Source organism: Diadema antillarum, unplaced genomic scaffold, assembly GCF_040938485.1.
Source record: "Diadema antillarum isolate AM-2024a unplaced genomic scaffold, OU_Dant_1.0 seq00000180_RagTag, whole genome shotgun sequence".
Lineage (NCBI taxonomy): Eukaryota > Metazoa > Echinodermata > Echinoidea > Diadematoida > Diadematidae > Diadema > Diadema antillarum.
In genome coordinates this window covers 21,911-93,999 of record NW_027271247.1, presented here as the reverse complement: position 1 = coordinate 93,999, position 72,089 = coordinate 21,911, and the positions used below count along the sequence as shown (strand labels likewise).

The 72,089-nt window shown below is 37.9% G+C and overlaps 3 protein-coding genes, 1 long non-coding RNA gene and 1 pseudogene across 4 annotated transcripts in view; all 5 read left to right on the top strand.

The window, feature by feature from the left end:
- The window catches only part of LOC139728456 (uncharacterized), a 32,370-nt pseudogene extending 32,320 nt beyond the window's left edge, over window positions 1-50 (top strand).
- A 15,575-nt stretch (window positions 51-15,625) lies between these two features.
- On the top strand, window positions 15,626-30,794 carry LOC139728450 (uncharacterized). Its single transcript, XM_071639391.1, has 4 exons — window positions 15,626-16,069; window positions 22,981-23,177; window positions 24,361-24,463; window positions 30,696-30,794. Exons 1-4 carry the CDS (start codon window positions 15,626-15,628, stop codon window positions 30,792-30,794), a joined length of 843 nt encoding a protein of 280 aa, XP_071495492.1.
- A 461-nt stretch (window positions 30,795-31,255) lies between these two features.
- Window positions 31,256-40,088, top strand: LOC139728445 (uncharacterized). The gene is made up of 4 exons (XM_071639385.1): window positions 31,256-31,366; window positions 36,223-36,332; window positions 37,464-37,560; window positions 39,962-40,088. Exons 1-4 carry the CDS (start codon window positions 31,297-31,299, stop codon window positions 40,045-40,047), a joined length of 363 nt encoding a protein of 120 aa, XP_071495486.1. The 5' UTR covers window positions 31,256-31,296; the 3' UTR covers window positions 40,048-40,088.
- A 23,787-nt stretch (window positions 40,089-63,875) lies between these two features.
- On the top strand, window positions 63,876-67,093 carry LOC139728461 (uncharacterized). The gene is made up of 2 exons (XM_071639400.1): window positions 63,876-64,480; window positions 66,893-67,093. Exons 1-2 carry the CDS (start codon window positions 64,031-64,033, stop codon window positions 67,091-67,093), a joined length of 651 nt encoding a protein of 216 aa, XP_071495501.1. The 5' UTR covers window positions 63,876-64,030.
- A 2,830-nt stretch (window positions 67,094-69,923) lies between these two features.
- Window positions 69,924-72,089, top strand: part of LOC139728444 (uncharacterized) — a 3,384-nt gene continuing 1,218 nt past the window's right edge. Inside the window, exon 1 of the long non-coding RNA XR_011710808.1 lies at window positions 69,924-70,118. This is a non-coding gene — a long non-coding RNA (uncharacterized lncRNA). The remainder of the gene's footprint in view (window positions 70,119-72,089) is intronic.

The window sequence follows — 72,089 nt, the reverse complement described above, 5'->3', positions numbered from 1 at the left end:
ATACAGTTTTCTCATCCCGCTATAATGGCAGCACCATAAAACTATGAAAATTCATAACTTCACGGGAGGGGGGGGATCCAGGAGATCCGTGAAGGGGGGGGGGCAAAAGAGTTTATAATATTTCCACTTCCGGGTTTCATTCGGCTGACAAGCAAAAGACACCTAAAAAAAAACTCAAATGCATTAACAGGAATTTTCACTTCCGGGTAAATCGGCTGAAAAGCAACAACAACAACAAAAAAAGGCCAGTACAGACGCTTCCAAGGTAGGACTTTTTTTTTTGTAATTAAGAAAATAAAAGAAGAAAAATAAAGTGGGGCGCGCACCGTCCCCTTCCTTTTTATTTATTTCATTAAAAAGGTGCGCGACCGGTGTGTCCCCCCCCCCCCCATCCGCCACTGCTTCATAACTTTCACAATTTGAACGGATTGTCCGATTTTCTCAAAATTCGTTGATGTGTTCTTTCAATATTGCCCCATTCATTCAATCCGTATGTTTTATATAATGGGTTTCATCCCCTTTAATAGTCTTATACTCGACAATGGCAATTGTCATGCGCATATGCATCTCACTGATGCAAAATTCTTTATAAGGGCGATCGAGTATTGTTACGTTCATAACACATTGTACACATGAGCCATGACGGGCTATGATAGATTCAATTGTCATGGTCTCACAATTCCGTGATAACGAATACTCAAAATCGCATGTGTGCAGTAAACTTGATATGACTTCGTATCATTTCGGGGGCATCCATGTATTCTGTTCTATTGTGAGCCATTGTCGCCGCTGCAATTGATGTTTGATTCTTACATGAGAATGCTATCTACGTTGACATCCTTTCATTTTATTCTTCATGAAATTTGAGCCTATAGAGCTATTTAAATATCAAATGTTTTAACCATGTCACACAGTGGAATGTGAAGAAAAATGTCAAATAAACTTGGCTTTATATTCCAATCCAGCATTTGTGTCTACTCTTTGTTTGTGTTTATTTGTGTTTGCACATTTGTGCAATGTTTCTGAACGTTAAGATGCAGTAGCTTGAGCTACATGATTGCTTGTGTACGTTAATGTTTGGTTTATGGGTTGGGTAATGGGTACGTTCCGGCAGAACCGTGTCCATAAAACTTCAGGTACAGAAAAATAAGACTTTTCGATTTCTTTTGCCTTTAGAGAACTGGAAAGAATTGTTAACAAGACGATGATGTCATCTCTGGCGTTTTTAACAGAACCGATGGGTAGGGGGAGGACGCGACTATACTGTTCCTTTCCAAAGTGGTATTGGTGCCTACATGGGATTCAACCCCCTTCCCCAATATCCGGGTTTAGTCTGTAATTCTAATTTCCTTTGCGATAGAAACTGTTCGTTTTAATCGCTTTCCTATATAGTAAGTTATCATCTCATTATTTTCAGATTAACCGCATCCCCCATGCTTTATAAGTAGATTAATTGCAAATATCTGTAAATAAACGCGGAAATGAAAAAAAAAAAATGTTAAACAGACAGATTGTACCACTTCGCGATTTCCAGATTTTTATTTAAAGCCTAATGTTACTTCTCACGCCTCGAGTGCAACACTTTGAACACGTTACAATCTGCTGAAGGTGAGCAACAGACTCTTCTGTTTACCGTGTTCAAAACCAAAATTCATTGTCGTGTTCACTTTTTGACAGAAAACAAAACAAGCAAGCAGAATAGTGAATACAAATTCAAAAGAGGTGTATGGAGTTCTTAAGTGTCTAATCATTTTACGAAGCAGTAATCAAATGCGAAAATTGAATGAAGCGAGGATGTCATCGCACGAACTCTAGCAAAAACTTGTGTATAAAATGTTATCAAGAAGGTTAACACAGTTTGCAAATGGTGTAGGTGATTAAGGGACGATATGTCCCCGCCTCACCCATCCCCCCCAAAAAAAATCATCTTTTATCACTTCCTCTCGACAATATTTTGATGCATTTTATTTCAATGTGTTCTTCATAAATGCTTATATGATAAGATATAGCGAGGGTAGTGTCACCACATCCTTACATGTATCTAAATATCAGCTGAAGAGCGATGTCATTGTTTCGTTATTGCATGTCAGTCTAGAATTACATATTTTTTCCTTTTTATGTGTCTAGATATTTCCTATCTTTGAGTTGGAGACCCTTTCAGTTTTCCAAATTTTCAAAGGGGTCTTATAAACAATTGGAGGAAAAAAACGTAGGCCTGCATTAACGTCAAAAAGACACTTATAGAGGAATTTCACAATGAAGTCCAAAATGGCATAAGATATTTCATCAAAGATGCATAAGAAAATAGAACAGCAGAAAGGACAAACGTGTATTAACAATGGTAATGAGATGCAAATTTAAAACTGACAAAATTGCCAAATGACGGGTGCCCTTGTAATAATCCCTTAAAAGCCACCTTCACTATAGGTTATCACAGCCCTATACAGCGATTGCATGACAGGAATGCTTAATAAATATTCTTCAGAGGCTATTCTTATAGTTTGTGTGTGTGTGTTTGCGTGCACATACTCTCGAGTAGGCCTATACTTTGCTTGAATTTCACCCCTGCCAAACAAAATCAAGACAGTTTCTGTCGATAATATAAAAGTCTACGTAATTAATTTGTGAGTGGCGCGTGCAAGACCCCTGAAACTTTATATTGTAGATACACATCTGCACATTAATGTAGGATACATCTATTAGACACAATACACAGGATGATACGATGTGTTGTGTAGTGTTAATGCAAAGTGCTGTTGTTTGCAAATACTTTAAGTATCTACAGACTGCATTGTCATCTCAAAAGAAAATTAAATGGACGGGGGTTTGATGCAAGCACATTATTAATTTGCCCCAATAAAGAATAATAGCATGATAACAACTACTATTTATATATTCTCTACAGTTTCTTTCATCAAATCTAATGCTACTTAAATGGATATCAGTGGTTTCAGCAGCTACGTTTAGTAAACCAAGGTTTCCACTTGCGCTAGCTGCATGACAACCATTAGCTGCTGCAGCTCAGAGTTTAGAAATGTGCTATTATACAAATGATGCACAGGATAGAGTGCGTTAGTGGAGATGACTCGAGGGTATTTACAATTGTGAAACATGCACGAGGCGAAGCCGAGTGCATGTTGCACTACATTGTAAATACCCGAGAGTGAGCTGCATCTCCACTAACGCCACGAAATAATCCTGTGCATCATTTGTTTTATAAAATGGGTCGAAAATTAACAGCATTTTTCACGTACCTTTGTGGGTCAATACCAGTCAGCTACATGTAGCATTCGCTCAAGAATGAAGATGTCCGAAGATGTTCGTCCCAAACATTTACGCACGTCGCACTCGGAAATCCCGCACATATAAGTACTGTACGTATAAGAGTATACGAACGCCACACATATGTTATGCACAAGAAAGGCCGGCCGGCAGCCCGATCGAACTAGAAGTTGTTTACAGGATTGACAGCGCGTATAGTAGCGCGCGACGCACTTGTAACAACTGATTGAGTGCGCACTGCTAGTGTAAACATTGTGACGTCAGGCCGTGCATGTTAGTGAGAAATTAATGCAGGCACTCGTGACTCATTTCAGCGCTTCCAATTGGCTACATTCTTGAACCCATTTTATAATTTCGTATATAGAACGTGAGTGCTGTAGTATGCGATACCGAGAGTCATTTTTTTTTTTTTGGGGGGGGGGGAGGGAGTTAAATTTTTTAATATATTAAGCCCTCGAAAGCGCGGCCATAAATTTGTCCGTAGATGGCGTGTGCTGGCACTGTAGTGTCAAGTGCATCAAAACTGAAGTTCCAGCTCTCTAACGACATGTCACACACGGAAATATGCAGGTCTATTTCCAATTGTAGGCCTACTGAGTCTTTAAATTTATTACTTGTTAATCACAAAAATTCAGTACAATTTGAATATCTGATGTAACTATTCAATGGCATTGTATAATTTTTGTTTACGGTAGACATCTTGCCTGTAATGTAGACCAATTCATATCGGTTTTAATGTTGATTCAAACTAATTCGATAAGTCGATAGAAGTGGTAGTGAAAGCGTCAAGTCAACTTTATTCCAATTTCAACAAAACGCTGCCTGGAACTACACTTACAGGGTTCATGCAAAATATTGCTAACACGTAGGACCCTACAACTTATAGAAATTGTCAGTTCAGTTTTACAGCATTGTCAAATGAGCATGTACAGTATACAGACAAAATTAGAATCACGGACAAGCAGTGCTTGTAAGCTATAAATCCTTGATGAAAATCTGTAATGGTGAAAATGTTTCACGAAATCTATATAATAACAGATTAATGGAGACAACATTATCATTTTGTCATTATTTTTGTCTTTGAGAATATTACTATTAAAAATCTAAGTTCATAGCCACTTAATCTTATTCCCTTTAGGTAATAAGAGCTTGAAGTCGACAGAAAATACTGTCACAGTCTAACAGTGGCTTGCTGTCTGTTAACATACTGTAAAACGGAAAATGTTCGCTTGCATTTTGATTTCGCGAATTTCGCGAGAGCCAAGATTAAAATGCACGTAAAAATTCTTGTCTACACTATAATGTATTGCCATATGTAATTCGTGAAAATCCCATGCCATGAAAAAAAAAAAGCTGTCAGATACGATTCGCGAAATTACATGCCACAAAAATTTCTTTCTTTACAGTAGGCCTAACACATGACACGTATTCAACACCCCCCCCCCCCCAAGAAAACGAACAAACAAACAGAAAAACGCGAAGCACAAACCACTATGCCCATCTGTAGTGATCAATGCCGTCATGCAGGGACCTCGAGTGGACAGGAGCTTGGTTTCATCGCCCATATTATCGGGGAGGTTTCGGTAACACCAAGCAGGTGCATCTCTGGCCCCATTCTGAGCAAACAGTTTCAAAACAGTTTGAGTCCTCACTATAGTTTAATGCTTCCGGAATCGCGCAAGTAAACACGCGCACACACACACACACACACACACACACACACACACACTTTTTTTCCATGATATTTTATTGATTTCATTCAAATCATTCATAAATCAACCCAATCTGGGTGTAACATGAACATAAACGGTACAAATGCCATTCAAAACAAAAACAAATCCATTTATCAATTCTTTTTTATAAATTATACTGCCAATCTTCTCTCTTCAACATAACAACTCGATTATAAATCAATCCTACTGACAATTTCTTCACGAGAAACTATTGACACGTACAAAAACATATATTCTTTGACTATACTGACTCATGTTACTCACACTCACAAGGGTATATACATAAAAAAGCAACAAACATACGTTATACAAAACTAGAATGAAATCATTTCATTGAAAAACAAAACAAAACCAACCAACCCTTCCCCTATCCACCAAAACAAATCTACATCTATCCTAAATGATAAATTCTACCAATACCTTTCATATAATTTACAACTATCCTTCTTCAAATCAAATCCCCATCCCCACCAACCCAAATTCACTAAGACCTACCCCACACCCACACCCACAACCACCAACCCACATACACCCACACACACACACACCAAATACCAACACAAATACACACATACACCCCCCACACAAACACACCCGAAGCGATACCACCTTCCTTCCTAGTGAAAACGACTTCCAAATGTTGATTGATACGTAGAACATACAAACGTGTAATAGACCGTACGCAGAAAAGCATCATCCGCCCGCACCCAAACACCGCTCCAATTTCACATTCAAATCCATCAAACAAAACTCATCAAAATCCTAACTGCTGATAAAATCCTATAGCCTTTATACCAACAAAAACTTACCCCTCCCCGCGCGCGGCCAATAACTCATTATAATAAATTGCCTTCACCACTGATAACTACACTTCAAAATAAAAATTATCGTATTACAGAATTTCATTTTTGGATCCCTTCCTATAACACCAAAATGAACATCTCTCCACTCTATATTTAGAAGATCTGCCATCTCAAACCTATCTATCACTTTCTGTCACAAATTCTTAACATACACACAATCCAAAAATAGATGTTTATATGTTTCTACCGATTGCTCACAAAAAGAACACCGGTTATTTGCAACGAAACCAAACTCAAAAAGATTTTCCTTTGTATAAACAACTCCATGTAATAATTTATATTGAAATTCCCGGAGTTTTGTTAGAAGTGTTGTCATTCCTGGTCTTAAAAATATATGTATATTTTCCTTTTTCGAAAATGAATAATCATTGTGGCCATCTTTCATTCGTAAAATATACGATTGCTGTAAATTTGTAACTAAGAGTTCATACACCTTTCTAAATGAAACATCTTTCAATGAAATTACATTTTCAAAAATTTTCAAAGAAATGTTATATTCCTCTTTATCAACAGAATAAAAATCATATATATTACCCTCAAATTTCTGGCTTCTTACAACAACCTCCCCTATTTTCCAAATTTTAACTATATTTTCACTATCTAATCGTAACCTGTGAAAATGTACTGCTGATCTTATGCAATCTTTTTCCAAAATTTGCTTTACTGAATAAATATTTTTCCTGTACAAATTTTCACAAAAAAAAGAATCATTTTCCCTTTCACAAATAATCCTTGTTATTTAAAAAAAAAATTGGATTAATCTTGCCTTCTTGATAATTCCGGTTATTCTCCATTTCTTGCCATGCCCTCAAAATTTCTAAATAAAACCATGGTACCTTAAGCTTTAATAATCGTATATCATAATTACACAAAAATATGAATCTTCCTCCCACAGTCCTAGAAATATAATCAAAAAGAAGTTTCCATCCCATAAGCTTCTCGCCGTATAACAATCGCTTCAACCACATAATTCTTTGACTCTTAACAAATAATTCAAAATTTGTCACACACACATCAAACACATCACATAACCGCACACACAGACAAACACATACACACGCACACGCGCGCGCGCACGCGCGTACACACACACACACACACACACACAAACATACATACTTACACGCACACAGGTAGACACTCAAATGAATCATGTTTTGGTTGAATATTCCTGTAAGGTTCTTATAAACTCTGTTTCACATTTCATGTTGGTATGTATAGCACGTAATTAGAAGATAATCGTACTTTCTTGTCTTACGTGACTATTACCAAATCGATGACAAAAAAGAGACGGCAAAAAAAAAAAAAATCTGAATCTCTGCCTGAGCATCAGTCTTCTGTATAGCATCAATAGGAAAGTTCCGCCATGTAAGAATACAGAGAAAAGTTAAAGTATAGAAAGGTATTCGAAGGCCAGAAAACCTGTATTTTGACTAGATTTATGTTATTTATGATGCAATTTCAATATTGTATTAAAATGGAGTGAACTCTATAAGATGGAACCATAACTGTAACATTTGTGGTGAAAATTTCCATTTGTTAAAAATAATCATAATTCAGCTCTCACCTTTCATGATCTCAAATTTCCTAAATGGTCGATGAGATATTTTAGAATAAAATTTAGCATATGAAACTGATAACTGAAACTATGAACTGGATTATATTTTGAAAATGCGTCCTCAAAAGAGGTCAATGTAAAATGTTAATCTTAAGATGTCAACTTATATGACGGCAGAACTTGTAATTGCAGTCTTTATTAGGGCAGAAAATTTGATAACAACGTACATATGTCTTGCAATGAAGATTGGACACAAAAAGCTGACAGATTAGATATCATTCTCAACTCTCTCCAGTTGTGTGACACGACCGAAATATAGAATAAACATGTGCTAATGTGTATGACCTAACATTTTTAGGAAGGCGAACTCTGACCTTTTGGATCAAAATTTTTTCCTCTTGTGATTGGTTTAAAGAGCTGATTATAGCAGGTATGTGGGCTCTTCCCACCTCCCTGATTGTAGGTATTTTCAGCAACTGTATTTCAGAATGTTGGCATCTTTGACACTCCATGAAGTACTATTTGCAAAGTTATGTGACAAAGCACATTTGCACCATCACTCTGTAAAATGTAACAATTATTATTTTTAACAAAATTGTTGTGACATCACAATAAATTCTGACATCGCGCACTGCGTCGTACCATCATCACTTGATGAAATGTTAATTTTTTAAACAAATCCCTTATGACATCACAAAGCAATTCTGACATGTACCATCACTATGTGAAAATCTAACAATTTGTGACATTTTGATATTGCGCGCTGCCTCGTATCAGTAGAATGTAACAATTTCTGTCAACACAATTGTGACGTCACAGTGCGATTCTGACATTGCGCACTTCTTCGTGCCGTCATTCTACGAAACGTAACATTTTCGGACAAAACAATGTCATCACAAAGTAGTTCTGACATTGTGCGTTTCTTCTTCAGGGTCAGTGTATGGTCTCTTCACAACACGTAGCCTTTTGCCAAGGCATCTCGCAATGGACTCGCACACAGCGAGCCACAAAATAATTATCATAATAATTTTATGCTGCCTTTGCAAAAGGCTACACAATGGGCGACTTCTCACTTCGCATTTTTCACCCCATTCTTTTGTTTAAAATTTTCGGTGGAAAATATAAATCAAATATACTTTATCTTATTTCGAGATTCTGGTTAAAACTATAGGCCTCGGTGATTCCAAAAGAACTATTCACTTCAGGGCTGCACCCCTCAGTGAATAGTTCTCTTGGAGTACCTCTGCCCACAGTAAGCCAGAAATTCTCAAGGCAAAGTATGTTTGTAAACTATATTCATCTGCTCCTTTAACCCACCGTACCAACACGTCCCATCTTTCTCTTCGCTTGTCTATATCCTGCTGTCAACTTCCTGATCTCGCTTCATATTTACATTTCAGGCAATCAAAAGTACTTCATGTTTGCCGTGGATCAAGCAGCGACGAACTGCCATTAACAGATACTTTTAACAGACTCGACGAAAGAATAAAAAGCAACAACGAACAATCATTAATTCGAGAGCAAAACTTTGCAACGTAATTTTGCGTTCTTATCACTGCTCGCACCCCGAAACTGAAATTATGGTAAAAATATGAAGAGTTTGTTTGCAAAAACCGACAAGTCCATTTTTGAAGATTTTGAAGTACGGTCTCGGTTATAAAGTACAAAATAATACCGTTTAAATGACATATTGGTCCCTACATAAAGGTACATTTTTGAAGTTATGGTCAAAGGAAGCAAATATTTTCTTATTTTTCTCTTTATTTTTCCTGACCTTTAATCGTAAATATCTCCATTTGGCAAATATGGACTTATCGGTTTTTGCGAACAAACTCTTCATATAGTTCTGATTGCAAAACAACAACAACAACAACAATCGGAAGATAAGGATTCTTAGATGGCATCATTTACACTATAGTGCAACAGTCCAGCATACATTGACTATACTCCCGTGGTTTGAGGGATTATATTTCCATATTATAGCACATGGTCAGAAAGTTCCAGTTGTTAAGGCAGTACGTCGCACAAAAGCGGCTTAAAGTGATCAAAGAGTCAAATGAGCTCTCTTTTGTGTAAATACGAGTATACTATAATATTGTACTGGAATAGGTAGAGCTAGCCTTTTGTCAAGGCCCTTGACTATGGTGAAGAGAGCCCAGCTGAGTGCGGTAGTCGCGCTCGGCTGGGCTCGCTTCGCTCGCCCATGACAGCGAGAGGGCCTTGACAAGAGGCTAAGGTAGAGCTGATGATTTCTAATGTACCTGTAAGCAGAACGAATAATGTTCAGAATGATTGCGTTATATCTGGACATCAGGAAATGATATTAGAGAAATGACTGTCCAAATTCAAATATACTTAGACGTTTTGAATGAATGGTTCACTTCACGGGGACTAAAAATATCACCGTTGAAGATCACTTCTGTTCTTTTCTCTCGTGAAAACAAAGATGAGCGCGTTCGTCTATTGTTGGAGAAAAAATGAGCTGAAATTTGCTCCTCAGTATAAATATTTCGGAGTGATATTTGATAGGAGGATAACTTGAAGACCACACTTGCAAGACGTAGTTCAGCGATGTAAGAAATGGTTGAACATACTGAAAGTTATAGCTCATACAATTTTTTGTCAAAGCATACAAGAATTGTTAGGCGTATTATACAGATCTTTAATACGCTCCATGATAGATTATGCTTGTGAGGCTTATGATTCTGCTACTATGAGTGTCAAGAATGTTTTAAACTCCACACAATATCAGGCTTTAATTATTTGGGCAAACGCAAAAAAAAAAAGAAAAAAAGGACAGCCCTAAGGATCCTCTAAGTGGAATTCGGAGAAATGCCCCTAGAGTTACGTCGAGAGATGCTCTCGGCTAGACTGAAAGCACGTATTGACAATACTCCCAATCATCCTATGAAAGAAGGACTTAAAAATTGTTGGCAATTTGAATTTTGTAAAAAACACTGCTTCAAAAGAACCTTTCGGACAAACGACTTAAAACTCATTTGAATTTTTAGATCCACATGTTGAATTGTGTATAATACCTCCTAACATGCCTTTCTGGACGTGGAAGCCTCCGTGTGTGTCGACACAATTAAAAGAGTGTGTGTCAAAGACCGACAACTAGTCTTGGTGCCAAATACACTTTTTGGGCCTAACATTGCTTTACCGTCCACCCAATGTTTTTTGATGGACTTACCCTAATTCGGGGGTGCTGAATCCGAATCTGGATGATGCAACTCTTGCACCCTTGAGGGTTTTGAGATATTTAAGATGGCCGCCAAAATGGCCGCCCAAACCGGAAAATACCATGTATTTCCTTCTAAATGGTGAGGAATTGAAAACAATTGATGGTTTTACCCTACTTCGAGGGTGCTGAATCCGAATCTGGATGATGCAACTCTTGCATCCTTGAGGGTTTTGAGATATTCAAGATGGCCGCCAAAATGGCCGCCCAAACCGGAAATTCCCATGTACTTCCTTCTAAATGATGAGTAATTGAAAGCAGTTGATACTTCTACCCTATTTCAAGGGTGCTGAATCCGAATATGGATGATGCAACTCTTGCATCCTTGAGGGTTTTGATATATTTAAGATGGCCGCCAAAATGGCCTCCCAAACCGGAAACTACCATGTATTTCCTTCTAAATGGTGAGAAATTGCAAACAATTGATGGTTTTACCCTATTTCGAGGGTGCTGAATCCAAATCTGGATGATGCAATTCTTGAATCCTTGAGGATTTTGAGATATTCAAGATGGCCGCCAAAATTGCCGCCAAAATCGGAAATTCCCACGTACTACTATTTTATTCTCAATGGTTCAAAATTGAGAACAGTTGATGGTTCTATTCTATTCCGATTTCAAAACCGGAAATTTCCACGTATTTCAATATTAATGGTTCGAAATTGAGAAAAGTTTTATTGATGATTCTACCCTATTTCGATCACTGTGCTGAATGCGAATCTGAACGATGTAACCCTTGCATCATTGAGAGTTTGGAGATATTCAAGATAGCCGCCAAAATGCTCGCCAGAATGGTGAGAAATTAATAATAATTGATGGTTTTACCCTATTTCAGGTTTTCGTCAATGGCAAAATCTAAACCCAACTATACTCTGCTGATAAACAACGCATATTGCAGTTCTGTTATACCAGTTTGAACTTGCTGTACGGTGAAACCAGCTCTACCGGATATCTTGGAGTTGGTACGATATCAGCTTTGCCAGCAATGAATCCTGCAAGAATTTGAATAACAGAAGAGCTGAGACAATTGTACATCGCCTCAGGATGGGGAACTTAGGTTTAAATGACGATTTGTTTCAAATAAACCAACATGTGTCGGGTTGCACAAAATTTGCTTTCAGCCAATCAGAAGCAAGGATTTCAGTAGCTTTTAACAGTTTGTCAGACGAAATATCTGACAAATTGCTTCATGAAATGCCCCCCCCCCCCCCCATGTACGCGCGAGTGAGCTGAAATTTGTATATTTCCGCGTCATCATGACGTTTTGTTCTTATCTCCTTTTTAATTTTGATAAATTTTGGCGAGCGAGAGCAGCGAGCGAGCCGAAAATTTTTGTATTTCAGCTTACAAAACACGGAACTCTTGTCATTTTTTGCTTATCAAATCTTACAATTCTAATCAAGACACAATGTATAGTGACGGCCTTATAGATAACGAGTTTTACCAACAAACTAAGGAATTGAAGAAATACTCTAAATTAGTACGAGCGAGTGACGCGAAATTTGTATATTTCCGCGTCATCATCATCACGTTTTGTTCTTATCTCCTTTTTGTTTTGATAAATTTTGGCGAGCGAGCGCAGCGAGCGAGCCGAAATTTTTTGTATTTCAGCTTACAAAACATGGCACTCTTGTCATTTTTTGCTTATCAAATCTTACAATTCTAATCAAGATATAGTGACGGCCTTATAGATAACGATTTTTACCAACAAACTGAATGCTTGAAGAAATACTCTAAATTAGTACGAGCGAGTGAGCCGAAATTTGTATATTTCCACGTCATCATTACGTTTTGTTCTTCTTGATTTTTTTCGGCGCCCCCCCCCCCCCTTATGTTCGGAACCGTTGGCGCCTTCTTTTGATCCAATTGGCGATCGCTTCAGAACGAAAGAAATTGCAGCCGCTGCTCAGTGAAACATTTTGTCTGCTAAATATAAAATGACATGTGCGAACACAATAGACATTGTCATTTTGTCGGCTTCATCATCAAATTTTGTTCTTACCTTCTTCTTCTATATAAAATTTCAGCTTACATAGAATTCTTGTGTGAACACAATAAACATTGTCATTTTGTCCGAGTCATCGTTATGTTTTGTTTTTAGTATGTGTGAATATTGTAACGTCCCAGAAACAGTTGATCATTTTCTCATGTTCTGCCCCAGATATATCATACCCAGAGCTATGAAGTTAGCTGAAACAAAAATTCATGAGAACAGCATTCAAGGCTTACTAATTTCAACTAACCCAGTATACCAAAGAGCTCTTGTGTTATATGTGTAAAGATCACAACGATTTTAGATAAACTTTCATGCATGTTATGAGTGTACATAGTTTGCACTAACTCTGCCTCGAGGTATTCTGAAGAGGCAATTCATGCGCACCACAGCCCAGAGATTGCTTACTTTACTCAAAAATGTATATGTGATCACATATTGCATCTTATCAATATTGCCTGTCTGTTTTGTTTGGCTTTGAATCGGACCAATTGAGGTTCCTGTGCTGGTAAGCATCGGACTCTACTGCCTGCATATCGGAGGGGCCTAGGCCGTTAATAACGGCTGAGAAGTCTGATCCAGACAATGAGCCGGATTAGCAAGCAGATATGATACTTTAAGCAGGCAAATAGACGTACCGACAGCTGACTAAGGACACTCATTACAATATTTTTTTTTTTTTAAATGATAAAAGGAAATGAAATTTATAGAATAGTGTTTGGCGTAAATATTCTAAAGAGAATGAAAAACGCCACTAAACACAAAACAACAACAACAACAACACATCTTTTCATGTGTGACTGCATGGCAGTGAAACAGGTTCATCGATGGATCCCTCTGCAGTACTCGGATTATCAAGGATACAAGGGATACAAATTACAAGGATACAGTAATGTAGTTTTGTATGGGGCGCCAAGTGTCGCATGGCCTATTTCGTAACGAAATCAGTCATTTCGTCGACAAAATTGCGTCTACAGTACAATTTCCTCTCTTTAGATTTAATAAAGGTTTTGACACACACCACCTTGTCTATGAAGAGTTCCTTTCCAAAACATGCTTCAATAAAGGAATTTTCAAGCAATGTCTTCATATCCTGTAATGATACCCCATGATGGGATTTAAAAATGTGCCTCGGAAAAAAAAAATCTACCTGTCTTCGCTGATTTTTTAAAAATTCCTCTTTTTTTGGGGGGTGGGGTGAGGTGCGCCAACTTACCACCTTTTGGAATAAAAATCTTAGTACGGTGATGTACAACACAGAAATGTTGGTTTCGTTACTATTTCTGTGACTTCGGCTGTCTATCTAGGATGATTTGTCATCTCTACACATTTCCTTTTATTTCTCCAAACAAATTCACAGCCAATAATCATGTGATATGCAGGTTATCTGGAAAGCCACACAGGAATGTAAGCTGGTCGACCTGGCGTCAAAGTGCGGTCAAGCACTCACACGGGCTTCTGATTGGATCCTGCTGGATCTAGCACCTCTTGGAACATTATTCAATTTTCAGTGCTTGATTTCTCCATTTTCTCACAAGAATTTCACTAAACTAAGCTTAGCATAACTATAGTTTCCCACAAGATGATGGTAAAATTCACTTTCTGCGCCTGCGATATGTTTTTAATTTTTGTTTGTTTGGGGTTTTTTTTTTGCACTTTGTGGTCAGGTGGTATAACATCAGTTTCTCTCTCTCTCTCTCTCTCTCTCTCTCTCAAAAGATGTCACTTTCGATGACTTTGCTCAAGACTATAGGGATGTAAATACCTAATTCATAAGACAAGAAGAATGTACAAAAATTAGAGAAACATTTTTTGTGTCCAAGTTTATGTTTCCAAAATGGTATGCTTCTGAGAATTTCTACGCGTGGCCCATTTATTTTGTAGGACTTCAAAGGTTGTTTCCGAAGCTACCATGGATTGCAATGTTATGCAGTACATGACTTTCAATGACCACCGGTACTGACATTGTCATCAACTTATGTTGAAAGAATTCAAAGAACGCAAAAGGAAAATTTTGTATGGTTATGAATAGAAGAAGCTGCAAGCGGAAGTGTCGCAAAATAATAGATAGATATAACTCGAGTGTCATAATCAAACTGGTGTGATAGGTTCCCTGTCCCCTTTGATAGTACATGTATTTGTATGTAGAGAACATGATGCAAATTATGCTTCTCATTCAGTGTCGTTTCGTTGCACTCCGGATACGAAGATAAGTAGCTAAAGTTTGATGAACTGCCCTATGCGGACACTTAAACAGCGTGAACAGTTCGTTTCGTCAGCTCTGTGTCTGCTGGCCTATCATTATACATCATGACACATTCAGATTGAAGTGCTCAGCAGGAGGGGGGGGGCTTGTGTCAGAAGATCAAGAGTCCGCAGACAGAAATTTTGCCAGCAATCATGTCAATAAGTTGTATATGCACTCATGCTGCTGCTTATAAATTCTGTGTAGAGATTTACAGGATGTAAGACCAATCGAAAGCAAAAGCACGATGGTAATTATTAAGGGAGAAAGTGTAATATGCTCTGTCCATGTAGCGCGCCATATAGACCAATAGGAAAATATCTCGCCTCCTAAAGAAAAACGGAATTGTGGCGCGGAGAGGGTGAGCGGGTGATTATGATCAGATCCGTTTATAAGCCAGCGTGCTGTTGTGTTGTCAACAGTCTGTAACTGCGATAAGTGGGCTCAACCAACAACTGGACGTATTCGTACAATCCATTATTCGTTATTGGACAGTGTCGAGAATAAAGCTGCAGTCAGAATTGCAGAGATCTCAAAACAGTTTTTTTTTTATTTTTTACGACGTAATCGTACAGAGTGACTGAATCATTACTTTTTGATTATTTTGAGGCACGTAGAAGGTGATTAGCTACACTCAAAGTTCTCATTTTCTCATCGTTGATAGTTTTCCTCTACCACTGCATATCTCGGTGACCCCGTAATCGTGTTTCAATATGGCGAGTCCACATCAGAGAACAGCCTCAAAGCGTTCCAGCAGAAGTGATCCAGGAAAGCCAGAACCCCAGATCAAAAGACAGCTCTCCGAAGCGACCGAGATGGCAGTGCAGCTTGAGTCCTCTTTGCACCTCCAGACAGGCACCCCCCACTACCGTCGAAGCCAGAAGAAACGCCATGGGCAGCGCCGAGGGAGGAAGACTTCATTGCGCCAACAGTCGAGACCCAAGCAAGACAGTCCTCCTGTTGACCAAACGAGAGAGGAAACATTCCTAGATGTCTGTAAGACCAACGTTCCAGAAGATGAAGCAGATGGCGTTGTGGGTGCCATTTTGATGGCTGGGAACGAGATGAAACAGTACGCGCACAACTTGAAGGAAGTCTTCACTCACGCCGCTGAAACTGTTGGTCACACCATTGTTGGGTGTGTGCTGTCACACCAGGTACACAATCTGTCTCTCCCTCTCTCTCTCTCTCTCTCTCTCTCCCTCTCTCTCTCTCTCTCCCTCTCTCTCTCTCCCCCTCTCTCTCTCTCTCTCTCTATCTCTCTTAGTGTAAGGCTACGTTATTTTGATACATTGTGTAGTCAGCAACCAAACAGTCAGAACGGTAGAAGTTTCATTAAATTGGACAAAGAGCATAAACTAAGAAAACTGCATAATTTCAAAGCTTTTTTTTTTCTAATTGTTTGCACGAAGCAATGAAATAATTTTTGTCACATGGCACGACGTAATACAAGACAAGCAAATGAGTAAATACATGTACGACTACAAGAAGGCTTCCAGTTTTGGAACTCACCCAAATTTGCTGTCTTATTGACTGTAGAGCCAGTGCTGGGAGAACCCCTGTATAGTCCAGTCAATCTAGCGCTTTTTAGGGGGTAACCCACCACTAATTGCAACAGTAGGAATTTCACTGCAGTGCAAGTCGTTGAGGCCTCCTGAACACCATACTAAAAGTCCCAAAAAATCCAGTGGGGCAAAATAGTAAAATCTGCATAATATGTGAATTGGCACTTGTAATGAGAGAAAATTGACTGGTCTCACCTTCCCGTTATCCAATTTTAAAGATTTAAATGTATAAACTTATAGTTTGTAGGTCAATGAACACGATGGATACCTTTTCGAATTGGTCATACAAAAATAATGTACATAAAATGTAAATTAGCGGTAATTGTAAGAGTACATTCATAACAACAGTACTCAAGTTGGCACAATGCACGTTTTGCAGATGGGGACGCAGGATTGGAGGGGGTAACTTTGGGTGCCTCCCAAGGGGCCGCTTTAAATGTGCACCCCTTTTTACTATATAAGCATTGTAAAGCAATGTCTCCTGTATTGATTACATTGCATTTCTTGGAAACAAAAGTACCCCTGCTGTAAGGCACGATCGAATTTTGACAGCATGTACTTTTGGAACATATCGCGTTATATGATATTATATGTGTTCTATATTGCCAAGAGGATAACGGGTATTTTAGGGGCACACGCCACAGGATCGCCCTTCAATAAGCACCCTCTTTATTGTGTAGATCTTGTAAAGCAAATCTTCTTCTATCATTTTCATGACTTTTCATTTATATAAGAGTGTATTTGCTATATTGCCGGACCTACTTTTAAAACCATTCACGCTAGAACTGTATTTGCGTTGCTAATATCCATATTTTGTAATAAAGGGCGTGAGCGCAGGTGTAAATTTAGACACCTCCCCGGAGATTACCTTTGAATGTTCACCTTTTTGACAATGTAGTTATTGTAGAGCAATATTTCTTCTATTAATTAGTTGCATTTTTTAGAAACAAAAGTGCCTTTGCTATACGGCATAATGGAATTTCGAAAACGTGTACGTTTAGAATATATATGTATTCGAGTTATATGACATTATATGTTTTCTATATATTGCCGTGAGGGTGGAATATTTTTTGACACATCCCACAAGGTTGTCGTTTAATGCGCACCCTCTTCACTGGATAGATCTTGTAAAGTTAAGTCTCTTCTATCATTTCCATTACTTGTCATCGATGAAAATTGTATTTGCTGTGTTGCCGGGACTACTTTTACCACCATTCACGCTAGAACAACGGTATTTCCATTGGTAATATCTGTGTTTTGCAATAAGGGAGCGTGAGCGTAGGTATGAAGTTGGACACTTTCCGAGGGATTACTTTTGAATGTTCACCCTCTTGACAATATAGTTATTGTAGAGCACTGTCTCCTCTATTAATTAGTTGTATTTTTGGAAACAAAAGTGCCTTTGCTATACGGCATAATGGAATTTTGAAAACTTGTACGTTTGGAACATATATATATTCGCGTTATATGATACTATGTTTTCTATATTGCCGTGAGGGTGGAATATGATATCTTTTGGCACATCCCACAGGGTTGCCATTTGATGTGCATCCTCTTCACTGTGTAGATCTTGTAAAGTTACGTCTCTTCTATCATTTCCATGACTTTTCATCGATAAAAAGTGTATTTGCTGTATTGCCGGGACTACTTTTAAAACCATCCACGCTAGAACAACGGTGTTTGCGTTGCTAATATCTGTGTTTTGAGCGTGAGCATAGGTGTAACTTTAAACCATTCCCCAGAGATTGTCATTTAATGTTCACCCTTTTGACAATATGGATATTGTAGAGCAATGTCTCCTCTACTACTGTAACTACAATGTATTTTTTGAAAACAAAACTGCCCTTGATGTACTGCCCTTGAAGTTTGAAAACATGTACGTTTGGAACATATAGTATATTCGCGTTAATGATATTCAATGTTTTCTATAATTGCCATGAGGGTGGTGTACTTTGGAGCACATCCCACAGGATTGGCATTTAATGTGCATCCTCTCACTGAATAGAATTGTGAAGCAATGCTTCTTCTATCATTTCCACGACATTCATTGATATAAAAGTGTGAGGCGGTATTGCCGGAACTACTTCTAAAACCATGCACGAAAGAACGTCGGTATTTGCGTTCATAGTATCCTAGTGTTGTAATTACGGGGATTGAGCGGAGGTGTAATTTTGGACACTTCCCAAGGGATTGCTTTTGAATTTTCACCCTTTTAACTATATAGTTAGTGTAGAGCAATTTTTCTTCTTGTAATTATATTCCATTTCTTGAAAACAAAAGGGCAATTGCTGTACAACCGTAACGACTATGTGAAGGCATGAAAAAATGGAACATATTCGTGCTATATGGTAGTGCATGTTTCCTATAGCCCTGGGGGTTGGATGATTTTGAACACATCCCACTTGGTAGCCTTTGAATGTGCACCCCTTTGACCATATGATTATTGTAAAGCAGTGTCTCTACCATTTAAAAATCATGAAAAGTAAAGTGTCTTTATTTACCAACCGGCAAAACGAGTTTCTACATGCATGTACAACTGAGTTTGCTTTGGCATATAATGCATGTTTTGTTAACCTGTTTTGGGACCACGACGGTCAGGGTAGGGGTGATCTGGGCACTTCCCAAGGGCTTGCCTTTGAATGTCCACCTTTCAGACAAAATAGATATTGTAAAGCAACATCTCCTATATTACCTTGATTGCATTTTACGAAAATAAAAGCGTATGTGCTAGACAGACGGAAGAACTTTTCAGAGGCATGTACCCATGAACATTTTTCGCGGTTGTATACACTGCATGTTTTTCATTGCCTTTAGGAAGCATGGGGTTACTTTGAGCACCTCCCACAAGGTGGTCTCTGCAAGTGAACCCTTTGGACTGTATTAGATATTGTAGATCAATGTTGTTATTTTATCTTTACCCCGGCAATTTTTATAGAAATAAAAGTATCTTATATGGCAGGAATTCAATTCAATACAATTTGATTCAATTTTTATTTCATTTTCGACAAGAACATATAGACATCACTTTTTTTTTTGCAACAGAAAATGAGGTGCGTAAAACTATGAGGATGAAAAGAATGTACAATGATTGTAGCACCTGACATTAATGATACATAGTCATACAACTCAAGTAATAGTCATAAAACTCAAGGAACGACCTTTTTTGAGACATGCACTTTTGGAATGACTGTAATTGCGTTGGTATACGGGTCATGGTTTGTATGGAGGCAATAATGTGGGCACTTCCTATACTAGTAGGCTCCCTTCGAATGATGCAGAGCAATATATCTTCTGCTAACCCCACTGAATTAATTTCATTAAATAAAAGTTTCTTTGCTAGAGGACCAGAAGGACTTTTTAAGGCATGTACCCATAGACATAATTATGTATTTGCGTTGGTACATGATTATTGCATTTCTTAGACTGCCTTTTGGTGGGGTAATTTTAGGCACCCTTCACGTGGTTGCCTTCGTATGTGAACCATTTTCACCTCATAGATATTGTAGAACAATAATTTTTCTTTAACTTCCATTCAATTTTAATGGAAATGAAACGAAAAAGACGTTAGAGAGGTTTTGCCGCTTCAAACAGCTGTATTCACGTGTGTATGATTATGTTTTGTACAGGCCGTGAGGGTGTAGGGATAAATTCGGGTACACCTCCGGCGAGTCGCTTTGACTGTGCATCACCTTTTAAAGATATACGCATTGTAGAAAAATGTCTCCGCTGTCAATGCAATTTAATCTTTATCATTATGGGAGCTAATTTGCATACTATGCAAATGAGACCCACATTATGTGCATGGAAATGTTTGCATTGTACTAACTGACATTGTAAACATAGGTTTCAACACTTTCGATGTTCCAATCTGAAACCTAGAAGCATAGTTTTCCTGGAAACACTGAATTTTTATCATTATGGGAGCTAATTTGCATATTATGCAAATGAGGCCCAGATTGTGTACATGGAAATGTTTGCATGGCACTAACTGACATTGTAATCATTGGTTTCAACACTTTCGGAGTTCCAATCTGAAACCTAGAAGCATAGTTTTCCTGGAAAGACTGTATTTTTATCATTATGGAAACTAATTTGCATATTATGCAAATGAGGCCCAGATTATGTACATGGAAATGTTTGCATCGCACTAACTGACATTGTAAACATAGGTTTCAACTCTTTCGATGTTCCAATCTGAAACCTAGAAGCATAGTTTTCCTGGAAACACTGAATTTTTATCATTATGGGAGCTAATTTGCATATGATGCAAATGAGGCCCAGATTGTGTACATGGAAATGTTTGCATGGCACTAACTGACATTGTAAACATTGGTTTCAACACTTTCGGAGTTCCAATGTGAAACCTAGAAGCATAGTTTTCCTGTAAAGACTATATCTTTATTATTATGGGAGCTAATTTGCATATTATGCAAATGAGGCCCAGATTATGTACATAGAAATGTTTTCTCGCACTAACTGACATTGTAAACATAGGTTTCAACACTTTCGGTGTTCCAATGTGAAACCTAGAAGCCTAGTTTTCCTGGAAACACTGAATTTTTATCATTATGGGAGCTAAATTGCATATTATGCAAATTTAGCCACTTTGCCCCACTGGATTTTGCAATTAGTGGTGGGTCAAACCCTATTTTGACTGGACTAGTACTGCGGGGTATCATAGGGGCCAAGTGGACGTCAAAATTAGAGAACGCCTTCTACAGGACAGCGTTTATTTTTAAAGTGGTAACAGGACAAAAAATACATTACATACTGTTATGAACATGGGGTACAGAATCAACTCTAACTTAAAGAGTGGCAAAATGTGGCATCGAAAGTTGCTATCATTTTGAAGCTACGACTCTTGGGGGTTTGATCATGCTGATAATGAATCTGAATTAACAGCAAGCACAGCAATTTCATGATACGAATCCTCCAAAAGCGCATCATTAAACGGTCCGTCCTGCAATCCAAACGAATGTTGACCTCTTGTAATTTTGATGCCTTTTGGTCTGTACACAACCAAATCACTTAATACTTCATGAAAATATGCATCATATATCTTTAAACATTTTCTATTTTTCTTTCTTTTAAAAACTCCTCCATATCATCTTTTATCATCTAAATGATCTTTGACGATAAAGGTTGCCTTACGTACCTTTTAACAAGTTAGAATCATAATTAACTTAACTGGCATCATCCGCCTGTAACACTCGAAATGAACATTAAACACAGTTATGTGCCTTACCACTCATTGTCGAAAAATTTTGTCAAAAACATTTGCATGAAAAAGAACGTTTAATGCTTTAGAGAGTAACTATGTTATTATTACATGAGGATGATATCACAAGTGGAATATGAATAAAGATGATCTGGATGAGTTTTATTAGTCGGCAAAACAAGGTGCAGGAAAAACATTTTTAAATCCTTTTCATGAAGTAGACCATTTAATGATTTAGTTATATATAGACTAGGCATCAATAGAGTTCAGCATATTGTTTAGACCTTTTTATGCGTTGCGTTTTCATTTGAAATAATCTACGACGGTAAAGTTTGCCGTACCTTTAAAACCAATTACAGTCGTTAATTGACTTATTAGAAATATCTGTGTGACTCTAAGAGACAGTGATTCCCTGCGTCGCGTAGAAATTTGGCATTCATGGAAATACTCGCTTTTAGCGCTCTATTTTTAATCAAACTAATTAAACTAATCAAATTAAACAAAGTAATTACATAGGAGTATTGCCATGGAGTGTTTTTCGGGGTGTCATTTTTCTACCAGACATGAAAAAATTGAAGAAGTGTAAGTCACATAATGCCTACTTTGACCCACTTTGGCTTCGCCCTGTTTTCAGCAATGGTACAGTGTCTTAAATACTATTTGCAACACATATTTTGCAAGACTTTAACTGTGTACGAAAGGTTTCCAGACGTGGTTACGGAGGATATTGGTGTATATATTATTGTCTGCATTTTATAGAAATCGTCGACAAATACTAGATTTAAAAAAGTGACAGAAGAGAGCCTGCCTTGTAAGTGATAGAATAAGGTATCATCAATTATCAATCAAGCACGTACACTGTCAAAGGTGCAACATTAATGTCTGTACTTCCGCATACTTTAGAGGACAAGGTACTCGGTGCCACATATTGGGGGGGGGGGGGGGTTAGTGGGGCTTACATGACTCAACATCGTACAAACATCCTACCCTGACCTATCCTGCCCTAGCTTGTCAAACGCATCCTACAAACATATCACTAAAGATAAAGAGTAAAAATAAAGAAAGTTTGATCTCTGAGCTAACCCTTGACCTTACGTGACTGAATAGGAAAATTATAGACGTACTGCGTAAACGGCGCTACACTAGAAATTATTGAGGTAAGAGGTTGGAGTGTTGACCAGTATTACATTTCTCTGTCTCACTGTCTTACCGTCGTCGTAACTTTCCCCTATTATCTCTCTCTCTCTCTTTCTTTCTCTCTCTCTCTCCCTGCTTACATCTCTAGCATTCCATTGACGAGGTAGAGGATGACCACGATGTGACGACATTTGATTCTCTCGGCAATAATGTCTTCGTGGCTCACCCCACCAACAGGGACTCTCCCTGCCGTCTAGGGATGCACATTTGCCACCACAATGAGGGTCGTGGCTATTGCATCGCTCGCGTTTTCCAGGACTCGATTGCTGACAAGGCCTGTCTTTTGTAAGCGTGCTATAAGTTTACCAACTTTGATTCACATTGTCCACTTATCTTTTCAGAGGCCTGTAGTGACCGAAAATGTCCATATTACCTGCTTCATAGTGTCTCCTCTCTCACTGGGACAATTGGTGGCTTAAATTAATCCAAGAAGGAGGTTCATAAAATCATCCGTAGGCTTACATGAAGAAGCAACAGCCCATGCGACACTTCAGGAAAAGTAGCAGTATAATAGGAACAATAAATTGTGTTATAGCAAAAGGAAAACGTATAGTATTATTATTGGAATTTCGGTACTAGCAGTTGTAATATCAGCTGTATGGCAGTAATGCTTGGCTTGCATATCAACCTTATGTTATTATTCACCATCTTAAAGATTATCTTGTAGCTAAGTATTTCATTAACAAACGTATACACAATGTGATTTTCTTTAATTGTTCAATATTTTGCTGAACATTATATTGTAACAAACTTGTCTTTCATTTTCATGGCAAGCATGGAGTATTTGTTAAAAACGAATAGAAATTTATGGTATTATTATCTCATTCGCATAATTAGTTATCAGTTGTGCTCAGTTGAAAGTGAATTAAACTTAATTTGATTTATCATTTACTATTACTATTTACTATTACTTTAGGGCACCATCAGCCGCAATACACGATCTTCATACCCTCACACTCGTTAGCACCATCATCTTTATCATGAGTCATCATCACTTCCATAGATACAATATTCATGCTCAATAGTCATCATCATCATCTGCTCTTATCATAAACCATCATCACCAGGATCATAACGATAGATCAGCGCTACACCAAAATCACCGGCACCACAATCACCTAGTAGGCCTAAGAGGCAAAAAAAAAAAAAGAAATAACGTCCCGTGTGTGAGTTATCCATAATAGATCTCAGGTGCTCACCACCGAACTCGAAAAGTTCTGTAATGGTGCTATAACCCGATGAAGTGGTCTCTATACCCACCCACGCAAGAAAACAGTCGCATGATGCCGACCCCTCGTGGTTCGCCCCATGCATGTGACTAGCAGTAGTCAGCAAACGGTATCAAGCATGCCAGTCACACCTTTATCAACATTACAATCACGATTGAAATTCGCCAATGTCTGTAATGTGGATATGTCGTAATGATGACGTTAAGGACGATAAAACCAAGTTCATTTTCTCTTCACAGGAAATCTGACATTCTTACACACGTGAATGAAATGGATATCCGCAACAAAAGCATAGAAGATGTCCTCCAAATATTTCTGCGAACCTCGGAAAAAATCCAATTGGTAAGACAAATCTTCATATTCATGTAGTAAATAGATTTCGAACTGACAAGAAAGAGCGAAAAGGCAGTCGTTTTAGTGACAATCTTATTATTGTGGTGCAACATTATGCAAGGGAATTCCATGAACTAAGAATGATTTTCCGGCTTCTTCCTACGTTTATTTGGTTTATTGTTTTTCATCTACTATCGCTTTGGAGATGCTGAACTGAATTCAGTGTGGGTATGATGCTGATAATATGAGTTTGTACGATTTACCTCTCCTCTCCATATACGTTAACTTTAAACGTATTTTACTTTATCATCTTCGTGTTCTCCGGAAGTGACCAAATTCACTCTGAACCCTGTCTAATCAAAACGGAAAAAAGAAAACGAGTTGCCAGTGATATCAACGGCAACTTTCAAACAGACTTGATCGTTAATCTGTCAAAATTTGCGATTTATTCTAAACCGATTGCTCATTTATTTCATTTCATTTCATTTCATTTCAAACACTACAAAACATGTAGGCTATACATGCAAATAATAACACAATATAAAAGCAAACACATAACACAATATCTAAACGAAGAAAAAATACTGTGAAATCAAGAACCCTGTGCATCACTTTCTGGTGATAACGAATTAAAATTATAGTTGCAGGAAATGGAGGAGACATACTGAAAAGTGTTTCGTATTTTACAGTCTCCTCGTATACAATATAACTACTTATTGAACACAAAATGAGGGGGTCGGTGCAATATAGTGCTAACCCACACAATAGTCATTTTGAGATAATCGCTGTTGAATGTTTGGAAAGTTCATATACATTGTACATTAATAAAACATAAATACATGCATTTTTTACCATCTTATTGGTTGAATTCAAATATAATATTTTCACGGGCGTTAGAGTGAAGGATAAGAATTATGAAAATGCATGTAACTCAATTTTGACAAAAGTGTGGGTTAACACTATATTGCACCGACCCCCTCAAATGTTACCACTAATACTAACAAAGCAAGTTGTTTAGATTTTTTTAAAAAAAGATACACGTACCTATACAATCGAAGCCCTCCTGATTAAAGAGATGGAAATAGAGAAAAAACAGAGTGAAAGAATTATCTCAGAAGAAGAAACAAAAAAGAACCATGAGAAAAGGAATGGCAGGGAAAAGGAGTGAAGGAAGAGGAGTGAAAGGTCAATGCCAACGGGGTCATCCCACTAGACCGACACCCACGAGTCACACAGCCAACGAGTTCGACATTGAAAACAGGTCCATGAGTCATACAGCTCACGAGTCATATAGCCCATTAGGTCGACACTAGGCAAATAAAGCCCATGAGTTCGACACTAGGTAAAAACAGCCCACGAGTTCGACAGATACAACACGGCGCGTAATGTGTCGGTCTCGTGGGTCTTGTTGGCTTAGTGTCGAACTAATGGGCTGTATGACTTGTGAGCTGTATAACTCATGGGTTGTATGACTTGTGAGCTGTATAACTCATGGGCTGTATGACTTGTGAGCTGTATGACTCGTAGGCTGTATGACTCATTGGTGTCGGTCTCGTGACGTAAACCCATGCGAACACAGGCGAGGTATAAGATGCGATGGATCATCGAGTTTAAAAAAGTAATGAGTTAGACGAATAAGAAAAAGAACTCAATAAGTTCAAGCTTACTAAAATGTAACTCAATCTCCGATATAAGAATTTATGAAAACAAATCTTCAATTTGAATGTGAATTTGTTTAAATTCATAGCTTCTTTCGTACTGTTATCGAGAGAATTTCAAAATGTTGGGCTAGTTAAAGAAAATGATCATAGATTTAGCAAAAAAGTTAATAGTAAAGGCAATTTAGATTGTCATGGAATTTTCAATTAATCATTAAGTTTTTATTCTAAATATCAAAACTATGAACAGGGAATCGGTATCATTAGATGAAGAAGATATGACCCTTATGATCTGAAATGATTATGACTTTTAATGATAGCGGGCGTTCAAATTTATAGTACGGGCATTTCAAAGTCAATTATTTGTGTTTGTGTTTGTGTTTGTGTGTGTGTTTGTGACGTGAGAAAAATGGGTGTCATGCGTGAGATCGTGAGATGGCCCCTAAAGGGCTCACACGGGTAAATAATTCCCCATAGAGACGTGTGTTAAAATTCAAATTTCAAAAAATTCTGTAAAATAGCTGGGTGAAATGAGGTGTTTCATCTTCACTAACCTGGATAAGTGAGATATACCCTTTCATCCATCATATTTCCAGGGTGGGTTCTTATGCTCAAATTCTGTCCACGGGTCCGCAAAGCCAGACTACGAGTTCTTGTCACTCAAAAAATCACCTATTTTCCGTACACGTACACAATGAAATATAGTCCCCTCAAATTCCATCAGAAAAGCTTTCATCTTCCAACCAAAATGCAGTTTGTAGAGGAATTCATACTCAATATCTACAGCTATTCAGTTTTTTGCCAAACTACATCATTGATTTTTAATTAATTGTTTTCTTCATTTATTTTGGTATCTTTGGTACGAATTTGTGAAGGGGTCTGAGACAGTCCATTTTATTTACAGGTGTGAGCCCTATAGTGGAGGTCATATTTCTTATTTGACTGTTTAACATCATAAATGTGTTTTTGGTGATATTTCCCCCTACATCATATGAGAAATTACACATTCAAGGGTTATAAAGCTTCTCAAGGGACGCTTTTGAAAATCATGCCCTTTGGGGGTTTTTTTTAAATAAATCTTGCAGTGTTGATCAGTTCTTCATAAGATGAATACATAAATGCAGGCAGTTATCCTTGATTATGGGGGTGTCATCATCACCTTATTGCCTGCAAAGTACTTGAAAAGACTTTGTTTTGTCAAACAGACTAACTTTATGTATTTTGAGCTGTTTAAGTGGTAGCCAAAACAAAGAAATACGTTAAAATAACACAGTCATTCCAAGTTGTGTGATACTGATCACTGCTATGTACTAAGATCTAGTACCACAAGAACATAATAAGAAAACAAATTGTAGCAAGGCAGAGTTGGGGGGGGGGAGTAGAGGAGAGAGGTAGAGGGAGGGAGGGGGTAGGGAGGAGAAGGGGGAGGGAGGAAGAGATCTGACACAATACAAGATCAATACCAGCAGAGCTTGTATGGGATGAATACTTCGGGGTCATCCCACTAGACCGACATCCACGAGTCATACAACCCACGAGTTCGACATTGAAAACAGGTCCATGAGTCATACAGCTCACGAGTCATACAGCCCATGAGTTATACAGCTCACAAGTCATACAGCCATGAGTTACACAGCTCACAAGTCATACAGCCCATGAGTTCGACACTAAGCCATCAAGGCCCACGAGAGCGACACATTACGCGCCGTGTTGTATCTGTCGAACTCGTGGACTGTTTGTACCTAGTTGCACCCGAAACTCTACCAATCGAGGAATTTGTTGTGGCGACGGAACAATTCAAAGCCACAGCATTTCTCAAGAAGCCCCAAGCCGACCTTCTGAGAAACGATGTCATGGGAATACTTAAGAATACAAGGCCTCCTCAGGCGAACACCAGCGCAGCCGAAAAGAAAGCCTTGACAGAACTAGCTTCCAACAAGGAAATTACCATCCTTCCTGCAGATAAGGGGAAAGCTACAGTAATCATGGACACTCAAGACTACAAAGACAAGGTCAGTTCCATGTTGGCAGATGCAAAGACGTATGAATTATTAACTTGTGACCCCACTTCCTCTTACAAACGGAAGTTAATAGCGCTGCTTAAACCGCTTCAAGCTCACAAAAAGATCACTTCCCAACAGTATGACTACCTCTATCACACGGCTGAGAATGTACCACGTCTGTACTGTACTCCTAAGACTCACAAAGAAGGCTTCCCCCTCCGCCCCATAGTAGATTATATTGGATCCATCTGGTACAATACCTCAAGGTCATTAGCAGACATATTGTCACCGTTGGTAGGGAAGACAGATCATCATGTACACAATTCCAAGGACTTGGCAGAAGAGTTCAAAGACATCACACTCGAGGACCATGAAGTTCTGGTCTCGTTCGACGTCGTGAGCCTTTTCACCAACACCCCAATCGACCTATCCATCCAGATCGTGAAGGACAGACTTCGAAAAGACTCCGAACTACACAAGAGGACCAACCTCACAGTGGACGACATCATAAAGCTCCTCGAATTTATCTTGTCGACCACCTACTTCAGCTTTGACGGCAAGATATATCGCCAGAAATACGGAGCAGCTATGGGCAGCCCTGTGTCACCCATTGTCGCAAACATCTACATGGAATACTTGGAAGAAGAAGCCATCGCCTCCGCTCATGACGACATCAAACCTAGAGTTTGGAAACGGTATGTGGATGACATCATTGCCATAGTAAAAGCGGACACTGTCGACAGACTCAAGGCACACTTGGACCAAGTTGACGACACAGGCAGTTTCAGCATCAAATTCGCTCATGAGCGAGAGGTTGATAACTCCATCCCTTTCCTGCGCATGGACACGAAAATCACCAAAAGACCGGATGGCACAACCAAGATGGTCGTCTACAGGAAAAAGACACACACAGGACAGTACCTGAATTTCCAATCACACCATCCACTCCACCAAAAATTAGGGGTTATCCGCATACTCATGGACAGAGCACACTGCATCGTCACTGAGGAGGCAGACCTGAACGCAGAGGAAGAATACTTCCAGTCCTTTCTCAGGAAATGTGGAAACCCTGGCTGGTCCTTCAAGAAAACCAAAAGAAAAAGGGGGAAAATCAAACCAAGAAGAACATACAGACCAAACCAACCAACCAGAGGAGGAAGTTGGTAACCATCCCATATGTAAAGGGTACCTCGGAAGCTTTGCAAAGAATCTACCAGAAATACCACATCTCCACAGCATTCAGACAACACAAGAAACTCAGGAACATCTTAGTACACCCAAAAGACAAAAGACCCATCGATGACCAAGCGGGGGTAGTTCACTAGATTCCATGTGGGAACTGCGAAAGAAGCTACATTGGAGAAACAGCCAGAAAATTCGACACAGTTAGTGCATCCTACTTCTCAAGAGGAAAAAGAAAGGAAAAACCACCTCCCACATGCACAAGTCGGCCATCAGCGAACATGTGGCCAGTGAAAACCACCACATCAACTGGAAGAAGTGTTCCATCCTAGCCAGAGACTCTGGGAAAACCTCACGCTGGATAAGGGAAGCCATTCACATTCGCAAACAACAAGAGAAAACCTTCAACCGAGACCTGGGGCAATACACACTTTCTTCAATATACGATCCCATTCTCTCAGATCGACGTGCGCCAGCTACGCGTCGCGTCGGCTCGTGGGAAGTTCTTCCCACAACGCTCGATCTAAAGAAGCCTGCAGAGCCAGCAGGCGAAAGTCTTATCAAGCAAATGTAATTTCCACTAATTGTGATAGAACGAACGCTCATCCAATTAAAACAGCCTTTGATTTAGATCAAAACCCTAAACCTATAGTTGAATTACGAGAGCAGCAGAAGGAAATCAGGTCTTTTTCTTTTTTTACGATGATCTCCTAAATATTTGGACTTTTTGAAGGTGAGGGATTATGAAAACAAATTTGTTTTAATTTTGTTCTTTAAAGGGATGGTGTAGTCTCACTTGAGACCTGGCTTCGGGTTAGCTTATTTCTTTTCAAATGAAATGATGACAAACCTCTTGTAAAATTTGAAAGAACATATGTAATTCTAAGAGGAATTCAACGTTTATTTAATCAAAATGTTATTGGTTTCGAAATGGTCAAGATATATCCAAAACAAAGCGATTAGGATTGCTTTGTTTTAATTTGTTTCTGGACATCTCAGCGATTTCAAAATCGATTTTCATCAAATAAACTTTGAATTAGCCGTTAGAATTATAATATGCTCTTTAGCATTATCATGAAAGTGGTTTCTTAGTATCTCACAAAACGTTAAGAGCTCAAGTCTCATCTCAATTCTCATCTCAACCAATACTGTAACATCCCTTTTGTTAAACTAGTGCGCCACGCAAATTTTCTTACCAAGGAGCCATATCAGCCAACGTTCACAAACAATCCAAGGATATGAAAGTGTAAGAGACTATCCTAGCAAGAAGCAGTTGTCATTTGTAGAGTTCATATTATAGACAGACAGAAAACAATGGACATTAACTATATATATGCATATATGCTATCTCTCGCTCTCTTTATTTCCTATGTGTTCTATTAATCGTTCTAATCACAGAGACTTTTGCGACAAGGCAAGGAAGGCGCCGACATGGAAATAACAATCGAGCTGACAATTATGGGTACAGGTAGGATCACTGAAACAGTGCAGGCCTAATTTGTTTTAATGAAAGTCTACAAATGACCAATAGAATGAAAACAAAATCGATTAAATTGTTTTTAAACTAATTGAATGTATGTAAAACTTGATAAATATCATGTTTTGTAAAATTCTAGTTCAGTTCCTCCTCAGCACAGAGTCCAACGCTCAATGCAGTGTCATGAAATACCTTACGACAGTAGAGTCCAGCGAATTCATTGTAATCAACACCTCTCGAGGGTTTGTTTCACGTAATTTAAAGCCTTTTTTATATTGAACTCAGACCCCTACTTTGCATATCCCCAATTTGATAAAGCTATGACAGACATACAAATAGCCATATTTTTGTCTGTTTGTTTGTTTATTTTATCTTTTTCATTACCATTTGCCTCTAATCCATATAGACAAGGCCGTTGCTGAAATCGAAGTGGTTGTGTTCTCGCAATACACTAGTATCCAAGACCAATCGCCGCAGAAATTATTGTTCATACAAGAGTTTCACAACAGAACTCAGCGGCGCATGTTCGCTACAACTGACGGCTGTCTGAACATGGATGAAGGAAACCCGGCCAACACATCCCATCATACAGGTATGTATTATCCATGCACCCCCAACCCCCATTGTATCCACACACACACACACACACACACACACACACACACACACTTACTTTAAGCAAAAGATGATGTAACAATTAATTTATGCTGTAATAATTAATTTGTCAAAAATGTATATTATGAATGTCACACGAGTCTGTATCGTATTTGTCGATATTTCTTCCTTAATGCGGAAGGGAGCATAGGTGAGGCACAATACATGGTTTATTGATATAAAGATATTGAACTAAAAAAAAATACTTATGATATTTGTATATATAATCATGTAGGCCTATATATGTATATATATATATATATATGTACATAAATACTAGTATATAATGTATGATATACATTTATGTATATATATATATATATATATATATATATATATGTAGATACATCCACATATATATATATATACTATATATATATATATAGTTCAAGTACATTTCATTTCCGACATACAAATAATTATATGAGTAGCATAATTGTTCGTATATACAGATGTCAGGAAATCAGTACAAAAATACGATGAAACATAATAACATGTGATAAAGTCACATGTAAATTATCAACAAATATACAAATAAATGTTATATTATTATGGTAAAGGCAGAAACAAAATTGCTGGAAATGGATGGGACTGCTAAAAAGCAGAGCTTGTAGTATGCATTCCCCTCATGAAAAAAAATGGGAAAAAATCAAATTGCGAAAAAAAGGCAATTTGATACAAGTGATACAAAAAAAGTAATACACACATACATGCACACACGAGGTAACTCCTGAACCACTCCAAGGCCTTTCAACTGACACCATAATGTGATAATTTGTGAAGTAGTATGTTGTGGTCTATGGTATCAAAGGCCCTGGAGAGGTCCAGGAATACTCCAACAGTATGATAAAATTTATCTATAGCTTTATTACCTTCCTTATCAAGGAAGGTAAGGATTGCATGAGATGTGCAATGCTTTTGGCGAAAACCAATTTGATGATCAGAAATGATTTTGTGGGTGTCTAAGAACTTCAAAAGCCTGGTGTATATCCTTTCTAATGTTTTCGAAATAGAGGATAACAAAGATATTGGTCTGTAATTGGAGTCAACTTCCCTTTCCCCTTTTTATGGACAGGAATTACTTTGGAAACTTTCATAATCTCAGGGACAACACCATTACTTATCGATGAATTGAATACATGTACAAGTGGATCAACAATATAATCTATAATACTTTTTAAAAGGACATTATGAATGCCGTCATATCCAGAACTTTTTTTATTTTTTAAATCCTGAACTATATCTAATTTCCAATATATCTTCATTTCTATGCAAAGGTATAAAAAGCAATGAACTTGGATTGGGGACTTCTAGATAATCTTGAAAATTGAAATGAGTATGTGGAATATTTTGGGCAAGATTATTTCCTATTTGAGAAAAATACTGATTAAAAATATTCACTATTGAGGAAACACCATCAACAAATAAATCACCATATTGATGTAATATGGAGTTCATTCTTATTTTTACTGATTGCCATATTGATAACTTTCCAAGTATTTTGAATATCATGTTTAAACAAACTTATCTGATTAGTAGAATATTTCCGTTTCTCATAGCGTAATATTTGTGTGAGGACGTTTTTATATGAAGTGTACTTATGAGATTGCTGGGTACGTTTGATTTTGTCAGCATAATACAAATTATTCTTTCGATTAATTGATCGCAGCAAACACTTAGATACCCATGGAAGTCTAGGGGATCTGTTATAATTTCTAGATTTCTTTTTAACAAGAGGAACATGCTTATACATAAGCGATATTAAAGTACTCATAAACAAATCATAAGCTTCATTTGTATCTTCGGTATTATATACAAAAGACCAATCCACATTACCAAGGTCATTTTGCAACCTCTCTATATTACCTGGGGGTGTTTCATCAACGTTTGTCAGCGCTGACAATTTCAGCAAAATCCTTGGTTTTGATTGGATGAGATGCTCTGGTCACTGACTGTTACTATGGTAATTGTCAGCGCTGACAAACGTTGATGAAACACCCCCTGGTGTCACTTTCCGGAAAGTTGACACTGGGTCATTTATGGTAACTTGTTTTCATTAGGGGTATGTGAGTGAAAATAGGGTAATGGTCTGATAAATCTGAAAGAACAATACCAGAGACCGGTAAGGGATAAATATTACAAAATATATTATCTATAAGAGTTGCTGAGTGATTGGTTACTCGAGTTGGTTTGGTTATAAGGGGTAAAAAGATGTGGACATCATGATATCAAGAAAAAAATCGAGCAGTATTCACAGTTTGAAGTTTAGATAAATCTAAATTGAAATCTCCCATGATATAACAATCATTATTACGAAATACTGGATTATGTAATAAAATTTGCAAATAATCTATTAAAAAAAATCTTGGGTATTAGAATTTGGAGGTCTATACATTATGAATACAACTATATTTTTAGCATGAGCGACCTTGATTTCAACACAATGTCATAATGAATCAACGACTTCATTCATACAATTTAAACCATTGTGTATGATATAATCAAGGTTTTGTTTGATATATAAACCAACGCCTCCGCCCATTCTTTCATGTCTACTATTTTCTATGAAATCATAGCCTGGAAGAGAATATGTGGAAGCAGAACCCTGAGTAATCCATGTTTCACTAAGACATATAGAAAAAGATAAATCATGAGTGTTGTCCAGAAAACAACGAAAATCATCAAAATTCTTGTTCAAACTCCTTATGTTCAAATGCATTAAAGAAAAACAATCATTGATTCCGGTTAAAGATTTGAACTGATTCATTTAGTTGGAACTTAGATATTGTTCATTATTATCCTCATAAAATTCAACATCTGTTTCATAAAAATCAAAATCATAAACTACAGGATACTCATCATTTTGGGGGTCATTGATTGCATGTGATATGGGTCTTGACGAAACATTTCAAAAAGTTCGCCGTTATTGAATGAATTGACAGCAACATTTTCAAACCGCATAATCTAAAATATAAAGGATGAATGGCAAGACCGAACTCGAGTTTCAGCGAGAACCATGTAGAGTGCGTTCGATTGCACAAGGTGATGACCCTAAGAACAGAAGAAAGGGGATAACGGAAGAATGCGAGCATCGCTGCGGAAAGAAAGAAGTAGGAATAGTAGACAAGTTGCAAGGGTTACAAGAGAGCAGAGTACCGACAATAAATAGGGACAACACAAAGACAAGGAAGAAATACAGCCTATTTCACATAATTCCATGACTCTTATATATGAGTAGTGAACATGCAAAATATAGAGCCCTTCCCACCCTATCAAAATTTGCAGAACCCAAACGATATATTCAATAAAAATCTAATTATTCGTCAAGTCTGAATCAAACAAGAATTCTCCTAATAAAAAGGAAGGATCAAATTAAGCCGATCCGCAAATCAAAACAAATAAACATCCATTACATTATGAAATAATAAAATCTGAAAATACATCATCTTGCCAAATCTTTTCAAACAAATTTTCCATATCATTAAATCATTATACCTACAGTTCATCACCAGACTGGCGATACTCCACCAGGTGGAGAGCCTTAAATGAGAGTCGGCGCTAAATGACCCGTCATGACCACACCCCTTTTCACTTTCGTAAAACAATATACAATTGTATGTACATGCCATTATTTATTCTACTTAATTTACGTTAAAATTTACTAAAATTCCTATCTGGTGTCATAGGTAATCGTCACACAAACCATGGTCATAACACAGTACTAAAAAAAACACCATTCAGATTGTCAGCTATTTCTTCAAGAAAATGAAGAAAGGGAGAAGAGAAAGAAAGTACGAACATAGGACGCTACATTGAGAGTACCATCTTCAAGAAAAACCAGAACGAACAAACATAGAGGTATTTGGATTATTATGCACGACACATTGCTCACCAAAAGAAAATAAACGTCCTGGTGCTATTGATCCATCAAGATAACAGAACTGTAGATCATCTGTCAAATATACGGCGTGGCTTCTAGAGAATTAGCACCTTCTTACAACAAAATAATAATGCCTATGCAATTCAGATGCGTTTTGCTGGGAGTGAAGATTACACACGGTAAAAGGAACAAACAAACAAAGTAAAACAAAGACCAAACAGGGCGCTATATACCCCGCTCCACCAGACTCGGGATTACATAACATGTAAATTTGATTCAAACCTATTGAATTGCCTACTCCCTCATTCCAAATGGTGCAGAGCGTATATATATATATATATATATATATATATATATATGTGTGTGTGTGTGTGTGTGTGTGTGTGTGCACATGAATATATTGTGTAAGTATATTATATATATATTTATATATCAATATCCAGCTGTAAGGAGACATTGTATGTTCATATGGAGAATACATAAAGCATAGTCACCAGTAAAGCATGGATTTAACAGGACATGAAACGTCTCCTAAAGACTCTGACACTGTGATTATGACCAAACCGTTTTCCCCAAAGCTGGGTCAACAGTTATTGATATATAATTATGTAAATATAGGGCCTAAGCCTACATAATTATACTTGTATTTAGAATACTGTTACAAGAGTCAATTAGTTATTCCATACTCGTTCTGAAAGCCGTTCAAAAGGATGCGTGAATACGTGTGGAGACAAACATATTTCGTCGTAACTTCTTTTACCAAATATGTTGTCTAAAGAAGAAATATAAAGACAGCGGTTTTCCACTTATCAGCAGTAAAACGAGTGTGCTTATTGTTTCCCCGTTTTTGTTTTGTTTTTTGTTTTGTTTTTTGTTTTGTTTTTTTGTTTTTTTCTTTTGTTTTTTTTTTTAAGACGCCTTCGTCTTGGACCGGTACTTCTACCCACGTGGCAGGTACGAGTTATTCGCTATCCGGCAGCCGTCCAGCGGCCATGTATTTGACTGCAAATTTGGGAAACTCATGGTATGTTCTCTTCAGACATGAATTTTAGATAGTTTAAAGGGATCGTATAGTTTTGGTTGAGACCTAAATTCAGGTTTCTAACATTTTTTAGTGAAATAATGAGAAACCTCTTATGAAATATGAAAGAGCATGTAATTTCATGTGAAATTTAATGTTTATTTGATGAAAATTGGTTATGAAGTGGCTGAGATATCAAAAACAGAGCGATTCTAATAAAGTGTGGGACCCACCTTTTATTACAATCCCTTTGTCTTACTTTGTTTTTGGATTTTCCAGTCATTCCAAACCCGATTTTCATCAAATAAACTTTGAATTGCTCTTATATGTTCTGTATACTAAATTTTATTTCATAAGTGTTTTCTTGGTATCTCGCAAAAATTTAAAAACCAATTCTCGCCTCCACCAATACTGTACCGTCCCTGTAAGTACGAAATCTGGATGGATCATCTACAGATTATATGGCTGTCTTTTGAGGTGTACATCTCAAAACGGACTCTCCCCAACAACACACACACACACACACATACACGCAATGACAATGAACGAAGTGTGTTCGAGTAAATATCAAGAAAGTGCGGAAAGTAAATCTGCTGTGTATGTTTAAATGGAAGCTGAACCAATGTTCTGAAATCGTAGGAGTTTAGGGCGCCAAGCTATTGTTGTCATAGTCACGGGACAACAATGATTTAACTTTCCCAAATCACTCACAGATTTTATATAATGTTTTCCCGGAGATATTATTCTCACAAAACATCGTTTTATGATGCATCAGCAAGTTGCATCACAGTTACATCTATCAACAGCAGTGGTCAACCAACTGGTTAAGGTATACCTATAAGGCCTGTATACTAAGACGCCGTCCTATTATCATTTGCTAGCGGGCCATCAAAAGTTGATTATAATGCGCTATCACGTATTCACTCTTCACAAATCATTGATTTTTATTGTCATTATTAATGGTTGTTCAATATTACGTGATTGTGTTTATTCAATTGGTAGATATACACTAATCCAATTGTATCATATAAATATATATAAATAATAGGCCTACACAATTTAATTATAGTCTCTCTCTCCCGTCTCTCTCCCTCTCTCTCTCTCTCTCTCTCTCTCTCTTTCATTCATTTACAGGATAGGGGTAACGGTGATAAGAGGGGGCCTGAGTGTCTTTTTATCAAGCACGGGCCTGCAAACAGTCGATTTATGTTTGAGTCCTTTTCTAACCGTGGTAAGCATTGGCAATTTTCAATAAATCTAACAACAGTCTTTCTGTTTTGATCCATTTAATTAATTTAATGCAGAGTCACTTAAGGCAGCAAACGGAACACAAGTTTAAACAAGCATCCTCATGACTTCGTTTGTTTGTTTTTTTTTTTCATTTCCATCTAAGAAGATGGCTAGATAGCCCATGTTCAGCTAAGCTAAGCTAAGCTGGTCTTCCATGGGGTCTAGCTGGATGTGAGGTGGGACCACTTCACCGGGTTAAACGCCCTGCTCTTTGCGATGAATGAATGAAGCATGATCTTTTACGCGGATGAGTTGTGACTCTCTCATACACGGGACCTCCATTTTATGTCCTATCCGAGGAACATAGTGTTTTGCTTCTTGCTAGAGGGGACGGTATGATTACACACAACATTGCTCAGTCCAGACTCGGGTTTGAACCCGGGCCCTTAGGATCGTGAGGCAGACGCGGTACCGACTGAGCCAACTCACCGCTCATGGTGACTGACCTCCAGATGAAGACTCTAAAAAAATGTCCGGGTCAGAACTGACCCGGAACTGGGTCCGTTGGGATCACACACCGTTCCGGGTCAGAAATGACAAGGAATGGGGTCAGATATGACCCCATCCAGAGTCATGAATTCGGTCAGGGTGACCCCATTCCGGGTCTTCATGAACAAATTCCAAGACATTTTTGACCCGGAACGGTGTGTGACCCCAACGGACCCAGTTCCGGGTCAGTTCTGACTCGGGATTTTTTAGAGTGAAGAGTTCGTGGTCCTATCCTCTGAGTCCGCTCCTCAAAATTCGAAGAATTTGATTGGTTGATTGTTTTGATTCATTCAACGTGTTGACCCGTGGTACCGTAAAATGGCTGACTTGTTCACTTTTGATCTTCTTGCTTGTGGTCCCTGATCCGTCATCCGTTTTCTTATTCGGTGAAGGCTGCCATCTTTCAGCCATTACCTGGCAGCAGCATCAACCTGATATTGACATAATACCCGTTAAGGGTAGCAATTATTCCCCCTGCTTTCTGAAAGGCGTTAGTCAAATGCTCTTTCATTATGATAGAAAAGTGAATTTTTGTGGAATCCCCTTTACATTTTCTTTATATCACTACCCACACGCGACGACATTACTTCTAGTAGTCTCCTCATCCAGCGGTTCCGACACCAAAACTTTAAAAATTCATAACTTTTGCATCGATTGTCCGATTTTCCTCATACTTTCAGTGATGTGTTTTACTAATGTTGCTGCTTTCAGTCAATCCACATTTCTCTTTGGGTTTTGGTTTCCTTTAACAACTGCATGAAAGCAAACTTGCTCAGTCTTGCTTTTGCATAGCATTAGTACCCCCCCCCCCTCTCTCTCTCTCTCTCTCTTGTTTTGCATGAGCTTTGCGCGGATGATTTTTTTTTTTGTCTTGATTGGTTACGTTTGCGTATCAGAACGTTTAAGCAGGGTTCCCACTTAGCCGAGTTGTAGTGCCGAGCTTTGGCGAGTAGTGGCGAGTTGTGGCGGAAGAGACAGTAGAAACAGAAACATTCCATGTTTATCAGAAACATGAAATGTTGAACATCAGTTCTCACCTGTGCTTGTTGCCACTTTCATCCAGTTTGTTTTCACTGGGAAATCATAGTAAATTGGGTTCTTTCATTTTAATTGGTCTCTTCCATTCCTATTACTTCAAGTGGTCCTCGATATTAGTTAATTTGAATATTGAAATATGATAATTACAGTTTATGCAAAATTATGCTCATTGTGTTGAGGTTTGCTGAGGGCAAGTAAAACTGCAAAACAAACGAGAGTGCTCTTCAGGACTTGAAGCGTACATGACTCATGTTAATCTCCAGTCTGCATGCCATAACCTGTATTGACACCCTACATTATTATCATTTTAATGTTTATCATGTATCACCAAATAAAGATTAACGTTGATGAAGATTTGATGAGATGATGATGATAATAAGGTTTATGTGGGGTTTTTTTTGTATATATGTATGTGTGTGTATATGTATGTATATGCATATATATAGGTCTATATGTGTATTTGTATAATTTATTATATTATATTTTAATGCTGATTATTGTATTAATACTGCGGATGATAACTACATCACTGCTGTTATTGTAACACAGAAATAGTATTATGTATTAATTGTTTTTATTGATTGATCACCGGTAATATCTGATATTTTATGTGTGATATGGGTTGCAATAATGTAAACTCTAATATTCTTGTTTTGTATCCCCATGTACGTGTCTAAACCTGCCATTCGTTTTGAATGAAACGGTGGACCTGGTTCTTTTGTATATTTGTTATTCTCACACTTACTTGAACTTGAATAAAGTCATGATTAAACAACATTAAGGATCATTTTCTTTTTGAATTTTCTCCTTTGCAGGCAAATACCTCTCTGTAAACTCGGACGGACGGATTCAGCTCGGAGAAGCTGGCATAGATGCGATGTTCCAATTGCACGACGTTTAAACGTCTGCTCCTCCTCACAATAATGTTCCCATATCCACGACAAGAGTGATATATCGATGTAGATTTTGATTCATCCAGGTAGTATGATAAAAGCGTGCAGTCAAATCTATTCGACTTGACTTACTTGTGAAAATAAAGGAGAAAACAGTTTCGTGACTCGTCCGAGTCACTGCTGACAACAGCTCTGTTTGGCTTGCGATAGGAGAATAGACGATGTTACTGCTTTTATTGTTTGTACGTCGAGGAATTTTCCGGATCATGGACTTGTATGTTGTTGAACGGTCTACCCATATAGGGACATGTTATAGATTGAGTGGCAACTCTTTGTAATCCATGCAAACACATGTTTGAGTTCTAAAACATTACAATGCAGGGGCGGATTCAGGAATTCTGTAAAGGGGGGGGGGGCGTGACTAATATTTCTGATGGCACTTCGGGGTTTCATTTCATATTTTTTCTTTTTATTTCTTTTGTTTTTCACTAAAAATAAAGGGGGGGCGTGCGCCGGTTGCGCCCCCCTCTGGATCCGCCACTGCAATGGAATGTCTTACATTCCTCTTCGCTATATTGAAGTAATTCTCGGTGGCGCTCCAGCTCCAAGACAAAACTTGGAGACGCATAATAAATTTAGCTTTCATTGAACTATGGGCTGTATTTCAACGAAAATCTTGAACGAAATACTATATTTATTCAGAAAAATTTAGGAAGAAAAAATCAAAATGAAATGAAAATTAGGTTCTCATAAAAAACAAACAAACTGATATTTCTCCGTATGATGGGCACATTTACGAATGTTAGTTTTCTACATTTTTTAATATGGCACATTTAAACTTTCAAGTGAAGTACTCGTCTAAAGCGTGTTCCAGCGTGTCTTTCTAAATGTTGTTGTTAAATGTGTATTTACATCACAGTGAATTTTGACTCTCTGCTCCAATTCAAAGTATACACATTGATTGTTGCCAGCACAGTGAAAGAGACAGAGAAGGGGGGGGGGGGGGCTGCAGCAGAGTCTTTTCTGCTGTGAGAGCGAAGTCCTGATTACTGGTGCGCTCTTTTCTCAAAGCACTTGGATATATACCACCTGTAGATAGGCGCACAACTTCTTGGCGGTGCTTAGCATGACTTCTAAGAAGAGCAGATGGTTCTATCTCCATTTCTACTCATTATTAGTTTACCGCAAAACCACACACAGGGGAATGAATCTGCCGCGTTCACCCACCTGAACAACAAGGGACGCAATTTTGAAGACAAAGAAGTTGACATCATTGACAAGGAAACCAGGGCCCCATTTCATAAAAGATGTTAGGATGGCAACTTTTGCTGGAATGGCAACTTCCAATGGCAACAGCCAATCAGGAAGCTGGATTCTTGTCGTTACTATGACAATTGCCATTCCAGCAAGAGTTGCTATCATATCAACTTTTTTATGAAATGGGGCCCTGATGTTTTGAAAGAGGAGTCCGCGAAGCTGTGTATGTGAACGCGGAAAATCCTTCCCTGGACAGAGGAGAGGGACTCCGACACAACCTTTCACTAACATACAAATCCTTGATCTAGAAAAATCCTTCGACATGCACACAACAAAAGCAGTAACATCGCCGATTGTTTGCCAGCAAGACAGAGCTGAAGGAGTGACGTGGACGAGTCACGAAACTGTTCCCCATGATTAAAGCAAATTAAGTCCTGTCGAACAGATGTGATTGTGCCCTTTTATCATCTTTTTATAAGAGTGATATTACAATAGTTTTCTTTATTAAGATTTGAGGCTGAAAATTCTAAGTAAAGCGTATAGCGGGAATTAGGTTAGGTAATATTTTAGCATGCGGTTAATGACAATCAAATTATGATGTACACTGTATATAGTACTACTTTACTTCAGTGAAAGCCACGCGACATATTGCTTTCGTTCACAGGGTACTCTGTTTACTTATAACGTCTCCGGGGAGCTTTCAGTCCAACAATCCAACAAATTTCAAAATAACCTGTCCAAAACTATCAAATGTAGAATCTTGTTTTAGCTAACATTTCTAGGACTGTAATATCCAATGTGTTAAATGGCTAGCGTTACAGAGAAAAGCCAACTTTATGGATACATGTATAGTCTTATAACGAAATTATAAGGAAGTTTAACCTATATCATTATCATCATCATCATCATTATTATTATATAAATGTATGCGTGTGGCTGTAAATATCTTTTGATTGTTTTGTAAGACTTTCTGGAGGTGGATTTGGTCTGTTTTGTTTTGTGTTTTTTATTTCTTAATGGTGAGATGATAAAGATTTTGTTTTGATGATCACTTTATTTGTAATTCTTCTTGGATGTACACTAATGGTAATACATGTATATCATTATTACAGTATTTCTGGCGTGTGCGCAGACATAGAGACTCCACGTTCCTTACTGTGAAGTACGAACAATGATGAAATTGTACCGTCATATGATGTTCACAAAATTAATTTTGTACATACATATTTCAATTTCAGATGTATTAACACGTTTGAAATTCTCTGTTCGACATAATTGACAGACGTATTTTCATTTAGAGCTTCAGATTCCGAAAAAAGGAAACTTACTGTACAGAGGGTGAGATATATGTTGGACTGCTCCTTGTGATTCGATGAATGGACATTTTTCAACAACATTAAAGGCGGAATACATGGCAACGTGATTTTACCAAGAGAAACCACTAGAGAGTAATCCGACGCTGACTAACATATTAACCATCAGTTCTCATTATGAACGTTTTGTTCTCACGTATATTAGGCCCTATATAGTTGGATTTTCTCTTTACTCATTTCCATCTTGAAAGTTTGGCAACATGGTCGAGCGAAGTTGGCTTTGATGATAAATTAAAAAAACAAAACAAAACTTGAGAATAGTGAAATCACCAGTAGTAGTTCTAAATCAACCCGACAGGCCTTCTGGCGCTATTCAAGATGTTTCTTTTTTTTAGTCATACATTTGTTGTTGTTTTTTTAAATCATATTGTATTTGTCACGTAATCATTAAAGTTTGTTATCGTCACTGATCGTAAGTACCTGGCGTTGTTTGACATATTGAATCAATGATGCGTAGTGTGATAACCTAACAACATGAAATGGTTTTTGCATGACCAATTATGGAAATTCGTGTGATGCCACGGAAGCAGAAGACATTTGGTCGTAAATTCAGGCTTCCAGAAAGTATGAGAAAAGGGTACAGAGTATTAAAGTGTGATGTTATAGCAACATTCATCGCAATGGAAACTGGTTCTACACAACCTCACCATGCCAGAATATCTGTCAATACCACTGTTGCTAAACATGCTCATTTATGATACCTGTGGTTCTGGCTCGGACAACCTTCGTTCAGTGAAAACAATTTCACCAAGGGATGTAGAGGTGAAACACCAAAAATATTAAGTGAGCTGTTGGTGAGTACATTATCATTCAAGTTCGTTAAATTGTGATTTCATTGCGATTGTACTCGTTCAGTTCAGTTCAAATTTATTTCATATTTTCATTTTCTCAATGATTACAAAAATATTGACAATGAAACGAGAATACAATCATGTCTTTTGATTGAAGAAGAAGGAAAAAAAATATACTTGACACAAAATTTAATGTACATGGTCATATCGTATGAAGATGTCACAAGTAAGTATAAGAAATATGATGGGGCCTACATAACAGCTTTAAAGCTTGTAAAACTGTAGGTTCCCGAGTTAATAGGCATATAATTACACGGAGATAGGATATGTTTGTCTTGACCAACTGAAATTATACCAGTACAAAGATCGGTAAGTAATAAACTAATGAACCACATGGATATCGCACAAACCAGACTGTGCATTCGATTGTTTGTGTGTTGTGCCTGTAAAGTTATCAGACCGACTATAAAAGGAACTAAAGACCGTGGATTACAGGAATTATCGTGGTATTAAATGAGAAGGGTGTTGGGGTTCCTGCAAGACACAGGGATGCATGTATAGGAGACAAACAAGAACATGGTTCATTATTAAGACACAGTTCATCATTGGCATCAATGCAGACCCTGACTTTCCAATCCCACGATGACCTCAACAACCCGCTAGCAACGTGCCTGTAAATCCTGTAATGTCTCCTCCGGCCGTCACTGGAAAACTTTGACTCCAAAGCTGAATGGCACAGATGCTGGTCCGATGCTGTCTCCAATACCACTCAGGTTACGTGCAACACCGTCATTGATCCTACGGCAAAGTCAGAGGGCTTCAACCTCGGAAACAGTGGCTCAACCTGATCCGCAACCGTAACCCTCCGGGCAACAACCACAGACCGATGCTGAGTTCGGCATTACAACACGGGGCTAAATGTATCGGTAGCCTTGTTTTGCCTAGTGTTATACTCGTGGATTGTATGACTCGTGGACTGTAAGTCTAGTGGGTTATATGACTCGTGGGCTGTATGACTCGTTGGTGTCGGTCTCGTGACGCGCCACCCGTGTCGTGACGTGCACCCATAGACTCATCAGGGTGCTGTTCGTTATTCCGAAGGTTCGTTATTCCGAAGGTTCGTTAATTCGAAGCACACAAATTCCCTATACCTAGAGGTTCGTTAATCCGAAAATGAAAAAGGGATCGTTAATCCGAACGTTAGTGGCGTTATTCCGAAGATTCATTATTCTGAAGGTTCGTTAATCCGAAAATGAAATAGGTTTCGCTATTCGGAAGGCTCGTTTATCCGAAAATGAAATAGTGTTTGTTACTCCGAAGGTTCGTTAATCCGAAAAAGAAATAGGGTTCGTTATTCTGAAGGTCTATTGATCCGAAGTGATATATGGTCCGTAACAAACCTTCGGAACAACGAGCTTTGTTTCATTTTCGGATTAACGAACCTTCGGAACAACGAACCTTATTTTATTTTCGGATTTATGAACCTTCGGAATAACAAACCTCATAACATATTTGGATAAACGAGCTGTAATAAATTCATCCTAGGTTCCGGAGTTATACTCTGTATGATAACTATGAAGGATTGATATTCTTGCGTTGAGATAAAATGTCATACTTCCTTGTTACTGCTGCTTCTAATGTTTGATGAACTGTTATAAAGTGACTCTCCGTAGTCTCTTTTTCTTTTACTACCATTTACTATTTGAGGGAGAACTTCTCGAATAGGGCCTACACATTAGAAGCAAGAAGCTAGTAAATTTGAGGAAGATGTTGCTCAATATTTAATCGTTTTAAAAAATAGTCAACCACAGTCTAAGGGAATTACATCCTTGCAAAAATAATGACTTTTTTAAAATTATGAGAAGAGCATTCTGATCTATTGCTAGATTTATCGCAGCGAGTCGTATTTTCAGTATGCTTCTGTTCTATATTATAGAGAAAATATATCAATCATTTGAAATGTGTTAGTTAAATTTTAATACAATTTGAAGAGTAATGTATAGTAAAGTGCATGTTTCCTGTCAAAATGCACGCCAGAGGCAAATTTGGCATTTCTTGTAAATACAATGTACCGCCTTGTATAAGTAGAAATGAAAATCAAACTTCAGATATGTCTAAAATCCATCAATTTATGCAGGAATTGTTTGGAGGTTAAGAATAATATGTTCAACAGCCGGAAGAACACGAGAACAAGGAAGCTTCTGCATTATTAGAATTGAAATTCAAGGATTTTGTAAACACTTTGGAGAAATGTGAAGGCGATAATGATACCCCGCTTAACACTCCTGAACGGGTACACAGCCAACGATAGAAATCAAGTTAACTGGGGGGGGGGGGGGGGGGGGGGGGTAGCTTAGTCCATTTTTATCTTTATATCTCGTTAAAAAAGAAACCTGTAACCGTGGCAATGCATAGTTCAATGAGGACAAAAGAATGAAGCTTGTACATGTACATACTATGATAGTAGTCATAATCCCATTGCATATTTGCCAAATGTCAAGACATTTATACACGTTCAAAACTAGCGAGTTTATCAGCTCGATCCATGGTGGAGGCTTTTCATTAAGAAATGTAACAGTTACCTTTATCATTGTAATGTGCAGCATTGTTCAACAATGATGATTTTTGCACATCTAAAAATCATGTAAGTCACGAGTGCGAAATATCAAGTCAAATGCTAGAAAGCTGGAGGAGTTAGCTCATCCATTATATTTTTGAATCAAAGAAAAAATTATTGTCATGGCAAGGCATGGTTTGTAATTGTAAGTATCTTGCACATCTACATACCATAGCGGTTGCAAAAAAAAAAAAGAGAGAGAGAAATTGCATATCAAACGCTCGAAAATTGAGGGAGAAAGCCTATTCTACAACATATAGACTGTTTTTTAAAAAGCCCTTACCACGGCTTCTGCGGCCCCTGTCATATTGTATATTTACGACGTATAGGCCTAAATACACTGTTAAACTGGAGGGCGCTTTTTGAAAGCAGTTTTGCACAACTGAATAGGAGCCAACCCTGTATGCAGAATGAAATAAAGAAGATCTCAGACTTGTTCCGTTTGTGCGTCTACACTGCTTACTAAATCTTTTGAGAGGTGGATGACGCTCACTGGCAATAGCAGAATACACAGCAGTGAATGGAGGAAGTATGTATAGCATGCCTATAGTGATGGATATCAAGATAATGTAATGTGTACTCTCGATGCTTTAGGCAAACGAGAGAATGGTGTCATAAGTAAACGGAAGAAAAAAAGGAAGCAAACTAAGTTTGTTATATCATGCCAGTCGAAGGAACGCTATTGGAGGTAGGGGAGGGGCGGGGAGGGAAAATGCTTTTGCCCCCCCCCCCCCTACGGTCATGGTTTAAAAGATCTAAAATTTGAGTATTTGTACCAGTTTGTGTGTGTTTATGTATGTGTGTGTGTGAGAGAGAGAGTGTGTGTGTGTGAGAGAGCTTTATCCCAGTCATTACACACTAATTTTGATGATAACACCTTCGTTAAATGAATAAAATTGCCGACACCAGCTCGAGAGTGCATTTTTTTTTTCATTCATTCATTCATTTATTTTTTCCATCATGAAGTTTAGAACATGCAGGAGATGGGGAGGCATGTTGAAGAAGCAATGCTTGTATGGTGCCCTCACCCAAACATAGTAAAACACATACATAATCCTTCTACTTTGTACAAAAAAAATAGTAGTTTGATGATAAAAATCATGGGCGTCACCAGGGGGGGGGGGGGAGGGGTGCGCTGGGTGCGAACGCACCCCCCTTCAGAACCGTAAAAAAACAAACAAACAAACAAACACACACACACACACACACACACACACACACACACACACAAAACGCTTCAGTCTGCGAACGACGTCAACGCCGGACGCTAGATAATTGTTCTTTTCTTTAATTTTTCTTCTTATTTTTTTTTCTTTTTTTCGCACCAGGAGGAAAAAACAAAAACAAAACAAAAACAAAACAAAACAATCGCACCCCGGCTCTAGCAGCACTGATACTATACATACATCACGTGTTTACTATCTATCGCCCGTACTGTATACGTAAGGTATATTTCATTCATTGTGCAACGGATTATCAATTCAGAAAATACAAGACCTCCGTCGCATGGAATGATAACCCGCCCACACCCTCCCCCGTTATAGGTCTCCAATCAGTGGCGTAACTGGGGGGGGGGGGGGCACGTACCCCCTCCCCCCAATTCGCTGGTTTAAAAAAAAAATCAAAATGGTAATGCAAGGGTTGGTAAACTGCTTTTTTTTTCAATTTATTTCAATTTCAATTTATTTTCATACTTCTCAATGAAGGAATGTACATCAAATATAATAAAAACATAGTGAATCATAATATCCGGCTTGGATGTACAGTAAATTAATGTAAGAATATAAAACATATAGTGGTCAATCATCGTACGTTTGGTTCTATGTATAACGCTAAAGAAATATGACGGAACCTACTTAAAAGCGAGCTTGTTAAGCGTAGGTCCCAAATTCTGAACAGAGTGTAAAGATGAGGAGCACGGACGCAACGTAGGACCAAAATAAAGAGAAACAAAAATGAAAGGCAAAAATACCTGGTGCACTAACAGAATCTTCTCAATACATTAATAGTGATACACAGACAACCACATTCTGCAGATGTAAGAACAGTTGATTTAACAATGTTGACAATAGTGTAGTAGTATGATTTGAATAATGGTGAAAAGAGAACAACTCGACATGCGAGTCCTCGGAGGAGATACGGGAAACCTAAAGAGTGAACATACAAGTAATAACATTCAAAGAAAATTTGGAATTAATTAGAATTACCAGCCAGTATAGCACTGAGGGGAATACAACAAGCCAGCTGTTCACGCGTTCCGAAGTCTTAGGGTACCAAAAGGGGTACTGGTGTGAAGGAATTTAAGAGCGCAAACAGAGAGGCTTAACTGATTTGAATAACAACAACCAACACAGCAGGAAAAGGCACATAAACAAGAAAGAAGGAAATTTCAATGGACTTACGCAATGTAATTATTCAATAAATTATGTCTTAATTTGTATTTGAAGTTCGACAAAGTCAAACAACCTGCGAGTTCTATGGGGAGATCGTTCCAGTACTTCGGCCCTGTATACATAATTGTTTTTTTTTCGCAAAAATGGTTCGGGTACGTGGTAGGTCACGATAATCGTCACGTTGGCGGGTGGGATAGTTATGAATAGAGTAATTTCTTTTAAACATATGCAAAAAAAATATCAGGAAGATCATTTTTGGATAATTTGTACATGAATATCCCTAAATTGTAATAAAACAAATCTGACAATTTCAAAATTTTGTTCTTATGGAAAAATTCATCTGTATGAGACAGATACCCAGTCTTATTAATTATTCTAATAGCTCGCTTTTGTAAGAGAAAGAGCGAGTCAAGCAAAGACTGGGTCGTGTTACCCCATGCCAGTATTCCGTAGTTGAGGTAAGGGGAAATCATAGTCGAGTATATAATTTGCAATATATTGGTGGGGAAGTAATCTTTCAGTTTATTTAGAATTCCTGCATTCCTAGATAAAACTTTGGTTAAAAAGTTGATGTGAGACTTCCAAGATAAATCGCTATCAATATACAGTCCTAGAAACTTAACACTATCAACCTTCGTTAAATTAATGCCATTAATTTGGACATGACCAGGAATAAATTGCAAAGAGTTACTGAACAACATATAATATGTTTTATCAATGTTTAGTGATAACTTGTTGGCATGAATCCAGGATTGAACAAGTTTCAATTCGCTGTTTAACATATGAATAAGCGTATTAGAATTACGATGGGAAAGAAATAAATTTGTGTCATCTGCAAAGCATATAAAAGAAAGAATCTCTGATGAATTTTGGAGGTCATTTATGTACAAGATGAATAGTAGCGGGCCGAGTAGGGAACCCTGGGGGACACCACATGTAATTGATTTCATTGAGGACTCATGACCATTAAGATAAACATACTGCTTTCTGTCAGTAAGATAATCTCTAAACCATTCTAAAGCCGTCCCGCGAATGCCGTAATGGCTTAACTTATAAAGGAGAATATCATGGTCAATCGTGTCAAAAGCCTTCGAGAAATCAATAAAAACACCGATGGTGTGTGAAGCATCGTCAAGAGCATGTGCCACTTTATCAATAAAAGCCAATAAAGCGTGGGTTGTGCTGTGTTGCTTTCTGAAACCGAACTGAAAATTCGAAAGAATATTACAATTAATAAGAAATCTAAGAGTTCTTTTATGAACAAGCTTTTCCAAAATTTTTGAAATTGAAGTTAAAAGAGATATCGGGCGATAATTATTAACATGTTCTTTAGGACCCTTTTTGTATATAGGAACAACTCTAGCGACTTTCATTTTATCAGGAAATTTTCCGCTTAATAAAGATTGATTGAAAATATAAACGAGAGGAGAAACTATTTCATTTATCACATTTTTTAAAAGAAAAATTGAGATACCATCATCACCTGTACTCTTCTTATTATTCATTTTGAAGGGTGAGCAAGAATTTTTTTTTCTCTAAGATTTCTTTTAACCATAATTAAAGAGGCATCAATAGTGTGAAACACTGTTCAAAAAGCCCGGAGCCGAATAAAAGATTGTGATTCAGCGTGATTCCTGGTTGGCATTCTGAATGATAAGCAGGATGGAGCAGTGTACTCAGAACATCCGAACGGCAAAGAGTCGCTGCAATGTTGCGCAATGTGATGTAGAATGTATACACCTCTGTACCTTACACTTTGTTATATCAATACTAGATCACTGAGTGTTGCTGTATACATGCTATAGTCTATATAAAAATGCCTTGCATTGCCAATAATAAGACTTGACCTGGGCTATTTCCCAACTTTTCTATGTATAAAACAGACACACACACAAACACAAACAACTAGGGGATGCTCTAAAGTGCAGATTCTGGACATCCTTCCCCCCGGCGCTTGCTCACTTCGACGCCCCCTCACTGGTCATACCTCCCCCAATCATGAACATAAACTGACATCCTTGACTACCAGTGGCGCACCGCCCCCCCCCCCCCCCCTTAATTTCCAAAGCGAAAAAAACATAGCTACAAACGGCAGTTTTTGGACTGTAAAATGTCAAAATTTTCACGCTCGCTCGCTCCGCTCGCTCGCATTTTAATCAATTCAATTCAATTCAAACTTTATTTCATTTTTCGAAAAGAACATAAACATTTCACTTTCTTTGGTAACATAGAATAAGGTTGCATAATCAAAACAAAGTAAATTGGAAAAAAAAAAACATGATTGCGGAACCTTGGGTAACAAAAACGTTGTAAGGAAAATTGATTGCCTGAAGTGATACAGACGATATAATCGTTATGCCATTTTCCTGGTGTTACTGCCAGTAATTGCCAGCAGTTGCGCCCTGTGCGCCACCTTAATTTCCAAAGCGAAGAAATATAGATACAAACGGAAGTTTTTTTGACTGTAAAATGTCAAATTCTTCAAGGTCGCTCGCTCCGCTCGCGCGCATTTGAATCTTTATCCCATTCTCCTGATGTTGTTGCCAGTAATTGCCAGCAATTGCGCCCGGTGCGCCCTGCTTAATTTCCAAAGCGAAAAAACTATAGCTACAAACGGTAATTTTTTAATGTTAAATTTCAACATTTTCAAGCTCGCTCGCATTTAATCGCTTTGCCATTCTCCTGATGTTCCTGCCAGTAATTGCCAACAGTTGCGCCCGGTGCGCCCCCCCCCCCCCCCCCCATTAAAATCTCAAAGCGAAAAAATGTAGCTGAAAACGGAATTTTTTAAACTGTTAAATGTCAAAATTTTCGAGCTCGCTCGCTTCGCTCGCTCGCATTTAATCGTTGTGCCATTCTCCTGACGTTGCTGCCAGTAATTGCGAGCAGTTGCGTCCGGTGCGCCACCCCCCCCCCCCCTTTAATCTCCAAAGCGAAAAGATAGTGCTGAAAACGGCAGTTTTTGGAATGTAAAATGTCCAAATTTTCAAGCTCGCTCGCATTTAATTGTTATGCAATTCTCCTTTTTTTTTTCTTTCCACAAAAATCCCTCCTACACCCCCTCCCGCTCGGTTGCTTCGTTCCCTCTCCGAGGATCTCACACCGTCACATAATGTACCTCCGTAATAGTCCTTCATAGTATTTTTATTTTCACTATGCTCTGTAAACGCGACTTTTACACTCTTGTTTTTACAAAAAGTTCCTACCGTGGGAGGGGGTATCCCCCTCCCACACCCTCCGCACTGAAGGAGAGGAATGGAGTATCGCCGAGGATCTCACACCGTCACATTATGTACCCCCGTATAGTCCTTCATAGCGATAGATTCGTGTATGTATACAATCACATGTATAATATGTACAATATTATATATAGAGAGAGAGTATGTGTAAATGTACATGATGACACAGGAGCCAATAAATCAATTAAAAAAAATCTCACAGTTTACATTTACTGTCAAAACGCACCCCCCCCCCCCCCCCTTGAAAAAAAAAGCTGGTGACGCCCCTGAAAATAAATGTGAATTTCTATTCAAATCATTCAAAACGTATCTGAATGCATGCTGTAACTTCGTTGCTTATCGATACATTTTAATACGTCAGCGATAGGCCTATACCTATATAGATCAATTTTCAATGTGTTGCACAGCTGTTATAATAAAGGAAAACGGAAACCAAGACTGAAACCTCTAATTTACCTCATCTTCAATGGAAGATAATACCTACCATCAAAACTACCTTCTCACTTCCCAGTAGCGGATCCAAAGGGGGCGCCCCTCTTATTTTTTTTTTTCATCTAAACATAAGAAATAAAAAGAAAAAGAGAGGCGTACGCCTCCCCTTTACGGAATACTGTACCTGGATCCGCCCCTGCTTAATTTACTCTTTTGATCGTTTGATAGTGCTCTGTGTTGTGGGATTAAAAAACAAACAAAAAAGTGGGCAATCTGCATAATGTAAATTACCATTCTAATCAATCTGACAACGTACTAGGAAACGGCAACACAAGAAAAAGGCACTCTGTTAGTGTCGTAGTTGGCGCTATTACAAGACAATCAGTGCCGCGTGGAACTTGGATTCATTGAACGCAGAAAATATTAGCACATTGAGGTACACATAAGTACGGTACGGTATCTTTGTGATAATTGGCATGTAACGATATCTTGTTAAGGATATAAAACAGAAACAGTGAAACTTTTTATGAATTTAAGAGTCAATACTAATGATGCAAAATGACAGGACCCATATTCAAATGTACAGAGGAAGTCTACCTCAAATTCGATGAGGTCTTTACGAAATATGTTGTGTAAAATTCTTTGCTAAAAGTTAATTGATGTGATTTTACGATTATGAGGACTACGTCAATAATGCAAGTATAGATCTGAGAATGTTTGATCAGGTGCGATTGGATGATCTTAACTGAAAATTGCGCGAAGAATATTGTGAATGTAGTAGGCCTAATGTTCTCATAGTTTGTGTGTTGTCTTTCAGTCAGAGTTTAGGCTGTTCCCTCGTCTCTGTCTTCACCGGAGCTGCTTTAGTGATATCCAAAGACTACGAAAGTATATCGATGAAAACAGAAAAGTCTATTTTGCTCGCATAGTCTTGGCTTTGTAAATCATAGATGCGTGTAAATGTAGATTCTTGAATCAGTAAACGCCTTCCCATTTCAGAAAAACGCCGTAAAGCTTTACATGTCAATTATAATTGTCTATGTACGTATCAGTAATCAGGATAATTATGATGTATTACATATTCCATTCATCTTCATAAAAGGAAGAAACGGTCATTGAATTTTATTGATCGAAACTGCCAAATCATATAGAACTGAAAATTCCAACTAAATGACGTTTGTCTTTTAAACACTGTTACTAAACCTAGTGTATGCAGAGTATAACAACGCCCACACCACATTTGTCTTTGAAAATATCAATTAAGTTGTGTTCGGCAAGTGGTGTATGTCTATGACTAACATATACATAAATGAGCACAAGTTCACCAATGCTCGTGAAAGTACACGTATTCTTCCTTGTTTTAATTTTTCTCCATAATAGGTACAAACGCTATAATGTGATGGAAAGTACATGTATGACGACAAAATATAAACTTGGCTTGCCTTTTGCTTATGTTTTTTTTTTTTCAAGCTTCGGTTCTGCAGGTTTTACTTCCCTCTTCCCTGTTGTTCATACTGACAGAATCCACCATAGGATGCTGGCTCTGTTATCAAACATAAATTTTACCAATTATATTGATACATAATTATGCAAGGGCGTGCACCGCAGAAAGTATGAAATGCAAGCGGTGATTCCATTTGTCGTATCACCAGCCAGTTATGCGAAATCTAATATACAAATGTCATCTTCCCTGCGGACCTCGTACAGTTCTGTTAACTTTATATATTATGTTTCTGCTATACCTGATTCATAACTTGAATTCCAGTTTATATGCGTAACATGTTGCTAATATGTCGAGTATGATTCAGGCAAGCTTCCATGTCTCTAGAATATAAAATTGTCTTATAATCATGATCAGATTTGAATTACATAATTGTATAAGTAAACAACCTTCTGTACGATCGAGGACCTGTTTTCTGTATCGATTAGTCGTCATGTGAAACACACACACACACACACACACACACACACACACACACACACACACACACACACACACAAAGATTCCGGTGATAATAGTAAATAGTTATATAAGAAAATGCGTAGTACCTGTGCGAATTAACCCAAGAAATTGAATTACAGTGAGAACTGAGGTCAGTATTTAACATAAATTTCAATATAACCAAAGCCTGCATTGTATTGTAATGATTGGGAAGATTATTTCGTAGTACTGGTGCTACTTTTTTGTGGATACTCCTTTCATGAAATAACTTAGTTTCACACAGATTTAAAAAATGAGAATAATCATTTCGTAAAGACGGCATGATATCCCTAAGTTTAACACGAAACCAAATCAAAAATAAATGGTCAAAACCAATTTTAAAACTGCTTGATGGATTTGGTTTCCTCTTTGTGTGACAAAACGCTCGTAATATAGTCAAGAATGCAACTTCTTTTCCGGAAATACAAGCTTAATGCAATTTTCGTCTTTAAAAAAACCAACAATAACAACTAGAATCAGTGAATACGCAGATGATATCGTCACGTTACCGAAGAGGTCAATAAACCATCGTGTGTTCAAAATTCACTGCTTCTCAAATATTTTCTCCTTTTTTTCAGACGGAGTTCTCGTTCGCACTTGACGCACGTTTAGCAAAGCGACAGGCTCTAAAAAGAGAACAAAACAAAAGATATATGGCTTGAGTGAGTACAGCAATATTAGTAGAACGCAATGAAGTGTGAGGAAAATCTTACTATCCATCCAAAATTTATGAGTTTCAAGAGTATCTATGCACCATTTCTGGATGACAAGACTACAACATTTCTTGACGTTATGCATGGACAACAATATATAGAAAATATAAAGAGAATTCACATACTTTTATATTTTGCACGTAATGAAAAAGCACCTGACTTATCTCTTTCAGAAAACGGGGATTTCTTCCTGACATATTTTTGCCAGTATCAAGAGGAAAGTGTGTATACTTTTCATTAAAAGGAATGACAGCTGTATACAGTTTTCTCATCCCGCTATAATGGCAGCACCATAAAACTATGAAAATTCATAACTTCACGGGAGGGGGGGATCCAGGAGATCCGTAAAGGGGGGGGGGGGTGCAAAAGAGTTTATAATATTTCCACTTCCGGGCTTCATCGCCTGACAAGCAAAAGACACCCAAAAAAAAACTCAAATGCATTAACAGGAATTTTCACTTCCGGGGTAAATCGGCTGAAAAGCAACAACAACAACAACAAAAGGCCAGTACAGACGCTTCCAAGGTAGGACTTTTGTTTTTGGTAATTAAGAAAATAAAAGAAAAAAAAATAAAGTGGGGCGCGCACCGTCCCCTTCCTTTTTATTTATTTCATTAAAAAGGCGCGCGACCGGTATGTTCCCCCCCCCCCCATCCGCCACTGCTTCATAACTTTCACAATTTGAACGGATTGTCCGATTTTCTCAAAATTCGTTGATGTGTTCTTTCAATATTGTCCCATTCACTCAATCCGTATGTTTTATATAATGGGTTTCATCCCCTTTAATAGTCTTATACTCGACAATGGCAATTGTCATGCGCATATGCATCTCACTGATGCAAAATTCTTTTATAAGGGTGATCGAGTATTGTTACGTTCATAACACATTGTACACATGAGCCATGACGGGCTATGATAGATTCAATTGTCATGGTCTCACAATTCCGTGATAACGAATACTCAAAATCGCATGTGTGCAGTAAACTTGATATGACTTCGTATCATTTCGGGGGCATCCATGTATTCTGTTCTATTGTGAGCCATTGTCGCCGCTGCAATTGATGTTTGATTCTTACATGAGAATGCTATCTACGTTGACATCCTTTCATTTTATTCTTCATGAAATTTGAGCCTATAGAGCAATTCAAATATCAAATGTTTTAACCATGTCACACAGTGGAATGTGAAGAAAAATGTCAAATAAACTTGGCTTTATATTCCAATCCAGCATTTGTGTCTACTCTTTGTTTGTGTTTATTTGTGTTTGCACATTTGTGCAATGTTTCTGAACGTTAAGATGCAGTAGCTTGAGCTACATGATTGCTTGTGTACGTTAATGTTTGGTTTATGGGTTGGGTAATGGGTACGTTCCGGCAGAACCGTGTCCATAAAACTTCAGGTACAGAAAAATAAGACTTTTCGATTTCTTTTGCCTTTAGAGAACTGGAAAGAATTGTTAACAAGACGATGATGTCATCTCTGGCGTTTTTAACAGAACCGATGGGTAGGGGGAGGACGCGACTATACTGTTCCTTTCCAAAGTGGTATTGGTGCCTACATGGGATTCAACCCCCTTCCCCAATATCCGGGTTTAGTCTGTAATTCTAATTTCCTTTGCGATAGAAACTGTTTGTTTTAATCGCTTTCCTATATAGTAAGTTATCATCTCATTATTTTCAGATTAACCGCATCCCCCATGCTTTATAAGTAGATTAATTGCAAATATCTGTAAATAAACGCGGAAATGAAAAAAAAAAATGTTAAACAGACAGATTGTACCACTTCGCGATTTCCAGATTTTTATTTAAAGCCTAATGTTACTTCTCACGCCTCGAGTGCAACACTTTGAACACGTTATGAACACGTTACAATCTGCTGAAGGTGAGCAACAGACTCTTCTGTTCACCGTGTTCAAAACCAAAATTCATTGTCGTGTTCACTTTTTGACAGAAAACAAAACAATACAAATTCAAAAGAGGTGTATGGAGTTCTTAAGTGTCTAATCATTTTACGAAGCAGTAATCAAATGCGAAAATTGAATGAAGCGAGGATGTCATCGCACGAACTCTAGCCAAAACTTGTGTATAAAATATTATTAAGAAGGTTAACACAGTTTGCAAATGGTGTAGGTGATTAAGGGACGATATGTCCCCGCCTCACCCATCCCCCCCCCCCAAAAAAAAAATCATCTTTTATCACTTCCTCTCTACAATATTTTGATGCATTTTATTTCAATGTGTTCTTCATAAATGCTTATATGATAAGATATAGCGAGGGTAGTGTCACCACATCCTTACATGTATCTAAATATCAGCTGAAGATCGATGTCATTGTTTTGTTATTGCATGTCAGTCTAGAATTACATATTTTTTCCTTTTTATGTGTCTATCTTTGAGTTGGAGACCCTTTCAGTTTTCCAAATTTTCAAAGGGGTCTTATAAACAATTGGAGGAAAAAAACGTAGGCCTGCATTAACGTCAAAAAGACACTTATAGAGGAATTTCACAATGAAGTCCAAAATGGCATAAGATATTTCATCAAAGATGCATAAGAAAATAGAACAGCAGAAAGGACAAACGTGTATTAACAATGGTACTGAGATAAATTTAAAACTGACAAAATTGCCAAATGACGGGTGCCCTTGTAATAATCCCTTAAAAGCCAACTTCACTATAGGTTATCACAGCCCTATACAGCGATTGCATGACAGGAATGCTTAATAAATATTCTTCAGAGGCTATTCTTATAGTTTGTGTGTGTGTGTTTGCGTGCACATACTCTCGAGTAGGCCTATACTTTGCTTGAATTTCACCCCTGCCAAACAAAATCAAGACAGTTTCTGTCGATAATACAAAAGTCTACGTAATTAATTTGTGAGTGGCGCGTGCAAGACCCCTGAAACTTTTTATTATAGATACACATCTGCACATTAATGTATGATACATCTATTAGACACAATACACAGGATGATAAGATGTGTTGTGTAGTGTTAATGCATAGTGCTGTTGTTTGCAAATACATTAAGTATCTACAGACTGCATTGTCATCTCAAAAGAAAATTAAATGGACGGGGGTTTGATGCAAGTACATTATTAATTTGCCCCAATAAAGAATAATAGCATGATAACTACTATTTATATATTCTCTACAGTTTCTGTCATCAAATCTAATGCTACTTAATTGGATATCAGTGGTTTCAGCAGCTACGTTTAGTAAACCAAGGTTTCCACTTGCGCTAGCTGCATGACAACCATTAGCTGCTGCAGCTCAGAGTTTAGAAATGTGCTATTTTCGTATATAGAACGTGTGTGCTATAGTATGCGATACTGAGAGTCATTTTTTTTTTGGGGGGGGGGTAGGGAGTTAAATTTTTTTATATATTAAGCCCTCGAAAGCGCGGCCATAAATTTGTCCGTAGATGGCGTGTGCTGGCATTGTAGTGTCAAGTGCATCAAAACTGTAGTTCCAGCTCTCTGACGACATGTCACACACGGAAATATGCAGGTCTATTTCCAATTGTAGGCCTACTGAGCCTCTAAATTTATTACTTGTTAATCTAAGAAATTAAGTACAATTTGAATATCTCATGTAACTATTCAATGGCATTGTATAATTTTTGTTTACGGTAGACATCTTGCCTATAATGTAGACCAATTCATGAATATCGGCTTTAATGTTGATTCAAACTAAATCGATAAGTCGATAGAAGTGGTAGTGAAAGCGTCAAGTCAACTTTATTCCAATTTCAACAAAACGCGGCCTGGAACTACACTTACAGGGTTCATGCAATATATTGCTCACACGTAGGACCCTACAACTTATAGAAATTGTCAGTTCAGTTTTACAGCATTGTGAAATGAGCATGTACAGTATACAGACAAAATTAGAATCACGGACAAGCAGTGCTTGTAAGCTATAAATCCTTGATGAAAATCTGTAATGGTGAAAATGTTTCACGAAATCTATATAATAACAGATAAATGGAGACAACATCATCATTTTGTCAAGTTCATAGCCACTTAATCTTATTCCCTGTAGGTAAGAGCTTAAAGTCGACAGAAAATACTGTCACAGTCTAACAGTGGCTTGCTGTCTGTTAACATACTGTAAAACGGAAAATGTTCGCTTGCATTTTGATTTCGCGAATTTCGCGAGAGCCAAGATTAAAATGCACGTAAAAATTCTTGTCTACACTATAATGTATTGCCATATGTAATTCGTGAAAATCCCATGCCATGAAAAAAAAAAAAAAGCTGTCGGCTACGATTCGCGAAATTACATGCCTCAAAAATTTCTTTCTTTACAGTAGGCCTAACTCATGACACGTATTCACCCCCCCCCCCCAAGAAAACGAACAAACAAACAGAAAAACGCGAAGCACCAACCACTGCCCATCTGTAGTGATCAATGCCGTCATGCAGGGACCTCGAGTGGACAGGAGCTTGGTTTAATCGCCCGTATTATCGGGGAGGTTTCGGTAACACCAAGCAGGTGCATCTCTGGCCACATTCTGAGCAAACAGTTTCAAAACAGTTGGAGTCCTCACTATAGTTTAATGCTTCCGGAATCACGCACGTAAACACGCACACACACACACACACACACACACACATACACACACAAACATCATACACATCACATAACCGCACACACAGACACACACATACACACGCACACGCGCACACACACACACACACACACACACCCACACTCAAACAAACATACATACAGCTGTACCTACACGCACACAGGTAGACACTCAAATGAATCATAATATGGTTAAATATTCCTGTAAGGTTCTTAAAAACTCTGTTTCACATTTCATGTTGGTATGTATAACACGTAATTAGAAGCTAATCGTACTTTCTTGTCTTACGTGACTATTACCAAATCGATGACAAAAAAGAGACGGCCAAAAGAAAAGAAAAATCTGAATCTCTGCCTGAGCATCAGTCTTCTGTATAGCATCAATAGGAAAGTTCCGCCTGCCTTCGGCGCCATGTAAGAGTATAGAGAAAAGTTAAAGTGTAGAAAGATATTCGAAGGCCAGAAAACCTGTAAGACTAGATTTATGTTATTTTATGATGCAATTTCAATATTGTATTAAAATAGAGTGAAATCTATAGGATGGCACCATAACTGTAACATTAGTGGTGAAAATTTCCATTTGTTAAAAATAATCATAATTCAGCTCTCGCCTTTCATGATCTCAAATTTCACAATGGTCGATGAGATATTTTAAAATAAAATTTAGTATATGAAATCGATAACTGAAACCATGCAACTGGATTATATTTTGAAAATGCGTCCTCAAAAGAGGTCAATGTAAAATATTAATCTTAAGATGTCAACTTAGACGGCAGAACTTTTAATTGCAGGCTTTATTAGGGCAGAAAATTTGATAACAACGTACATATGTCTTGCAATGAAGATTGGACACAAAAAGCTGACAGATTAGATATCATTCTCAACTCTCTCCAGTTGTGTGACACGACCGAAATATAGAATAAACATGTGCTAATGTGTATGACCTAACATTTTTTACGAAGGTGAACTCCGTATACGGTGATACAATTACGTGAGACAGCAAATGACATATCTCAGTGAATGATATATCTCGAAAACATATTCAAAATTACAATTTGGATCAATTTTTTTTTTCCTCTTGTGATTGTTTTAAAGAGCTGATTATAGCAGGAAAGTGGGCTCTTCCCACCTCCCTGATTATAGGTATTTTCAGCAACTGTATGTCAGAATGTTGACATCTTTGACACTTCATGAAATACTATTTGCAAAGTTATGTGACAAAGCACATTTGCACCATCACTCTGTAAAATGTAAACATTTTTAACAAATCGCTTGAGACATCACAAAGCAATTCTGACATCGCGCACAGCGTCGTACCATCACTATTTGAAAATCTAACAATTTGTGACATTTTGATATTGCACGCTGCCTCGTATCAGCGGAATGTAACAATTTCTGTCAACACAATTGTGACGTCACAGAGCGATTCTGACATTGCGCACTTCTTCGTACCGTCATTCTATGAAACATAACATTTTCGGACAAAACAATGTCATCACAAAGTAGTTCTGACATTGTGCGTTTCTTCTTCAGGGTCAGTGTATGGTCCCTTCACAACACGTAGCCTTTTGCCAAGGCAGCTCGCAATGGACTCGCACACAGCGAGCCACAAAATAATTATCATATGCTGCCTTCGCCAAAGGCTACACAACGGGCGACTTCTCACTTCGCATTTTTCACCCCATTCCTTTGTTTAGAATGTTCGGTGGAAAATATAAATCAAATATATTTTATCTAATTTCTAGATTCTGGTTAAAACTATAGGCCTCGGTGCCTACAAAAGAACTATTCACTTCAGGGCTGCACCCCTCAGTGAATAGTTCTTTTGGAGTACTTCTGCCCACAGTAAGCCAGAAATTCTCAAGGCAAAGTATGTTTGTAAACTATATTCATCTGCTCCTTTAACCCACCGTACCAACACGTCCCATCTTCCTCTTCGCTTGTTTATATCCTGCTGTCAACTTCCTGATCTCGCTTCTTATATACATTTCAGGCAATCAAAAGTACTGCATGTTTGCCGTGGATCAAGCAACGACGAACTGCCATTAACAGATACTTTTAATAGACTCGGCGAAAAAATAAAGAGCAACAAAGAACAATCATCAACAGACACTTTTGATAGACTCGAAGAAAAAACAAAAAGCAACAACGAACAATCATTAGTTCGAGAGCAAAACTTTGCAACGTAATTTTGCGTTCTCATCACTGCTCGCACCCGAAACTGAAATTATGGTAAGAATATAGTTCTGATTAAAAACAACAACATCATCAACAACAACAACAACAACAATCGGAAGATAAGGATATTCTTAGATGGCATCATTTACACTATATAGTGCAACAGTCCAGCATACATTGACTATACTCCCGTGGTTTGAGGGATTATGTTTCCATATTATAGTACATCTGCTAAGAAAGTTCCAGTTGCTAAGACAGTGCGTCGCACAAATGTGGTTTAAAGTGATCAAAAAGTCAAATGAGCTCTCTTTTGTGTAAATACTGGTGTACTAGAATAATACTGGGATAGGGATAGGTAGAGCTGGCGCACATCTTTTCACGTGTGACTGCATGGCAGTGAAACGGGTTCATCGTTGGATCCCTCTGCAGCTATAGTGCTCGGATAATCAAAACAGTAGGCCCGAACTCATGAAGGTGGTACAATCTTTGTCCATGGTTTAAACCATAGACAAAGACCGTAGTTTTGTATGGGGCGCCAAGTGTCGCGTGGCCTATTTCGTTACGAAATCAGACATTTCGTCTACAGAAAATTGCGTCTACAGTATACAATTAATTTCCTCTCTTAAGATTCAGTGAAAGTTTTGACACACACCACCTTGTCTATGAAGAGTTCCTTTCCAAAGCATGCTTCAATAAAGTCTTTATATCCTGTAATAATGCCCCATGATGGGATTTTAAAAATGTGCCTCGGAAAAAAAAATCTACCTGTCTTCGCTGATTTTTTAAGAATTCTCTTTTTTTCTGGGGGGTGCGCCGACTTACCAACTTTGGGAATAAAAGCCTTAGTATGGTGATGTACAACACAGAAATGTTGGTTAGTTATACTAGTTTCTGTGACTTCGGTTATCTATCTAGGATGATTTGTCATCTCTGCACATTTTCCTCTTTATTTCTTTTATTTCTCCAAAGAAATCCACAGCCAATAACCGTGCGATATACGGGTTATCTGGAAAGCCACACAGGATGGAAAGCTGGTCGGCCTGGCCATACTCTGGCGTCAAAGTGCGGTCAAGCTTCTGACTGGATCTTGCTGGATCTAGCACCTCTTGGAACATATCTCAATTTTCAGTGCTTGATTTCTCAATTTTCTCACAAGAATTTCACTAAACTAAGCTAAGCATAACTACACTTAAATTTCCCACAAAATGATAGTAAATTCGATTTTCTGCGCCTGCGTACTATTGGTTTCTATTTTTCTATTTTTGCACTTTGTGGTCAGGTGGTATTACATCATTTTTTTTCCTCTCTCAAAAGATGTCATTTTCGATGGCTTTGCTTAAGACTAATATCTAATTCATCTTCCAAGACAAGAAAAATGTACAAAAGATTAGAGAATTTTTTTGTCCACTTTTACGTATCCAAAATGCTTATGAGAATTTCTACACGTCGCCCATCTTATTTTGTACGACTTCAAAGGTTTTTTTTTTTTCCGAAGCTGCCATGGATTGCAATGTTATGCAGTATATGACTTTCAATGACCACCGGTACACTGACATTGTCATTAACTTTTGTTGAAAGAATTCAAAGAACGCAAAAGGAAAATTTTCATGGTTATGAATAGAAGATGCTGCAAGCTGAAGTGTCGCAAAATAAATGTCTAGACCTATAAATGCATCGCTAGTGGCATTATAGATAGATTTTAACTCGAGTGTCGTAATCAAATTAGTGTGATAGGTTCCCTGTCATCTCTGATAGTACATGTATTATCTTGCAGAGAACAAGATGCAAAATTACACATTCCACACGCAGATTGAAGTGCTCAGCAGGAAGGGGGGGGGGGTATGTCAGAAGATCAAGAGTCCCCATCAGAAATAAGTTTTTGCGAGCAATCATGTCAATGAGTTGTATGCATGCACTCTGCTTTACACTCTGTGTAGAGATTCACAGGATGTAAGACCAATCGAAAGCAAAAGCACGATGGTAATTATTAAGCGAGGAATTGTAATATGCTCTGCCCATGTAGCGCGCCATAATAGACGAATGGGAATATATCTCGCCTTCTAAAGAAAAGCGGAATTGTGACGCGGAGAGGGTGAGCGGGTGACATGATCAGATCCGTTTATAAACCAGCGTGCTGTTGTGTTGTCAACATTCTGTAATCGCGATGACTGGGCTCATCAACAACTGGACGTATTCGTAAACCGTTATTTGTTATTTGACTCAGTGTCGAGAATAAAGCCGCAGTCAGAATTGCAGGGATGTCAGAATAATTTTTAGGACGTCATCGTGCAGGGTGAATGAAGCATTATTTAAGGATCATTTTGAGGCACGTAGAAGGTGATTAGCTACACTCAAAGTTCTCATTTTCTCATCGTTGATAGTTTTCCTCTATCACTGCATATCTCGGTGACACCGTAATCCTGTTTCAATATGGCTAGTCCACATCAGAGAACACCCTCAAAGCGTTCCAGCAGAAGTGATCCAGGAAAGCCAGAACCCCAGATCAAGAGACGGCCCTCCGTAATGACCGAGATGTCAGTGCAGCTTGAGTCCTCTTTGCACCTCCAGACAAGCGCGGCCCACTACCACCAAAGCATCAGCAGGAGAAAAAGCCATGGACAGCGCCGAGGGAGGAAGACTTCATTGCGCCAACAGTTGAGACCCAAGCAAGACAGTCCTCCTGTTGACCAAACGAAAGAGGAAACATTCCTAGATGTCTGTAAGACCAACGTTCCGGAGGACGAAGCAGATGGCGTTATGGGTGCCATTTGCATGGCCAGGAACGAGATGAAACAGTACGCGCATAATTTGAAGGAAGTCTTCACTCACGCCGCTGAAACTGTAGGTCACACCATTGTTGGTTGTGTGCTGTCACACCAGGTAAACTATCTCTCCATCTCTCTTAGTGTAAGGCTACGCCATTTTTATATTTAAATGCATTGTGTAGTTAGCAACCAAACTCGGTAGAAATTTCATTAAATCGGACAAAGAGCATAAACTAAGAAAACTGCATAATCACTGATGATATCAAAGCTTTTTTTTCTAATTGTTTGCACGAAGCAATGAAATTGTTTTTGTCACATGGCACGACAAAATACAAGACAAGCAAAAGAGTACATACGACTAAAAGAAGGCTTAAAGTTTTGGAACTCACCCAAATTTGCTGTCTTGACTGTAGAGCCAGTGCTGGGAGAACCTCGGTACGGCGGAGGAAAGGGACCCAGTGGGCGTCAAACTTTGAGAACGCTTTCTACGGAACAACGCTTATTTTTAGAGTCGTAACAGTACTAACAATACATTAAATAGTGTTATGAACATGGGGTGCAGAATTAAGCAGCTCTAACTTACAGAGTGGCAAAATGTGGCATAGAAAGTTGACATCATCTTGAAGCCATGACTCTTGGGGTTTGCTGATATGAATTTAAATTAATTGCAAGTACAACAATCCTCTAAAAGCTCATCATTAAACAGTCCCTGCAATCCAAATGCAGGTTGACTACCTTTGATATACCTTATCTGTAGGGCCTATAACCAAATCACAAATACTTCACGAAATATCTGTAAACATTTTTCCGAAAATCTTTCTGCAACATTTTAAGCACCATCTCTTATCAATAAAATAAAATCCTCCAGGTCATCTATGTTCATATAATTGATTTTTTACCCTAAAAGTTACTTTATCTTCTAACCAGTTAGATTCAAAATGAACTGAACTGAACTTAATTGATATTATCCTTCAGTAATTTTTGAGCTTCACATTTAACACAGTAATGTGCCTTACCATTCATTGTTTTGTCGAAAAAAAAAATGTCAGAAACATTTGCGTGAAAAGGACCTTGCAATGCTTTAGTGAACATTGCAGGTAGTAATAGCATTGCTGTGTTATTGTTACGTGAGGATGATGTCACAACTGGAATACAGATGAAGAGGATTTGGATGAGTTTTATGGGTAAAGGGCCTCACAGGGTGCAGAAAAAAATGTAAACACAAATGTTTAAGAATATATACTATACGTATTTTCCTGAAGTATTTAGTGATTTATACGTGCAGACTACGAGGCATCAAAATAGTTCAACATCTTGTTTAAACTGCAGGCCGACTTTAAAAGGTATTTCGTTTTCATTTGAAATAAGCTATGACGATAGACTTTACCGTACCTTCAAAACCGAATAAAGTCATTAATTGACTCGTAAGAAATATCTGTGTGAATTTGTGATTTAAAAGATCGCGTATAAAAAAAAAAAAGGTCGCGTATAAATTTGACATTCATGAATACACTCGCTTTCAAAGCTCTATTCTTAATAATCGTGTTATTTTACTACCAGACATGAAAAAGCCGAAGAAGTGTAAGTCACACAACGCTTACTTTGGCCCACTGTGGCTTCGCCCTATCCTCAGTAATGGTATACAGTGCCTTAAACCCTAGTTTGCAATACCTATCTTGCAAGACTTTAACTGTGTTCGAAAGGTTTCCAGACGTGGTTACGTAGGATATCAGTGAGTATTATTGTCTGCATTTTATAGAAATCGTCGACAAATACTCGATTAAAAAAGTGAGAGAAGAGAGACTATCCTATATGTGATATGATACGGTATCATTATCAAGCACATACAGTGTCAAAGGTGCAACATTATAAATTACTGTCTGCACTCTGCATACTTTAGAGGACAGAGGTATTCATTGGTTAAATATCGTCACTTAAAACTGTCTGATGAAAGGCATATTAACTGAACTTCTCGAAGTAGGTACTTGGTGCCAGATATTGGGGGGGGGGGGATGGGGTTGAGTGGGGCTTACATGGCTCCACATCGTACAAGCATCCTACTCTGCCCAATCCTGGCCTGGCTTTGCACCCGCATCCTACAAACATATCGCACTTTTAAAAAAAAGTTTGATCTCTGGGCTTACCCTTGACCTTATGTGAATTACTGAGTAGAAAAATTATGGACGTTCTGCGTTAACGGCGCTACACCAGAAATCATTCAGGATGAGGTAGGATCGTTGACCAGGGGGGGGGGGGTGTTTCATAAAGCTGTTCGTAAAGTTACGAACGACTTACGAGCGACTGGTGATCAGTTCTGGTGCTGAATTGTGGAAATTCTGATAAGTATAGCACATCAGAACTGATCACCAGTCGCTCGTAAGTTGTTCGTAACTTTACGAACAGCTTTATGAAACACCCCCAGTACTATTTTTCTTTCTCACTGTCTTATCGTCGTCGTAACTTTTCACATATCATCTCTCTCTCTCTCTCTCTCTCTCTCTCTCCATCTCCCTGCTTACATCTCTAGCATTCCATTGACGAGGTAGAGGATGACCACGATGTGACGACAGTTGATTCTCTCGGCAATAATGTCTTCGTGGCTCACCCCACCAACAGGGACACTCCCTGCCGTCTAGGGATGCACATTTGCCAGCACAATGAGGGTCTTGGCTATTGCATCGCTCGCGTGTTCCAGGACTCGATTGCTGACAAGGCCTGTCTTTTGTAAGCGTGCTATAAGTTTACCAACTTTGATTCACATTGTCCACTTATCTTTTCAGAGGCCTGTCGTGACCGAAAATGTCTTTATTACCTGCTTCATAGTGCCTCCTCTTTCACTGGGACAATTGGTGTCTTAATCCAAGAAGGCGGTTCATATATAAATCATCAGTATAGGCTTACACGAAGAAGCAACATCCCATACAACCCTCCAGGAGATAGCAGTATAGGAACGATGAATAGTATTGTTGTAGCAAAAGGAAAAAAAAAATATTATGATGAGAATTCTCGTTACTAGCAGTTGTAATATCAGCTGTAGCAGTAATGCTTGGTTGGCATATCAACCTTATGTTATTATTCCCCATCTTAAATATTATGTTGTCGCTAAGTATTTCATTAACAAACGTACATCTACACTATGTGATTTTCTTTATCTGTTCCATATTTTGCTGAACATGATATTGTATCAAACTTGTCTTTCATGATCATGGCAAGCATTGAGTATTTGTTAAAAACGAATAGAAATTTACGGTATTGTTATCTTATTCGCATAATTGGTTATCAGTTGTATTCTGTTGAAATATGAAATAACCTTGAGAGTGAATTCAACTTGATTTGTATATATCATTTACCAGCACTATTTACAATTACTATAGGGCACCATCAGCTGCAAGTACACCGTCATCATTACCCTCACATTCCTTAGCACCATCATCTTTATCATGAGTCATTTCCTTAAATACAATATTCATGCTCACCTACACCATAGTCATCATCATCATTATAAACAACATCACCATGGATCATAACGATATAGACAGTGGCGTATCTGGGGGGGGGGGCAAGGGGGGCACGTGCCCCGGGCGCCACTCCTTGGGGGCGCAAAAAAACGGGGAAAAAACGAAGAAGAAGAAAAAAAGAAAAAAAAAGAAAAAAGAAAAGAAGAAGAAGAAGAAGAAGAAGAAAATAAAACTCGCCCGGAAGGGGGGGGGGCAGAAAACTAAATCAAACAAGATAAAAACAAAACATGATGATGACGCGGACAAAATGACAATGTTTATTGTGTTCAAAAAGAATTCTATGTTCTGTCAGCTGAAATACACAAATTTTCGGCTAGCTCGCTGCGCTCGCTCGCCAAAATTTATATAAAAAAAGAAGGTAAGAACAAAACGTGATGATGACGCGGACAAAATGACGATGTCTATTGTGTTCACACATGTCATTTTATATTTAGCAGGCAAAATGTTTCACGGAGCAGCGGCTGCAATTTCTTTCGTTCTGAAACGATCGCCAATTGGATCAAAAGAATTAAAGCGCCGACGGTTTCGAACATACGGGGGGCGCAAAAAAATCAAGCAAGATAAGGACAAAACGTAATGATGACGCGGAAATATGCAAATTTCGGCTCACTCGCTCGTACAATTTAGAGTATTTTTTTTCAAGTCCACAGTCTGTTGGTATAAATCGTTGTCTATAAGGCCGTCACTATATCTTGAATAGAATTGTAAGATTTAATAAGCAAAAAATGACAAGAGTTCTATGTTTTGTAAGCTGAAATACACAAATTTTCGGCTAGCTCGCTGCGCTCGCTCGCCAAAATTTATCAAAAAAAGAAGTAGAAGAAGAAGATAAGAACAAAACGTGACGATGACGCGGACAAAATGACAATGTCTATAGTGTTCACATGTGTCATTTTATATTTAGCAGGAAAAATGTTACACGGAGCAGCGGCTGCAATTTCATTCGTTCTGAAGCGATCGCCAATTGGATCAAAAGAGGACGCCAACGCTTTCGAACATTCGGGGGGGGGGCGCAAAAAAAAAACAAATCAAAAAAGATAAGAACAAAATGTAATGATGAAGCGGAAATATACAAATTTCGGCTCACTCGCTCGTACTAATTTAGAATATTATCAGTCCTCAGCTTGTTGGTATAGTTATCTATAAGGTCGTCACTATATCTTGATTAGAATTGTAAGATTTAATAAGCAAAAAATGACAAGAATTCCGTATTTTGTAAGCTGAAATACGAAAATTTTCGGCTCGCTCGCTACGCTCGCTCGCCAAAATTTATCAAAAAAAAAAAGAGAGATAAGAACAAAACGTGACGATGACGTGGAAATATACAAATTTCGGCTCACTCGAGCGTACTAATCTAGAGTATCTTTTAAAGTACTCAGTTTGTTGGTATAAATCGTTATCTATAAGGCCATCACTATATCTTGATTAGAATGTAAGATTTGATAAGCAAAAAATGACAAGAATTCCATGTTTTGTAAGCTAAAATACACAAATTTTCGGCTCGCTCGCTGCGCTCGCTCGCCAAGATTTATCAAAATTTATTACATTTAAATCACCCTAAAAAAAAGAACCCTTTTATAAGTGCTTGAAAAAGCATATCATGTGGACTTTGTTTAAAGTCCCTATACCGGGATGGGGTTGGGGTATGAACACTTTCAGAAATTAGGGGCGCAATTTTCGCGCTTGCCCCGGGCGCCGTTTTCCCTAGATACGCCACTGGATATAGATCAGCGCTACACCAAAATCACCGGCACCACAATCACCTAGTCGGCCTAAGAGGCAAAAAAAAAAAAAAAAAAAGACGGAAAAAAAATCTGTCCTCATGGAGGTCCCGTGTGTGAGTTATCCATAATAGATCTCAGGTTCTCACCACCGAACTCGAAAAGTTCTGTGATGGTGCTAACCCGATGAAGTGGTCTCTATACCCACCCATGCAAGAAAACAGTCGCATGATGCCGACCCTCGTGGTTCGCCCCATGTGACTAGCAATAGTCAGCAAACGGTATCAAGCATGCCAGTCACACCTTTATCAACATTACAATCACGAGTGAAATTGGCCAATGTCTGCCATGTGGAATTGTCGTAATGATGGCGTTGAGGACGATGAAACCAAGCCCACTTTCTCTTCACAGGAAATCTGATATCCTTACTCACGTGAATGAAGTGGATATCCGCAACAGAAGCATAGAAGATGTCCTCCAAATATTTTTGCGAACCTCGGAAAAAATCCAATTGGTAAGACAAATCTTCATCTGATGAGAGTAAGTAGATTTCGAATGGACAAGAAAGAGCGTAAAGGCAATCGTTTTAGTGGCGATCTTATTATTGTGTTGCAAGGGAAAAATTCAATGATCTAAGAGTGATTCCCGGCTTCTTCCTACAGTTATTTTTTCTTCTTAATTTGATATCACTTTGGAGATACTAAATTGAATTCAGTGTGGGTATGATGCTAATAATATGAGTTTGTATGATTTACTTCTCCATATACGTTAACTTTAAACATACTTTACTTTACCGATAAAAATCAGTCAATCATCATCTTCAGTTCACCGGAAGTGACTAAATTCATTCCCTCCGGATATGACATCTGAATCCTGTCTCATCAAAACGAAAACAAACAAACAAACAAACGAGTTGCCAGTGATATCAATGGCAACTTTCAAACAGACTGGTCATACATTTGTCAAAATTTGCGATTGATTCTACGCCGATCGCTCATTTATTTCATTTTATCTTATTTCAATTTCAAACACTACAAAACATGTAGGCTATACATGCATATAATAACACAATATAAATGAAAACACTATAACACAATATCTATAAACGAAGAAAAACTATGAAATCAACAACCCTACGCATCACTTTCTGGTGATAACGAATTAAAATCATAGTTGCAGGAAATGGAAGAGACATACTGAAAAGTGTTTTATATTTTGCAGTCTCCTCGAGTACAATATAGGTCTAACTACTTACTGAACAAAAGTATTAGCACTAATTGACTAAGGAAGCAAGTTGTTTAGATAAAAAAAAGAAACACGCAGACACACATACATACCTACACAATAAAAAAACAGACAGACAAACACGACGAAGCTCTCCTGATTAAAGAAAAATAAAGAGAGAAAGAGAAAACAGAGTGAAAGAAAAGAAAGAATTATACCTCAGAAGAAGAAATAAAAAGAAACGTGAGAACAGGAAAGACAGGGAAAAGGAGTGAAGGAAGAGGAGTGAAAGGTCAATGCTAACGTACACAGGCGAGGCACAAATGCGGTGGATCATCGAGTTAAAAAAATAATGAGTGTGACGAATAAGAAAAACAACTCAATAAGTTCAAGCTTACTAAAATGTAACTCGATCCGCAATATAAGAATTAATGAAAACAAATTTTCAATTTGAATGTGAATTTGATTAAATTTAAATCTTCTTTCATACTATTATCAAGAAAATTCCAAAATTTGGGGCTTGTTAAAGAAAATGATAGAGATTTAGCAAAAATGGTCCTAGTTAAGGCAATTTAGGTTATCATGGAATTTCCAATTAATCATTTATTCTAAATATCAAAAATATGAATAGAGTATCGGGTTAGTACGGGCATTTCAAAGTTAATTATTTGTGTGTGTGTGTGTGTGTGTGTGTGTGGGTGACGGTGGTATTATATCAATAAGATTCATACACTTTTATTGCAATCTAATGTGATCTTTAGATTTTGACGGATATTATAGTAAGTTGAAGTCAAGCCCAAGTTTTATGACATCTGAAATTTATTTCTGAAAATGATTTCTGATGTCTGAAAATGATTTCATTGAGTAGCCCAAACATCTGCCTACGTTGAACAATGTCCCGTCACTTCCGTAGTGTCAACAATGTTCCAGTTTTCCGACTACGACAAACAAAATCCTGTTTTTGAAGAAACCTTCATCAAATTGACGATCTATGGCTCATTATTTAAACCCTCTTGGTTATTCCATGGCTTATTACTATTCAGCAGGAAAAAACCCCTCATTTTAAAAATGATACGTTAACATTTTCTCTATCTCTCTAACATATTATAGTACACATCAGCAAATAAACAGCCTTTGATTTAGCTCAAAGCCCTAAACCTAGTTGAATTCCGAGAACAGCAGAAGGAAAATCAGTTTTTTACGATAATCTCCTAAATATTTGGACTTTTTGAAGGTAAGGGATTACGAAAACAAATTTGTT

Excerpts from the sequence above, each read along its gene's own strand:
- LOC139728445 (XM_071639385.1), top strand. The coding sequence starts at position 31,297 with ATGTTCGCTACAACTGACGGCTGTCTGAACATGGATGAAGGAAACCCG. Across the intron at positions 31,367-36,222 it reads CAACACATCCCATCATACAG|ACGCCTTCGTCTTGGACCGG; the intron begins GTATGTATTATC and ends TTTTTTTTTAAG. Across the intron at positions 36,333-37,463 it reads GCAAATTTGGGAAACTCATG|GATAGGGGTAACGGTGATAA; the intron begins GTATGTTCTCTT and ends ATTCATTTACAG.
- LOC139728450 (XM_071639391.1), top strand. The coding sequence starts at position 15,626 with ATGGCGAGTCCACATCAGAGAACAGCCTCAAAGCGTTCCAGCAGAAGT. Across the intron at positions 16,070-22,980 it reads GGTGTGTGCTGTCACACCAG|CATTCCATTGACGAGGTAGA; the intron begins GTACACAATCTG and ends TTACATCTCTAG. Across the intron at positions 23,178-24,360 it reads GCTGACAAGGCCTGTCTTTT|GAAATCTGACATTCTTACAC; the intron begins GTAAGCGTGCTA and ends TTCTCTTCACAG.
- LOC139728461 (XM_071639400.1), top strand. The coding sequence starts at position 64,031 with ATGGCTAGTCCACATCAGAGAACACCCTCAAAGCGTTCCAGCAGAAGT. Across the intron at positions 64,481-66,892 it reads GTTGTGTGCTGTCACACCAG|CATTCCATTGACGAGGTAGA; the intron begins GTAAACTATCTC and ends TTACATCTCTAG.